Source organism: Pleurodeles waltl, chromosome 1_2 (assembly GCF_031143425.1).
Source record: "Pleurodeles waltl isolate 20211129_DDA chromosome 1_2, aPleWal1.hap1.20221129, whole genome shotgun sequence".
NCBI classification, from domain to species: Eukaryota; Metazoa; Chordata; class Amphibia; order Caudata; family Salamandridae; genus Pleurodeles; species Pleurodeles waltl.
Genome location: NC_090437.1, coordinates 278,532,970 through 278,605,058, shown reverse-complemented (window position 1 = coordinate 278,605,058; position 72,089 = coordinate 278,532,970).

Sequence of the window (72,089 nt, the reverse complement as noted above, 5' to 3'; positions counted from 1 at the left end):
TAACCTGTCCAGTTAGTCCTCCTTGTTCAGGTTATCTTCTTCTTAGCCACCTGACTTGGCCATCCTATCCCTCTGTGTCCTGGTCCTCATTATGCTCCTTGTCCTGGTTTTCCTTGTTCTGGTATGCAAAATCCAGATATTCCTGGGCCTTAGTGACTCGATCTTCCTTTTACCCTTGTTTGTGGTCACACATATCCTCCTTGACCTTGTTCTCTTAACTCTTGTCTTGCTGGCTCAGGTGTCTGGCCATCTCCTCTTGATTCCCCAGCTCATGTTCTCCTAGTCTTCCTCAGCATTAGTCTGACTTGCTTACCAATGCTCTTCCTATTCACAATCCCCACAGTCCTTGTTCTCTTTGTGTTTGCATGTCCAATAGGCTTGATCGTTTTGTTTCTGGTCCTCTTTTTTGGATTTTGTATGCCTTGGGTATGCTCCTCCTGGCTATTCTGGTCCTTCCATGCCCCATTCTCATAGCTCTTCCCCTTCCTTTCTGATCCTCTAGGCCCTCACCCTCTTGATCTGGTCCTTCTGACACATCTTGCCCCTCTTTTTTGACTCCTCATACACCTGTTCCTGGTTCTGCTGGTTCCCTTGGCCCAGCAGGCCTCTTGTGTCCTGGTCTTCTTAGGCCTTTCCCTATTAATCCTTGTCTTCCTGAATTGGATCATACTTGTCCTTCTGGCCATTCACTTTGCCCTTATGGTCCTTTTGATACTTCATCCGATAGTCTGGACTCTATTAGTCCTCGTTCTATTTGTTTGTGTCCTTCTGAACCTCATAATTTTTCCAGGTCCTCCTGGACACCCATAACCAGTGTCCTTAGTCTTTCTGGCTGTTCAGGTCCTCCTGATCTCCCTCACCTGGGTCCTGCTACTCCGAGGTCCTGGTCTGCCTGCTCTACGTGGTATTCTGGGTCCTGGTACTATGGTCATGGTCCCCCAGCACCCCAAGGCCAGTTTCTGGTCCACTTGGTGATGATTATTCTAATCCTTCTTTCTCAGGTTCTGCTGGCTCTGGTTCTTCTGATATCCTTGGTGCTGACACCTCCCTCCATCTTCCTTGCTTATTCTGATCCCTTCATCCTATTGGCCATAATCTTCATGCTCCTACTCGTCCTAGTCTTCCTGATCTGGTCCTCATCCTCCTGATCCTTGTCTTCCTGCTCTTTGTCCATCGTGCTTCTCCACAAATTGATCATGGTCCTCCTTCCTCTGGTCTGCCTTGACTTGGTCATCCTGTTCATCATCTTCCTTACTATCCTGTTCCTAGCCCTGTAGCCTGGACCTCCAGGCTTTGGTCATCATTGTCCTTATGTACCTTGTTCTGATCCTCCTTTTACTCCTCAACCTGGTCCTTGTGGTCTTAGTACTCAAGGTTCCTGATCTTTGTTGCCCTGATATCCCTGGCCCATCTAGTCCTTTATTCATGGATGCCATTTAAACTTCTGTTTTGGCTCTGATTGCCAGTGACCCTCATTTTAACTCCCTGCCACCCGAGGTCAACGTTTTGCTATTCTTGTTTTTCACAGTCTTAATCTTTCATGAGCTTCTGTGCTAATTGGCCCTGATCCTCTTGATACTCATCCCTGTAGTTTGGGTTCTTCTGGGCCTAGTTCATTTGGACCGGTCCACCAGCCATCAGAGTCTTGGTCTCATTGGTCCTGGTCATCCTGGTTCTTCTTGTCCTTTAGTGCTTGTTATCATAAACCTTGCCTTTTGGGCATCCTGGTTCTTATTGGTTTCCCCAGTCATTGTCCATCTGGATCTGTCCTTTCCGGTCCTCTTGGTCCTGGTCATCTTGCCCTCATTCTCCTCACCCATAACCTCCTACCCCTACCACAGGTTCTGGTCCAACTGGCCTCTCCAGTACTGTCCCTGTTAGTCTTTGTCCTCTTGGTTTTGGTTATCCAAGTCCAACTTGATCTGCTCCATGCCCTCTTAGACCCATTCATACTGCAGCCCTTTACCCTGGACCTGTACATCCAGGTTCTCCTTGTTTAGTTCCTCTTAAGAAAGGTAATTTTGGTCCTGGTCTTCCTGGTCACTACTCTCTAGTCTGCTTGGTCTCCCAGCTTCTGTCTGGCCTTCTAACATCTGATCCTCTTCACCCTGGTCATGCTACCTATACTGATTGCTTTGTCCTACTTGATAATCTGAGCCTCGGCTCCCTAGGTCCTGATCTTCATGGCAATCTTAGTCTTTTTTCTGGTCCTTCTGGTCATTATCCTTCTATTTCACCTAGTTCTCCTTGATCTTGTCTTGAAGCTGCCCTTGCAACTGATCCCCCTAGTCTTCCTAGTCCCTGTAATGCTTAACCTGGTTTTCAGTTCCTATTAGTCATTGCCCTCCAGGTCAAAATCTTCACAGTCCTCTTCAATCTGGTCTTGATCCTCCTGGCCCTAGTGCTACTGCTCAGTGCCCTTAAGGTTCTTCAATAACGTATCCTGGCCCACCACAGATTATGACAGTCTTTCCTAGTTCTGATATTCTGATGACATCCAGTTAATGCTTGCGTTACAACTTCCTGGCTTTGTACCTCCAGGTTTTGGCTGTGTGGTAGCCATACACATTTACCCCTGCCCCTAGCTCTTTGGAATCTGGTTCTTCTGTTTAACAGGCTACAGGCCCTAGAAAGCTTCATCCTCGCCACCCTGAATCTCAGCCATTGGTCCTCCTAGTCCTTTGTCCCTGCTTTTTTTAGTGCAATAGTTAGTCTTTTCCTAATATTTCTGCCCCCCCCCCAGCCCATGCAGTCCTGGTCTTCATTCTAGTACTCCTTTTGTCCTCATGTATCAGGTTTTCTGGTGTTGGTCCCATTGACATTGTTTTCCATAGACCTCCCAGTACTCTGGTCTCCTGCCTCTTCCTAGTCCCATTAGTCCCCATGTGCTCCCGGTTTGTCTGTTCTACCTTGTTCTTGCCCATCTTACTGCGCTCCCCTCTATTATGACTCACCTACCAATGGTCCTCCTGGGTCTGGTTTACCTCATCCCTGTGGCACAGGGCCACCTAGTACCAATGTTGTGGGTCGCACTGGTTCATGTAGTCCATGTCACTGTGGTATAGGATTCCCCAGATTGTGACCCTCATGGACTTTCTGACCTTGATCCCCTTGGTCCTGGAATTCCTGGTCCTTTATATCCCTCCTGACAATTCTGATCTAGTGTCTCTTTGCCCTGCTAACCCTTGTCCATTGCTGTTGTTGTTTCCCCAGTCTTGCTCCATATGTGTCTGCCTTTGGGTCCTCCTTGATCTAATCTCTGCGGTCTGGGTCCTCCTGTCTCTGATCATTCTTTATATTGGTCCTCTTTGGTCTGTCTTTCTGGGTCTGCTACTCTTGTCTCTTGTCGTCCTCGTCCCTCTCATCTTGGTTGGTGTACTTAGGCCCTCCTCGCTTTCCACATTATTAGGGTCCGAGACCTTCTGTTGCTTTGACCCCTGTTCGTTTTGTTTCTTCAGTCCCTTGTTCACTGAGTCCAGATCCCATGTTTTACATCTTCCTTGCCCTCCTAATCTTTTTCATCCTGGTCCTGCTACACCTTGTCCTGTTTTCTTTGTGTTGTTTATCCTTGCCTATATGTTCCTGGTCCCCTTTAGCATTGGTAAATCTGGTCTTCTTGGATTAGGTTTCCCTGGGCAAGTTTATTCTTGACCTGGCTCTCGTGGCTCTGGTCATCCTAGCCCTCCTAGTGTTGCACCTCCTGGCCCTTATTCTCTTACTGATCAGAATCCCTTCTTCCCCCGCCCCCCCACAATCATTTTACCAGTAGATACAAGACCTTGCCCACTTAAAACACTGCTTAGCAAGTTAAATATCAAAAGTATCATTCCCAATATACATTGAGAGGGTGCCTAAAATTTCAGTGCAGCTGAAGGGGCCACTCATGACAAGGGACCAATAAGCATGTATGCTTGTAACTCACTTTACTGGGTGAATAGTAGGAAAATGTGTTATGAAGCAGGCAGTTGAATGAACCCAGCCTATGTATGACCCTGATGCATTACTTACCTGCCTTCTTCTTTCACTTCCCATTCCACAGAAGGCATGCTACTGTGTCTCACTCAATTTACCTCCTGCAAGTGTTCCAAAGCACTGTGCCCCCAAGTACCATTTGCCTACTGGATGTGATCCTCCTTTTCTGGGCCAGATAACACCTGCAATTCTGCATTCTCTTTGCCACTGTTGTCCACTGCTGCTGGGTTGCCCGGTCTAAAATACTACCTATTCACAAGCCTCCTCAGTAAGAAGCCAAAAGGTAGCAAAAGGCCTTCCATAAGAGGCCCCAAAAGACCCCAGCCCCCAACAATCTCAAACAGAAGGATCATGGACATTGAAAAGATAGCAATGTATTCTCACTTATGAAAAAACACTTATCTGACATGCTTGAACACCATACTTGTATTCTTTTTAGACAACCAAATACTCCCAGACTGCAGCATATAATATCTGTGTGCCCTATCCCGAACAGAAGCTTGATTTCTACATTCCTAATTAAATTTTGTAATAACTTCAATATCTTTATTCAAAATTGATTTTATTGTTGTTGCATCAGTGAACAGCTTAATTACATTTAGTCACTTACCTTTTTATACACACTATTGTACATTAGTACATTCATTTACTGTCAAATTGTTAACAAATGCTGCATCGTTATTACACAATGGTCACCACCCTTCCATTGCCTGAAGTACCTTGTTACTTCATGACTTGTTAAATAAACATCCAGGGCCATATTGACTTATGTATAACTGTGAAACCCCCACTCAAGTTTATACTGTGTGGTCTATGAATTGGATGCTGTATCCAGTGGGGAGGAGGAAATCAAGAAAGTGTGAGAACCTACTTTCTGTAATGCAAAGCACATCTAGATTTTGGAGTATGATGATGTCAGTGATGTTGGGGATGTGACTTATTGCCTAGCATGCTTTGATAAGCATAAGTTGAAGATGGTGTAATTTGCGTAATTTATGCACTCTAGGGAGTGGTGTGTGGTTGAGGTTATTGTTCTTGAGTGTATGGGTCTTGGTGTGGGAATAGGGACAGTAATATATTTGAGAGACAGATGATAGTGTTGGTTTATGTTACCAGTAAGTTTTCTGGCTCTCGATCATTGTCTAGGCAGCCTTTAGCTTGGAACACCCTGGGGGAGGGTCACCCCAGTCACAAGGTTTTTGGAAAGCTGTGAAAGGTGAGAAATGGTAGTAATGTGGCTTCCTGTATGGATGAATGCTGGGAAATGCAGTGAAGTCATGTCCTGTTGAGATGGATACTTGGAAGTAATGTCTGCTCGCCTGGATTCTAGCAGGAAACCATTTCTGTCACTTAAGTTCCTGCATAGACGGATGCTGGGACAATGTGGTGATGTCACATTCTCTCTAGGTGAATGTTGATATGAATGCTGGAAAAGGAAGTCTGCTTGCCCTGCTTTCTATGACTCAATGCATCTCAGAATATAGACTGCAAAGGCCTTAGGAGACTGCTCTAGATCCACCACCATAAGAGGGTACTAGTTCTACCACCTGAACAGGTGCACCTAGCTCACTCACTTGTGCTACTACTGGGCCATGATCTCAATGTACCCGAGTGCAGAGGGGCCCATAATAGCAATGAACAGCAGCCTTGTGAAGAGCTCTGTTAGACTATGACCATGGAGTCCCCACCCCCTTTAAGATTTAAGCCCATATTTATGGTTGGTTTGTCCTGCGTTAGCATAATTTTTTAGACGCTAAAACGACGCAAACTTAAGTCCATATTTATAGTTTGACGCTAGACCCGTATAACATCATAATATAGGAGTTAGCATCATGTTATGAATGCAGCAAACTACCTTGCCCTAATTAGATGCAAGATAGGCGTTCTCATCCACAATATGACACTAACCCCCTACCGCCATATTTATACTCCGGCTCAGGAATGACGCTCACTGAATAGGCAGACCCAAATAATGGCGCTAAGCCTGCTTAGCACCATTATTTTTTGCCTGGTTCTGATCAGACATTAGGGAACTTGTGGACCCATTTCCATGGCCAAACACAATGGAATGGGCCCACAGATGCCCACTCCAAACCCCAGGAACACCCCTACCCACACCAGAAGGACACCACAGGATGGGGGACCCGGTCCTTTGGTAAGTATGGCGAAGTATGGATATATATATTTTTTTAATGTTTCATTGGGGGCCCCTACATGCGGCCCCCTGCCTGACACTGGGTCTTATGGCCTTGCCCGGGGGACACTGGTCCCCTATGCTGGACATTGGGGTGGTGGGCATGACTTCGGACTTTACTAGGACAGGAGTCATTTTTGGGTGCTAGTGCATCAGAAAATGACGCTAGGCTGATTAGTGGCATATTTATTGCCGCTATCCAGCCTAGCGTAATTTCTGGCCCACTAGCGCCTTCTACCGTCCTGCCATCCCCCCTCCCGGTTAGTGTCTGTTCATTACATACTAGCCTATCCTTAGAGCCTGCATGCGCTATTCATAACTATGGGGCACGGCTGCCACTAAGGAATGGTGCTAGCCGGCGCTAAGGATTTTGATGCAAAACTGCGTTCGCGCAGTTGTGTCAAAAACCATAAATATGCCCCTTAATTTTAGAGTATAGTGCAAAATATGTACCGTGAGATACTGACTGCTAGTCACATATCTTCCCCCAGTTGTCATTTTAGGTGCTGTGTCACATCAAAATCTTCACACAACACATTTTCATCAAATTATTATGACAAATCTCTCCTTCTTTCCCTTGATTAAAAGCCAGATGTTGTAACCAGGTTTGGCCTGAAATTGAAGCAACATCTTGTTCTTTCGCTAACACCCTCACTTTTATTACCACACACTTGAACTAAACTGTCCACTCTGCAGGTGCTGATTCCCGCCCCAACCGGACAAAAGGAAACATCATCACCTCATATTCAGAACAAACATCACCAAACATCAAAGAGGAAGAAGCAGAGAAAGTGAAATATCTTTAAAAAGGGATTTGATGAAACCTCACACCGTGGGTGACGTTCATGAATCTTCCCTCTGCAGTATGGGAAACACAAGCATCGTCTAACTCTGGAGCTGATATATTCTAATCCCTCACCTACCTGGCAAAATAACCTTTTCAATGTAATCAAAGACTGTGGGTCTAACCCAGATAGGTATTTATGAGTATGTGAAGGAGTACCCTGTATTACTACTTTACAAACTCCTAAATGCCTTAGTAAATTGCCCTTATAGTTTAGAATAAAGATGATTTTGAAAAAAATAATTCATATGTGCCATAACAGTGATCAATATGAATAAAAGGCACCAAAATTGCACCAGTAATTTAGGTTTAGCATAAAGATTGTGGGCTCAGTTCACAAAAACATTTATGAATATGCAAATTAGTACAACAGGAGTGCCACATGATGTATTCGTGAATGCCTTTATACATTGGAGCCTATTTGTTGGAGCTCAAATACTTTAATGACTGCATTTAGAAGCAGGGTGCCATTGAAATCGCGTTTGTCTCATTGATTAGTCCAATAAATAACTATTTTAAATAGTGGTACACAGGGTGTACGATGGTGTCACGTATCCGACATGATCCGTCTTCATTACCCTACAAAGTTCTCATCTATTGTTCATTACTGCTCTTGATGCACTTAAAGGTTTTGAATAAACTAAACAGTCAATCACTTCAATCACTTCTGTTTCTGGGTAGTATGATTTTTATTGTTTCATTTAAGTGACAAAAGCAGGGATAAATCAGACATTTCGTAAATTAGCGTTGTAATTATTTTATTATTGCTACACTGATGCTAGTGAAATTGTATTTCATTTAGACATGAACATAAATTGCTATACAGTAAAACGAAGTAATTATTATCTTTGCAGGGGAAGTTAATTTTATTGTAACTGTCATTCTATCTATCATAATAACACAGAAAACACTGAGCTATGCACTAGAACGACTGTCGAAAAATGTAATAATTAATAAACAACTGTGAACAATTGGTACAGTTTACTTTATCTGTTAATGCTGTTGCACAGTTGTGTCAAACTAATAAATGTTGGATACTTCCACTTCTTTAGATCCTATCTATGATTTTTCCAACAATAGGGTTAGGCTACTCAGTTCTGGGAGATGTCTAAGTCATCTGTTGCAGAGAATTCTAAATGATGAAAGAAACACATTAATAATCATATAACGGCGACATCTTGTCACATATTTTCCACTCAGTTATACATGTAGTTGTATTTGTGTTTTTGCTCAAAGCATGGTTTAAAATTCTTTGGCTTTTTGTTGTTAAAGGGGGTCTCTCAGTGTAATCCATTGTTTATGGGTTCCTGGGTTTTTCAGAAACAGGCAGCTTGCAAAGTGATGGCGAGGGAGTGGTCATTGGCTCCAACTTACCTTCCTGCCTATATGAGTGTGGTCCTAAAGCACAGCACAACCGGCTTCTATTTCCATCACTCTTTAGGTTGTCTGGGTATGTGTGAATAGACCTTCACAAGAGGAAGGAATATATGACTTAATAATATGAACAGTGTTTGGTAAGGTAGTAAGGCAAACAGAATTTCAAAACCTGGGTTTACCATCAAATTTAAACAGTGTCACAAAGACTATCAATCATCTGCATCACCCTCAGGATGTGTTTTTTTCTACAGTGGAATTCTGTTAGGAGGCGGGAGATAACCCATGTACGAGTTGTCAACGTAATCACAGATTTTCTTACAGTGGTGTTCCATAAACTTGGCCTCATCCTAAGATACTTCATCTAACATTTGACAATATGACTGATCACTGGCACTTGTAGTTGTTAGTTAGCCCTATGAAGAACCCTTGTAGGGGTGGCCTCTAAGTATTTCTGTAAGCCAAAGGTTTTGGTTTGTGTTTTTCATGTCTTATGGTTTTGTGCGTCCATTTGTGCTCCAGTGCCTCTCTATTCCAGTTGCCTTTCCATGCCATTACTGGTCAGTATGAATGCCTCTCTACCCCACAGCAACCTCTTCATATCTTCTCCATGTTGGCTACATTTGAATCTAGTAAAATACTAGTTTAGCTCCGTCCCACTATAGCCTGAACCCTATCTCCATATATCCCTGTCATTGTAATCCCAGTCCTGGTGAGGTCTCCCAGACCCACATTTAGGCGTGCCTTTTTGCAAGTATCATGGCTCTCTTTCCATGTAGGTGTTACCCTATCCCTTAGACACTATGGTGCAGATTTACAAGAAACTGGTGCATCAGCACTTATGTGCCAGTTTTTTTGCCTCGCCCCTGCCCCACCTAACGACACCATGGGTGCACCTTATTTACAATACAGTGCACCATGGCAGTTGTTAGGACAATAGCGCCAACATTTTTGACGCTATTGTGGTGCTAGTGCAGTAAAGTGCAGGGAGGCCCATTGAGATCATTTTAACACCTTTTCTTAGCAGGGGTTAAAAATGACAGAAACAATGGCACAATAAAATCTTGTAGATTTCACTGCACCATTGTTCGGGCCTCCCTGCGCCAGAATGCCCTGTTTGCATACATTATGCCTGGCGCAGGCATAATGTGGCGCAAGGGGGGGCAAAGTGGCACCATGCATGCATTGTGCCACTTTGTATATTTGGTGTGGCAAACATGCCTTCCTAACACCACATTAGCTTGAAAAAATGACGTTAATGTGGTGCAAGGAGGCGCTAGTGGCTGGTATATATGCCCCTACATTTGTTATTCACTATCCAGTATGTCAGCTCCCTGAACAATTGCTCTCTTTCCGTAGAGCTGCTCATGTGGGCCTTTTTCCTATGTTGTTCTTTTCATCTACTAAGTTACTATGTGCATCACCCTTTCAACAATCATTAAAAAATGATAGGGGATTGAGTCAGCCATGGACCCCATTCAGGTTAGTAGGGTGCACAGCTACTTATCTTGTTACGAAATATTGACTCAATATCGGTAGAATGTCTTTACCACTAAATGGTTGTTTTGTGATGGTGTCTTATTGTGTGTAACTATTTTCCATCCTGGAAGGTCCCTTTACTCAGAGCATTCATCTTCCCGTGCCAGTGCAATTTCTGTCCATGAGTGAATGATTTTTGTTCTATCTGGCATCTCTTCGATTATCAGATGATACAGCCTCCTATCCCAGATGATACGGTCTCCTATCACGATGTCCACCTATGTCCTCTTCCAGCTTACACTACTTTTATGCCACAGTGTCAGTACTGCTTTTTCAGTTGTTGATATTTCTGCTGTTCCCATGTACTTGTTTGCTTGTATTGTAGTACTTTCTAGTCTAGGTTTGTTTTCCTTCTTAACACTTTTGGCCACACTGCTAGAGTCTGTGTTTCTTGTCAATGTTGTATCTTTTAGCTCTAATGTGAGTGTTCTTCTTTCAATTCACCAAAATGCCAGGGGTAGGGTAAGTAACATCACGCCCCACTTAAACACACGAATGCTTACACACGTACATACGCTTGCTCTCCCATACACACACACACTGACCTCACAAGAACCCGCACAACATACATTTAAAGGAATTTTTACATACTTCAGCTGCCAGGGAGGCTCATATTTTAGATAATGGTAATCCATTGTTTATTTCAATAGTAGTAGATAATAAAATATTAGAAATAGTAAATATTATTTACTATTAGTGTGAGAATAAATTGAGAGAATCGGAGGAAAGTGCAGCCCTAACCAACATCCATAAGGAGGAGCGGTACTCTTGTGATCCTAGCACTAATGTTGACACCTCTGAGGGCAGGGGTCGCAAAGGTAGGGCCAGGGATCACAGCTGCGACCCCGGGCTACCCCTAAACGCGGTCCATGCTTTTTTCTTGAGAGAATATGCTCAATCATTTGATATGTGTATTTAGGAGCATATTTAAGTGCAGCTGCTGGTGAAGATATCATTATATGTGTTAGAGGGCTAGGTTAGCAGCGCATTCAGCTTTCAGTGTAGGTATAGTAACTAAATGAATGACACATCTTCTGGGGTCAAAGATCCCTCACTTCCACTGGTGAAGTCACTCTGACTACCCCAGACCTGTCATCCCAACGCACAGCATCATCTGTTTGCCCTTTTCTTATTTATTAGGTTGGTTGTTTTTTTATGTTAAGTTGCTTTTTGTGTTAAGGGGCCTTCATAAGAAGTAAGTACATATAACTTATTGTTAGTGGTATTGGATAAGGTAGTCGGTAAAACAGAATTTCAGGACTTCTGCTGCACAGACTGTTGATCTAAGGGATTTGGTGAAATCATTTAATATCACTCTTCCTTTTTACATTCTATTCCTGCTTGCCTGAATGTCTGGGGAGTTGTGGTGGGTGGGTTTTTATGGGAGATATGAATGCCTGGAAAGGTACAAGGAAGGAGAGGGCAGCGATGGTTTCTGGAGTATTTTATATTACGATGTGAGGTGGGATGGGGAAGGAAGAGAGGCAGACTGGAGGCATGATGTAAAAGTGAGAAAAGGGAAAAAAACGTGGGTTCCAATGGGAGCACTAGAAGTGGTGGTTTCGAGAATGAATTGTAGAGAGATTGTAGGCGCGTCAATGGTTTTCAGGAAGACGGGTGTAAGAAGATATAGATGGTTTTAGGTGGATCTAGAAAGAGGGATTTAATAAGAGATGAGAGAGAGGGTGAAAGAGAAAACTGATGAAGGAAAGAGATAGTAAAACAAGTGTGCAAAATAGTACTTCTTCACCAGGGAAATATGCAAGGGTCATGGTCCAAGTGTCCACATGACACCATGGTGACATGCTATATGCATTTGATATTCATTGCTTGGGGCTCTTATTGCTCAGGTGCACATGCAATTTGGGTGGCAGCTGGGGTTTGTTCGACCTGGCATCCTTAGGGTGGTTCTGCCCAAACATTGTGCCTTCAATCCTCCGGTTTTACTGACTTTGTTTTTACTGGCTTTAGGACTCCGCACTAAGGGGTATATTTATATTTGTTTTGCACCAAATTTGCATCATTTCGTTTTACACAAATTTGGTGCAAAACTAACTCCATATTTATACTTTGGTGCTAGACCCGTCTAGCGCCAAAGTTCTGGAGTTAAAGTCATTTTGTGGTCGTGGAAACCTACCTTGCGCCAATGAGATGCAAGGTAGGCATTCCCGTGCAACAAATGACTCTATGGTCTTAGCGCCATATTTATCCCCGTGCTAAAATCACGCATGGGGGAGGAGGGGTCAAATAATGGAGAAAAGCTTGCTTTGCACTGTTATTTAACGTCTGGGTCAGGGTAGGCGTTAGGGGACCTGTGGGCCTATTTCCATGGTGGAAGACCATGGAATCAGCCCACAGGTGCCCTCCCCTGACCCCAGGGACACCCCCACCCACACCAGAAGGACAGCGGAGGATTTGGACGCCATCCCAGGTAAGTATAGGTAAGTACAGGTAAGGTTTTTCTTTTTTTTAAGTGCCATTGGCACTGGGTGCAATGACCATGCCCAGGGGACCCTGGTCCCCTGTGCTGGCCACTGGGGTGGTGGGCATGACTCTTGTCTTTTCTAAGAAAAGAGTCGTGTGGTGTGGATGGTTTTGCGTCAGAAAATGACACTAGGCTGGTTAGAGTCATTTGTGTTACTCTAACCTGCGTATTGTAATTTTTGGGTGCAAAACCCCCTTCTCCCATACCGCCACCCCCCAGCTAACATCACTTTTTTTTATGCTAGCCTACACTTTGTGCTGGCTTGCACCATTCCATAAATATGGTGACCGGCGGGCGCTCAACAAAGGTGCAAGCTGGTGCAAAACCTTTTGATGCAAAACTGCGTTACTGCAGTTTTGCACCATAAAGTATAAATATGCCCCCCAAGTGTGTGTGCTCTCTCCTTAAAACATCGCAGAATTGGCTTTCACCCATTTGGCACATTTAATTTACTTATAGGTACCTAGTAAAGTGGTACTACATGTACCCATGGCCAGTAAATTAAATCCAAGTAGTGGGCCTGCAGCACTCATTTTCCCAACCACTTAAGTAACCCTGTAAAACATATGTCCAGCCTGGCAATGCAGCCTTTATGTAGATTTTTAAACTGCCATTTCAACCTGCCAAAATAAACCTTTTGCCAGACCTAAACATTCCTTTTTTATGGCTATGTTAACCCTGGGCAGGCCCTAAACAGCCCATAGAGCAGGGTGCAGTGTATTTAAAAATAGGACATGTAGGTTTAAGTTTTACATGTCCCAGCAGTGAAAAACTCCTAAATTCGTTTTTCACTACTGTAAGGCCTACCTCTCCAATCAGATAACATTGGGTTAACTTACTACCTTTAAAAGGTGATAACTTTTAAATGGGAGCAGGTGGACAGGTTGAGTTTGGTATCTTTGGAATTGTGATCAAGAGCACTCTTAAATGGAAAAGTCAGATTTTTAGACATGATTCTGAAAATGCCACTTTTATAAAGTTTGCATTGCCTTGTCCCAACCATTTGTGTGCCTGCTCTCTGATCCTAGGTCACATGACTATGTGTAGCTGGTAGTTGGTCTTTTTGTATTACTCCCAGACAGTGAAGCAAAGGGAAGATAGTTGCTGGCAGGATAGGCCTCTCTGAGGTAAGGAGCAGAAGGAACTGTCAACTATCACACTTGCACATCACAAAGGTTCTGCCTGAGCACTCTCACAATGGGTTTGTCACTAGTCTTCTGTGACCCCAGATAAGCTGGGACCAGGACAGGGAGAAAGGGGTGCCTGGCATCTCAAAGTGGCAGCAGATATAAATATTTGACACTTACACTCTGCTGGACTGCTGCACTGAGGGACTGCTGCCCTGCAGTGCTGCCTTGCTGCCCTCCTGCCAGGGGATGACAATGCAGTACTCCACATCGCAAAACAGGTAGCTTCTTCAGAACCAGCAAGTGCTCAATGCACTCTCTATACAGGACTTCATATTGCAAGCCTCCTCATCTATGGCCTCCCCAGTGATGATGCATGACTATTCATTGCAGCCTTGCACCCCTCTGAACCAGCGCTGTGCAACACATCTCCAATCAGGACCTCGTACTGCTTCAGCTGCATGACACATACTCAATGCGGACTCCGCAACTCTTCACAACCATGCTTCAGGATACTTTTGTTGCATGTGCCTAACTGGGTGCCTATAGCATGCCCACGTTACATCATGGTTGGCCTTAACTTGTGACTTTGTCTCAGTCTAGGTATGACCAGACATCTACAGTGGGCGTTTTGTGCCTGTTGGTGCTATTTTCACTTGAATCTTCAGATTTGCATTTTTCTGGTTCTACTGATTGGATTTTTGTCATTTTGGTCCTAATTTATTTACTAAACTTTACTCTAATGTCCTAAATTGGTGTGGGATTTTTCTTGTATTATGTTGTCACTTTATTACTGTTTGAAATGCTGAAGAAATACTTTGCATGTTGCTCTAAGTTAAGCATGACTGCTCTGTGCCAGGCTACCAGGGGGCTGAGCCTAGCCCAAGGTTTACTTGTGCCTCAGCTTAACGAGGATTGTGGTTCCTGCTTGAGTAAGGTTTCACTCAGTGACCTGATTTCAATCAGTAACCTGATTTCTTACAGTGGTGATATGAGGTGAGAATTGTGTTTATGCAGTGCCATACAGTGATTCTCTGTTACACTGAACATTTAAGATAAATAATCTAAGACCAAATAGATTTTTACATTTCTCTGTGATTGCCCTTTTTTTGATTTTTTCCAAATTCTCTCTCATTTTACTTAACTGTTGTGCCTAAGCCAACACCTGCAAGGATGGAGTTTGAGCTTGCCAACATGGAGGCCTTCACAATGGCCCAGCTCAAGGAGTTCCGCAAGGAGTTGGGACCTCCAGTGAAGAGCAACACAGGGAAATTAGAGCTCCAAAAGGTGCTGAGAGCCTGGGGTGAAAGTCCACAAGTCACTGGTTACACCAACAAATGGAGTTGATGAAATAGAAATGCAAGCAGAGGACCTGGAGACCAGTCCTAGGATGCAGCAGTCAGCTTGTCACCTGAGTTGGAGCTTCCTGCCAGAGCAAAGAGCAGTGTATCTTCATAAGGGCTGTTCAGAGAAGAGCTAGCAGACATAAAAGGTGAAGAGGAGTTTAGGATGCAAATGGCCCAGTTAAGGATGGAAGAAATAAAACTGGTCATAGAGGAAAGGCAGACTGAGCCAGCTGTGAAGAATCAAAGCTGGTCACAGAGGAGAGAAAAATGTTATTGGTTCATGAACTGAATCTAAAGAAGCTGGGCATCAATGCCAAGTAGGCAGAGTCTGGCAATGTTGGTGGCAGCGTGCCTACAGTGCCCTATGAAGACAAGAGGGCTACATTCCTAAAGATCTGGTGCCTGACTTTGTTGTGAGGAAGACTTTCTGAAATGGTTTGAAGCTTAGGAGTTAGCTTTGCAGATGCATAGGATCCCTGGGGAGGACTGGAGGCTAGCCTCTTGAAGCATATCCCAAGTGAGGAAAGGGATACCCTACTGGTCATAAAGAAGGGGGACAGGGTGATGTACCACCCTATGAAGGAAACCCTTGTCAGGAAATGTGTCCACACCCCTGAATAGAAGAGGCAAAGGTTTATGGTCTGCCTGAATCTGCCCCATCAGTCCTGGGTAGATTGTGTAAATTCCTTTTGCAAGGCACTGGGTGGTTGTGTGAAAGAAAGTGATGTGAAGGATTATCAGGAGCTGTATAACTTGATTGCAAGAGAGTATATGTTATATGTATATGTATACGCTAACTCAACACTAGGGTCAAAAAAGAAGGTATCTTGAGAGATAACCACAAGGGGCAGCAGGGTCCCCAGCAGAAGAAGGGGACCAACATAAAAACAAGGAGTTCTCTAAAAGTCCCCATAATAGTTCACAGGTCAGGACTCCCAATCCCCACCTGAATATAAGAAAATTGGTTCCCTGATAACAGGTCCCCAGGGAAGGTTCTCCCTAAGTGCTTTCAGTGCCAACAGGTTGGGCATTTCAAAGGGGATGCCAAATGTGCCAAGTGGACACAGCTTCCCACTGGTGAGCAGACACTGGGGCTGGTGAATGTAGCACAAGGGACGTGGATTGCTCCAGATAGTGTGGCAAGTAGTTCAGAGGTTACCCTAATGTCCCTGGGTGATGGGGAGATAGTGCTATGGGCTCACATGCCTAGTAATACTAAGACATATAGACAGTGGGACATCATCAATGGGAAGAGGGTGAAGGCTCAGAGAGACACTCTAGCTAGCATGACAACTGTCAGATGTCATCAGATAATCTCACAGCAGGTACTCCCTAATCCACTTTACCAGGTTATTAGAGCTGACAAGCACGAGAATCACTATCTAGTGGCTCTGGTTTTCTTTGAGTTAGAGGTGGTCACAGAATCCCTAAGGGTAGCTATGAGTCCATCCACACCTGTAGATTGTCTGCTTGGCAATGACCCAGAGCAAACCATTTAGAAAAAGGTGGAGGTCAGGTCCCACCTGGAGATGTAAGGGTTGCCTGAGTAGGTGTGCCTGACCACATGGTCCATGGATTCTTGAGACGGTAGTCAAGAGTTTCTTGAGCCTGGAAGAATGGCCCAGGTCCCTGCCAAAAAGAGGAGTGGCAAAGAGCACGGGAAATCCACTTCTGAAACTCCCATGGTCTGGGAGGAGGCTGAGACTAAGAGCAAGGCCCCAGAACTTACAGGAGAGGACATTGCCACCCTGGGGAACCTAGCTGAACTGACCAACTAGCCAAAGGAAAGGGCTCCCAACAGGAAAGAGTTCTGCAAGGCGCAGGTGAAGTGCCCTACTCCGGAGGGCATCGAGTGGAAGGCCAAAGCCCAGGCAACTGATGACACTTCTGGTGATCACCTAATTTATTGGGAGACTAGTCTCCTGCGTAGCGAGGTGAAGGTACCTGAGCCTGGGGGGAAGCCATATGTTTGTGGTCTCCCAGTGCTAGAGGGCCTTCCTATTGGAGCTGGCGCATGATGTTCCCCTGGCAAGTCATCTAGGGCAGGACAAGATTTTTTAAAGGCTTGTCACCCACTTTTATTGGCTCCTGATTAAGATGGCCTCAGATGCATTCTGCAGGTCCTGCCCCAGATGCCAGGCCAGTGGCAAGTCAGGAGGTAAATGCAAGCATCCCTTGTAGCCATTTCCTGTTGTTGCCACTCCCTTAAAAAACAGTGGGCATTGACTTTCTTGGGCCTCAGGACCCCAAGACATCCCTGGGCAACAGGTTCATGCTGCCCTAGATGCCAGGCCAGTGGTAACTCAGGAGGTAAACACAAGCTCCCCTTGCAGCCATTTCCTGTTGTTGCCACTCCCTTCTAAAAGAGTGGGCATTGACTTTGTTGGGCCTCAGGACTCCAAGACATTCCTGGGCAACAGGTTCACGCTGGTCTTAGTGTATCATGCCACCAAGTAACCAGAGGTTATCCCTTTGAGGACAGAGACTGCACCCACAGTGGCCTGGGCCCTGATGGGGATATGTATTCGATTGGGATGCTCGAAGGGGGTGATTTCACACTGGGGTACCAGTTTCATGTCAGAGTACCTGAAATGCATGTGGAAGGATTGTGGGGTAACTTATACGTTTTCCACCCCCTGCAATCCCCAAACTTACAGGCTGTTGAGAAGTTCAATAAGACCCTGAAAGGCATGATCATGGGCCTATTGAAGCCCTTGAATTGGAAATGGGATGTCCTCTTGCCATGTCTGTTGTTTGAGTTCAGGGAGGTACCACGGAAGTGGGTTGATTTCAGCCCCTGTTTGTATGGCTCCCTGTATGAGGGCCTCTCAGTTTAATAAATAATGGCTGGGTACCAGCTCCCAGGTAAGCCCCCAGGATGTGATCAGCTACATGTTTGCACTCTGTACCCAGATGAAACACTTCTAGAAAAAGGCCTAGGAAAATCTAGAAGCAAGCAAGACGGTCATGAAATGGTGGTATGACCAGAAGGGCACTCTGGTCAAGTTTCAGCCTGGCCAGAAAGTGTGAGAGATGGAGCCTGTGAAGCCCTGGGACCTACAAGACCACCACTGGTCTGGTCCCTACGAGATTAGAGGACATAAGAGTGAGGTTACCTATCTGATGGACCTCAGGACCCCCAGGAATGCTTTAACGGTTTTGAATGTCAATTGCCTCAAGCCTCACTTTGAAAGGACTGTGAAAACTATGGTCCTGGTCATGGATGATGGAGTGGAGGAGGAGAGTGAACTTTTGCCCGACCTCCATTCTTCCAAGGAGCAGTATGGGTCAGTGGAGGGTGCCTGCCTCTCCCCTACACTGACTACAGAGCAACAAAGGGAATGCCGCCAATCGTTGGGGCAGATTGCCTCTCTTTTCTCACTTACTCTGGGGCTCACTACATGGTGTATTAGTGAAATTGATACTGGGAACAGTATGTCTGTGAGGATTCAAGTCTATAGGCAATCTGATAAGGTAGGAGCTATCCTAAAGGAGGAAGTCTTCAAAATGCTGGAGCTGGGGGTCATTGAGACTTCAAACATTCCTTGATTCAGCACAGTGGTACTGGTCCTCAAGGCAGCCCCTCCAGGGAGCACCCTGAGGTTAGGTTCTGCATAGATTTCCAGGGGTTCATTGCAGTCATCAGTACGGATGCACACTTCATCTCCCTAGCTGATGAGCTCATAGATTGTTTGGGACCTGCTAAGTTCCTCAGCACTTTTGACTTAATGTTTGGGTACTGGCAGATTGCCTTAACCAAGGGGACCAAAGATAGGTCTGCGTCCTAGACCTCGAAAAGCCACTTCCATTTCCAGGTGAAGCTCTTCGGGTTGAGGAATGCCCTTGCCACCTTCCACAGGATGGTCAACTAGGTCCTGGCTGTGTTGGAGAACTTCAGCGCCACCTACCGAGATGACATTTCAGTCTTCAGTTCTAGCTGCGAGGACCACCTATGTCACCTAAGGGAAGTGCTTCAGGCTCTGCATAGAGCAGGCATGACTATCAAGGTCAGTAAGTGCCAGATAGCTCAGGGTTCACTGGTCTACTTGAGACACCAAGTGGGAGGAGGCAGGGTGCAGCCCCTCCAGACCAAAATTCAAACCATTTCGGCTTGGGAACACCCTGACACACAGATAGTACAGGAGATCTGAAAAGGGGTATTGGACCATTGTTGTCCCTGTGACAGAACTGACCTCCAAGAAACATCCCACACAGGTGACCTGGACGGAGGCATTCCAGAAAGCTTTTGACTCCCTAAAGAAGGCCATGTTCACAGCACCTGTGCTCAAGGCCCCTGCCTTCTCTAGTGAACTCTTCACACAGACAGATTCTTCAGATCATGGCAAAGGGGCCTTGCAACATTCTGTACACAAAACAGTCATTAACAAACATTCAGCAAGCAACTTTGTAAAATATTTCTACAAATACAAGCCTGTAGTTTATCAGCACTGATATCCAGTACATGTACAGATATGCAGTATAAGAGCAAAACAAATACCATAACAAAAGCAGAACGGCAAACTACAAACAGATGAGCATATCAGTTTGATGACTCTCTTTCAGGTTCCTCAACCAAATCTCTATTGTCTAGCAAGGCCATCACTAACCAGGCAAGGCTTACATTCCCTCGCATCCAAATTTTACCGTTTATAAAACTAAAGGCATTGATTCTTCTGATCTCCTAGGTAGGTAAGTGTATAGTCTGCAAACATATATATAACATGAGATGTGACTCCCAGATGTTTTCCCCAGTCCTTTAGGTTAGCTCAGAGTCTGCACCTGAGTGGCACCAATGCCAATGTAAACTATATGGGCAGATGAGTGAAACCCTGCTGTATACCTCTCTCAAACATCTGCCACTCAAACATCATTTGTCCTGTTACTGCTTGTCCTGTTGATGCAGAGAAAATCATTGTGACCCATCTCCTGGATTTTAGATCAAAGCCCTTATATCCTACAACCACCCTCACATACTTTCACCCTAGGATGGGAAACAGCATTTCAGTGTCCAAAACTTGCTAAGGTGTAGTTGTTTTCAGCTGATAATAAGTTGTGTAATACATGTGTCAGGCTTTGCAAAGTGTTTGTTACACTTCTTTGTGGACTAAATCTGCTACGCATTCACGACACCAGAGAATCTACTAGATAGCATATTGCTAAGGAGTTTTACATCTGCATTAGTCATAGACTGTACCCACCCTGTCTGCCAAGTCTCTATCAACGTTTGGGATCTGTGTGCTTGAAACATCTCATGTACTGGGTGACAATCATCCCTGAGCATGCCACAAGCAAATGTTTGGTCAGTGGCTCTGTGTACATATAATACAGTTTTATGGTGAAGGCATTAATGATGGATGCCTTTTCCATTTTTATGTTTGATTGTCACCACTAACTCCTCTCTGGTAAAGGTGTCTAGAATTTCTGTCTGCTCATCAGTGACCCTCGGCATAGCAGTCTCTCCTAGTAGGTGAACAATTTGAGCTCTATGTGCATGTCCTTGTTGCTTGTAAACAACTGTACAACATACAACATTTATGTCTGCCAGTGTAATAACATATTTGCTGCTCCCTTCTCTAAGCTGTGTTTTTTGAGCCACTGATCTTTCTTTTTTCAATAATCTGGCCAGTTGCCCTGTCTTGTTGGCTTCTCTATAGTACATGTTCCTAAATGTAGTCATTCTGAGTCTGTCCAGTACCAACCAGCTATCAAAGGTCTGCTTACTTGCCTCCACTACTGGTGTCAGTTTTCTAAGGTTCCACATCACCTCTAAGTGAATGAGTATTTATTTTATTAGTTAATTTAAATCATAAAACATTCCTTCCACATAGAATTACGCAAATAATTATTAATACAATAAAACATTAATAGTGCATAAAACAAGACCTAATTAGTGCGTTGGGCAGGTTAACCCCACTTAGCTCCTACTATGAGCATAGAACTTAGTTCAACAAAACATACCTACATGGAAGAACAGCCCTACCTCTTCCCACCATGTTTTGTCACAGTAGGTGTTCCCCATGTTTTGTAATAAAATGATTCAACACCCCTGGCATGGTTCCCGTCCACTAGTTTTTGGCGGGATGATTAGGGAGATAAACATTTCCAGAAATTGGACGAGCCTAATATTCAGTATGGTGTTGCTAGGGTTAAGTGCCTCAATTAGAGCTTGTCTACATGATCTAACTGCTAATTTATTAAGGGCCAGATGTAGCAACCGTTTGCGAGTCGCAAATGGGTCGCAGCGCTATTTGCGACCTCACAAAATGCGGAATGGGATGTACAAATCCCATTTCGGAGTACCAAATAGCGATGCAACCCATTACCGACTCGCAAAATTTGTGACCTGATTTTGCGACTCACAAATAGGAAGTCAAAAATTGCGAGTCGCAAACCATATGCAAAAGCCAGTCGCAAATTACGACTAGTCGCAAAAAGCCCGTTTTGCACACCCAGTTTACCACTGATTCAGAGCAGGTGGTAACGAGAACCAAAGTATAAAAGGAGACCCAAAAGGCATCTTGGTTACTCAAAATGGCTGCACTACACATGATTGCATGGAGTAGGAGAGTCCAGGCTGCTAAGCAGGGGAGGAGGAGGCAGAGACAGGAGAGGATATACCAAACCAGGCAGACACTATTTCAACAAACTGAGGATGAGATTTATGATAAATACAGACTGAGCAGCGCTGTTATCTTAGAGATAATTGAACTGCTGAAACCTCAGCTAGAACGCCAGGCAATGCGCTGCAGCGCCATCCCCACACATGTGCAAGTGCTCTGCTCACTGCACCTCTTGGCCTCGGGTAGCTATCAGGGGGTGAATGCAGTGGCAGGTGGGGTATCCCAAAGTGCCCTCTCAAGATTCTTCAGACGTTTCCTAGATGCCATACTCGCTCACATGTCCAGATATATATATACCTTCCCAGAAATGAGGCAAAAATAAACAGCACCATGTTGGACTTCTATAGAATTGCCAACTTCCCCCATGTAATAGGGTGTGTGGACGGGACACATATACCAATTTGCCTACCAGCAAATCTGGACTATGTGTTCCGCAATAGGAAATGTACCCACTCACTAAACATCCAGGTGGTATGTGACGCCCATAATGTCATTACTGACATTGTGGCTAAATATCCAGGGAGTACACATGATGCATACATATTCAGGCACAGTGGGATACACCAACGCCTAGAACGTGGGGAGTTTGGAGAAGGATATTTATTAGGTACACTCTGGAGCCTTACATACATGTTACTGCATAACCCTGTGATGCCCTGCTAAATTTGCCTCTTTTGTCAAACAGGTGACAGTGCATATGCCCTGAGACCATGGATACTCACCCCATACCTAACACCTGGCGATCAGAATGAGAGGCGATACAACATTGCACATCGGCAGACCCAGCTGTCATAGAGAGGACGTTCGGCTTGTTGAAGTCACGATTCCGATGCCTGCACAAAAGTGGAGGTGCACTTTAGTATTCCCCAGAAACAGCATGCAAGATAGTTGCCACCTGTGCCATCCTACACAACATTGCCACCAGATGTGGGCTATATCTCACCCCTGACGACACAGATTCGGAGGACGAGGAGCAAGAGCTACCACACCGACTGCCTAGGGATAGAAGCATCGCAATGGAGGGCAGGCAGAGACGGAACCACATAGCAACTCACTACTTTGGCAGGTACTTAGCAACCGTGACAACACTCACTAATGTAAGACACACCTTGCCCAGTTGTGTAGTTCAACAAATTAACCCTTTTAGTGCAGGACCATAATGTGGAAACAATGGTCAACTATATTACAGGATGCAAAACAATAGTGTAGTCTGGCACATTACGTACATGTGCCTCTGTAAAACCACATATTAGTAGCTCACAGCCTCCTACGACTGCGGCCACCATGGCTCACTCCAGGTTGGTCCCCTGAACCCTGCCGTGCACTGCTACTCCGCAACACACGTGCATCAGTGGCAGACACACTAATCACACTGGAGACCTCCTCACTGTCCTGCGGGGTATCCCCAATGCCCCTTGCTGCCTGTCTGGTTTCCAGCAGGTCCACCACATGGCTGATGCAGCCAAGTCTTCGAGCCACATCTCCTGCAAAATGCCCTAGTTCCACTTGCAGGCTGACAGTGTGCCTTGACAGGCAAGTTGTATTGGTAGCCAGGCGCCCTATAGACACACCTAGCCTGTCTAAACGGGCAGTAGTGTTGCTCTCCCTGCGCCATGCTTGTGTACCTGTCAGCCACCAGTTCCTAGACCAAGTTGTCTATGGAGGTAGTCAGGTTACCCAAGTGAGTGTTAATGGTAGTGACCTGGTTGTCAACATTTGCCAGCCCATGCGTGATAGTGTTCTGCAGTATTGAGAGGTTACGGTTCATTAACCGCATTTGTCTATTTTGCAGGCGCTGACTTTGCAATAAGGATGCCTCAAGTCCCAACAAATCCTCATTGGCAACATCCTCCCTACGCACAGACTGCATTGTGTGTCGTCGTCTGCGCACCACGCCAGATGATCCCCGTGGTTGGCTCTCCCTAGGCATTGGCCCCGGTGTCCCAATGGCTGCCTCCATACCCAGAGCAGGATTGTCCATGTTCTCCTGTGCCGATTGGATGGGTGGTGTTGTCCTGCACTCCCCTGTGGTGTCTGTGGCAGCCTCCTCCTGTGCGTCAGTGCCATGATCCTCTCCCTGCACAGTTGCGCTGATGGGGGGCCTTGTGGGAGACCTGTGGGACATAGGGGATACACTGTCAGTATCGCACATATGTTTGATGCCTCAGAATAAACATTCCCCTATATTTGGACTACTGTACTACATTGCCCATAATGCACTGTTCTATAGGTTGCAAAACTGTGAATGGAGCTAATCTGGAGGTGCCTGCTGGTGTGTACTGTGATTGTGCATGGTGCATAGGCTGGTGTAAATACATTAATTTTGGTACTTACTTTTTGATGTTCCTGGCGCAGAACTGTCTAGGTCTCCAATGCCCAGTACAGCCTCCGGCTCCAGAGTTGTCTCCACCATGATTTTGATGGCTGTAGGGGGTGGTATAGTTGATGGCCCTTCTCCAGTGCCATGCATCTCCCTCATGCGCTCCGCCATCCTCTCCTGGTCCTGGAGCGAAGGTCATACCACCGTTTGCGGACCTCATCCAGGGTGCGGTGGCTGACACCGATGGCATTAATTTTGTTCAGGATGTCCTGCCAGATCTTCTTTTTGTGGCTGTCAGGGACACTCATTGCTGCGTTGCCAAATAATTCCTCATGGTGCAGGCAGCACTCCTCGGTAAGCACCTCCAACTCCCTCTCAGAAAAATTAAGTTTGCGTTTTCTGCCTCCACTGGGTGTCTCCTTCTCCTGTGAAGCCACTGTTGCTGCAGCCCCTCTTACCTGGGTGTGGCTCTGCAGTTTGGGCTGGGTGGGCTCCTCCCTCCTCCCTGTTCTATGGGGTTACTTCCTGATTCTGATGTCATCACTCAGAACCAGGAAAATTGCTACACCGGACCACACCCTTCGTGCAATTTGTGACCTCGCAAACTGCGAGGTCGCAAATAGCGACCTCGTAAAAAGTGAGGTCGCAAATTGCGGTGTGACTCCGCAGCGAATCGCTATTTGGAATAGCAAATTTTCCTGGCATATCGTTGTGCGAGTCGGAAATAGCGATTTGCTTGGAGTCGCTATTTCCGACTCGCAATTTTTGCATTCCTACATCTGGCCCATAGTTCTTTATTCAGTAATTGTCTTCTTTCTGTGGCCTTTCTATGGCGGCATTCCTGGCTGTCTATTTGCGATACCTTCTTCCATTCTTGGCATATCGCCCAGCCTTAGTTTTAAAACACATTGTTTAATTTTTAGTGAGTGAGGGGCAGCCAATAATGGTGATTCTTTAAATACTTTATATGAGTTAAGAACCAACCAGCCATGAGACCTTTTAGCCAATTCTTCCCTGTCTTCTAGCCAGTTGTGTAATTTACTAGTTTTGTTCACTACTTTATTAAAAGCTGGGCTAGGGAGCTACTGATCCCATACATCAACTAGATTCTGATGTGTTAGGCTTTTTTCCAGATAGTTTTTATAATTACTATTGCCTCTTTCCATGTTAATTTCCTGCCACACTAGGTTAGCCAACGTACCCCTTGGGGCATGGCATGATTTAAAGCAACATTTGATATATGCTGCTGTTCGAGCCGGTGACTGCTTGACAAGCATAAATTCCAGTCTGACCTGTGCTCGGGAAGCATATCCCGGTAGCCGGAAGACACCCTTATATACCTTTACCAGAAGTTTATCCAAGAGAGCTTCCTCCATCCCCCTCATTAATTCAGTCCAGAGTTGGAAGTAATTTTGCTCTCATTATGGCAGTCAGTGGATTCAAAAGTGGTATTTGCAAGCGTGAATTAGTGCTTGTGCCTTGCTTTTTATCTCTTCTTAGTGTGTAAAGCCTCTTTCTTGCTTTATAAGCAACATCTCTATGTGAAGCATAGTTCCATATCTTCTTGACATGCTCTCTCCCCTTAACACCACTTTAATGATTACCATTTGTTTGTTCTGGCCACAACCTATCCCCAGTTGTGGTCAAAGGATGGCTCGATTATGCCTCTTAATGCACCTAAAAAACACTAACCAAGTCAGGACTCCTCTTGCATAAGCCGAGTAGGTAACTGAATATACCTGAACTTTTTTCGACGTATCCCTATTTCCTCAGTGGATAAGTGTGTCTCTTGTAGAATATCAACTGGAATTGCAATGCTTGATCCTTAAGTTGGAACTTTCCTTGTGCCTCTTGGAATATTCATTGAGACCCCTGATATTCCAAGTTATAAGTCTGTTTGAGTCAGCCATTGCTTCCCTTCGTGCTGTTGTGTACACTAACAATTGTGACCCAGTTCCTATGAGATTTTAGTGACTGAGCCATTTGTAGAATTTGTCTATGTGCGTGCAACTTAACATGGTCATGTTATGCCTAGCCTGAGCAAATATTCCATATTTTTGTGTTTCCTGCAGAGAAACTCCCATTCCCCTCCTTCAAGTAGATACCAGAACTAGAAATATACACCTTTAAACTGCATTACCATGGGTTCCTGCGAAGACAACTCTCTTGAAGTCCATCTATTATTAAGTTCACTTAAAAGAGTAATTCTATCTTCAGGAGGGCCACAAACAACTCAACGTTTAAGTACTACGAGCCACACTCAGGTACTAAGAATCAATATTAATACTTAATAAATGTTGTGGCTAAACAGTTTTTACTTGGCATTTCCAATTGATGACCCATTTCTCCCACTGTTACAGCGGGAGGACAATCTAGAACATGAAGCCATTTATTCAAACATTTCTGTGAGATCACATCCACATGAATAACATGGTGCTAGTTACAGCTCACATATAATTCCCCATCTCAATGTGCTATAGAATGAACAATTTACAAAGGCAGGGGAGGAGGGGAGAGAAGGGAAAAAAATTTAATGAGATAACGTGATACAACATACATAACAATAATGAATAAGCATACAATGATTATTCAGCATTTACTGTACTAGATGTAATACCCACCTCCTTACATTCCCCAGTCCTTTCTGGAACCAGACAATCTACTTTATAAATGTGGTTGAATCTGACTTCCTTCGAGGTGCCGCAAGCAAACAGGGAGATCACCTTGCACCTTATTGCAGCCATATCATAGGATTCTCTAAAGGTTTTAATATTATGTTGGTTCACTAATCCCCTCCAGGGCACGCATAGAGATGGGCTCCCTCTAATCACCTGATCACTTGTACTATGAGCTGCTATGAGTCACGTTAAACATGTCTTAATATGGCACATCTTTCAGTATACATCATCTCATTGCACAGGCATAAGAGTGAAACACAAAAAAATAAGCTGGCCTTTTTTGATAGCACTGTAACTCATAATACAGCACCTGAGTGCCACACTACACATATCTTAGGAAATCTCCCTAGCACACTGATTTGAGAATACCAGTGCAGTGTAAATTGAGTGTAGATCACAAACTTACAAAATATTATTGAGAAACATGGAAAGAGTTTATTATCTAACTTTTTCTTTTGTGTACCATTTTTACATCCTTGTGTTTTGCCTACTTCAGACTGAGAGAAGACAAAATTAAAGGAATGCCAAGAATTCAGCACTCTTAGGCCCATATTTATACTTTTTGACACAAATCAGCGCTAGTGCAGTTTTGAGTCAAAAAGCTTACCACCGGCTAACGCTATTTCAATGCTCCAGCCGGGCACCTTATTTATGGAGTGACTTTAGCCGGCGCTGCGTCTTGGTTAGCGTCAAAATAAATGACGGTAACCCGGCAGTGGAGGCAAAGGGAAGACTGTGGGTTGTGTGCCAAAGAATGGTGAAAGTTTGCTCCCAAGACTGAATTGTTCTCTGCTGTACCATAAACATTCTCTGGTATATCCTTATCTCTCCCTCACTCCTCCATGTTATGTCCCTGCCTTGGTGAGAAAGAGCGAGAGAAACAAAAAACATGTGGCATGAGCTGTGCGCGGAAAAATACCTGATAGTGTGTGAAGTTAAGCTAAGCACAAAATGGAGTCAGTGGTCAAGATGGAGCTGGTGGTTAAATACCAATAGCATTACACCTTGGAAAAGCCCCAATTCTCCATGCCAGAGGGGGAGAACACAACATTTTGATGGTCTAGACGTATAGCTATGGACTGTATATAAAAAATGCAAATGTCTTCTCTTACCAAAAACAAAAATAAATGAAGGGGATTTCCTTGTGATAACTGAAGTGTATTATTTTGATAGTTTAATTATTTGAAAACAATTTAATACAATTGATTGAAGAGTTTTGGAAATGGTCCTTTTTCAGGTTTATCTCCAAAAACCTTTTGCCTCTGACCTACTGCTTTTGACTGTCCATCATTTTCTTTCTATTGGCTTTAGGACTCTGGGCCCTTTACTACTGTTAACCAGTGCTAAGGTGCAAGTGCACCCTGACTAAATTGTATTGGTGATTGGATTATCAATGGCTGTCATATTTGATTTACTGATGAGTCCCTAGTATAATGCCACAGGTGGACCCAGGGCCTGTAAATCAAATGCTACTAGTGGGCCTGCAGTACTGATTGTGCCACCTGCATGAGTTGCCCTACAAACACGTCTCAGGACTGTCACTGCAGTGTCTGAGTGTGCCATTTTAAATCGCGATTTCAACCTGACAAGTCCACCCACTTGCCAGGCCCAAACCTTCCCTTTTAGTACATGTAAGTCACTACTAAAGTAGTCCCAAAGACAGCCCAATGACCAGGGTACAGTGTATTTAGGTAGGGCATGTACTGATGTGCTTCCCATTTCCTAATAGTCAAATTCTGCTAAACTGAGGTGTTCCCTGCATATCCTGATGGCCCATCACCAGGCTGATGGGTCTTTCTGAGCCAGAGTGGTGGGAGGAGCTGTCATTTGCACCTGAATAGGGCTGTGTCTGTCCTCACACAAAACAGTCTCCATCCCACTGGAGTCTGTCTGGGGCCAGGGAAGGGGAAGGCAGGGTCTTGTGAACTACAAAGACTTCTCTTTGAAGTTTGCCTACTTCGAAAACAGAAATGGATATAAGTTCTGGACCCCTGACACCCCGGTTAGAATCCCTATGGACTGAGGACATTCTATCAGTAAGAAGAGATAGATGCTGTAGGATGGACTGCCACTCTGCCTGTTGCTTTTTTGTGCTTGCCTGCTGCATCTGTCCTGGGAATCAAAGGACTGGACTGGACTTGGCTTTCTACAACCTGCTTCCAAAGGCTCTCCAAGGGCTTGGACTGAGTTTTCCTCCTTTTAAGAAGTCTCCAGGACATCAAAGACTTCACCTGCCAGTGCCTGGGCTCTCTTGCCCAGTGGTGTCAAATCTGGATTTCGGCCCTTGGGAGTGAATTCTGGTCTACCCAGGAAGAAATTAGTGCACGGACTTCCAGAGCGACTTCGGAACTGGCGCAGCGCACTGACCCCACACCGCTGCATTCACAGAAGCTCTGGTCCCTGCTGAGTGGTACAGCTGCGACCTACAATGCAGGCCCGATGCCAACGCAGTGCCTCCAAAGTCCTGACACAGTGTGAGCACAGAGTGCCATCTGACCTACATCCGTGACACCTGACTCCACTGCAGCACCTGTAGCTCCGTGGTGTGATCGGTCCACCTCAAAGACATCACCTCTTGCCTTGACCTGCTGGATTCATCTACCCTGCCTTGTTGTAAGGAACCACCTCCTCACCATCAAACACCTACTGCAATTATAAGGAACTGATGCCTCTGTGATTCCTCAATGTTTTCCAAGGTACTGCAACCGGGGTCTACACGACTCCGTAGAGGGCCACACTCCCTCGCGGGTGGCACAGGACCATTGGAAGTTAATCCATTAAGCCGTTTTGGTAGCCCCAGTTGGAGCTATTCTGTTTTTAAGTGTTTATTACATTTAATCTTTGAAAATGTGTATCTTTACTTGTGTATGTTGGGTTTTGTAGTTTTGGTCTTGTTTTACTCATAAATATTGGCTATTTTTCTAAACTAGTGTGTAGCATTTCTGTAGTGTTTTCACTGTGTTACTGTGTGTGTGCGTACAAATACTTTACATATTGCTTCGGAGACAAGCCTAATGGCTTGAGCCAAGCTACCAAGGGGATGAGCAGGGTTTATCTTAGCTGTGAGACTACCTTACCTAGACAAGATTGAGGGTCCCTACTTAGACAGGGTGCAAACCACTGCCAACTAGTGGTGAGAAGGGGTTATCATAGCTGTGAGACTCCCTTACCCTGACTAGAGTGATGGTCCCTAGTTGTAGAGGGTGCAAACCACTGCCAACTAGAGACCCCATTTCTAACAATGAGTGAAAGCATTCCAAATCTATCACATCTTTAAACTGAATCACAGAGACCTGTAAAGCCCACTTTCTTGCAGTCAGTATAGACCCAAATTTCATATTCATTCTTTAAAGAATATTCCATTAAGTTTACTTTTATAAACAACAGTGTGCCAGGATGCTATTTATTATCCCCTAAATCTTCACTCCACAAATGGAGCTGAACCCTCAAGGCCACTAAAGAGTGTCAGTGGGTTTGACAGGGCATAGTCACCTCCCTCCAGCACCTGTGTGTTTCTTTTCTTCCCTGTGGCAGTCAAATATAACCCCACCCTCTCTGGAAGCATAGCTAGATGGTGTCAAGGAAAAAAGCTACTAAATACCCAACATTTGTATTTTCTAGTGTGGAAGCTCAAGCATCAAAATAACTATTGGTTTTACAAAGTCCCTGTATCAGACCTCCCTTCATCACACCATATCCACCATGTTCCCTTCAGATCATGTGATTCTTTGAGTTGACTGATGTAATGTCTGGTGTCTTTGTACCCTTGTGACTTTTGGTGTGTTGTCACTCCGTGAGAGTGATTCCAATTCTTTGTGTGGCCTTGGCCTACTTCTGCTTGCCTATGGAATCATCTTTTGCTCCATCTCCAGTACATTCTGCACACTGTCCAGATTGTGAAATAACTGGAGATTGTTTGCGTGTATGACCTTTAATTTTGTCTACTACATTTGAATGTTTTTGTATAATGAGAGCTCACAGTTTTGTTTTGCTCCATCAAATGATTTTTTGGCCCATATTTATACTTTTTGACGCAAAACTGCGCTAACGCAGTTTTGCGTCAAAAAAATTTGCGCCGGCTAACGCCATTCTGAAGCGCCATGCGGGCGCCATATTTATTGAATGACGTTAGCCGGCGTTAGCCGCCGGCGCCGTCTGGTGTGCGTTAAAAAAAACGACATACACCAGGCAGCGCCGGCGTAGGGGGAAAATGGTGTATGGGCGTCCAAAAATGGTGCAAGTCAGGCTGAGGCAAAAAAATCGCCTCAACCCGATTTGCACCATTTTTTTTTCACTCCCAACCCCCATTGAAATGACTCCTGTCTTAGCAAAGACAGGAGTCATGCCCCCTTGCCCAATGGCCATGCCCAGGGGACTTCTGTCCCCTGGGCATGGTCATTGGGCATAGTGGCATGTAGGGGGGCACAAATCAGGCCCCCCTATGCCACAATTTTTTTTTTAAAAAAATACTTACCTGAACTTACCTTAATGTCCCTGGGGTGGGTCCCTCCATCCTTGGGTGTCCTCCTGGGGTGGGCAAGGGTGGCAGGGGGTGTCCCTGGGGGCAGGGGAGGGCACCTCTGGGCTCATCCTGAGCCCACAGGTCCCTTAACGCCTGCCCTGACCCAGGCGTTAAAATCCGGCGCTAATGCAGGTTTTTTAGACCCGCCCACTCCCGGGCGTCATTTTTGCCCAGGAGTATAAATACGACGCATATGCATCGGAGTCATTTTTTAAGACGGGAACGCCTACCTTGCATATCATTAACGCAAGGAAGGTGTTCACGCAAAAAAATGACGCTAACTCCATGAACTTTGGCGCTAGACGCGTCTAACGCCAAAGTATAAATATGGAGTTAGTTTTGCGTCGAATTTGCGTCGAAAAAAACGACGCAAATTCGGCGCAAACGGAGTATAAATATGCCCCTATGTGTTTTGCACTTTTTGATATATTCTAGGAAAAGCATAATGCTGCACTTTTGTGTCTAGGGGTCCTCGTACACTGGTATACTGCAAACTAGCCTTTGTGTCTCTATACTTGATCAACTTTACTATGACAGCCTAAGGTGAGCTCCCAGTAGAGAAGGCAGTACCTCTGGCCTGTTCCATTGTGAGAAAGGCAAATAGTGTCCTGAATTTCAAGATGTACTGGATTTTACACTTTTGTGGGAATCACATTGTGAGCAGATTCTGTATTATGATGTATGAGTGACCTCCACATCATCTGCATCCTTCTTCTTTGGACAATAGGGATGTCAGCAGCAGCGGCCACCGCATAACTCAAGGGCAGGGGCAGGAGGGATGGAGAAAAGGTGAAAATAAAAAAATAAAAATAAAATGCACTTACCTTGATGCCTCTGTCCCTGTCGCCTCACTTGTCACTCCTCTTGTGGTGTCCCAGCATTCACTGTTGGGACACCAGCACAGGCTCCCCATGCAATCTTGGTGCTGCTTTCATGCTAAACTTAGCATGAAAGCAGCACCAGGACTGGTTTGAGTGGCTCGGACTGCCGCTCAGACACAACCCTTGGGTCTGTGCAGTTTCTCCAGCCCGGCTGTGAAACAAAGCTTGGCTGGAGAAACCTAAGTGTGCATATGTGTTTGGCTGGCCTGAGATGGCCAGCCAAAAACACAGGTGCACTTAGTGCACTCTCTCCTCCTCCCTCCTCCCACCTCCCCTGGCCCAGCACCGCCCCTCCCTGCTGGCTGAGCCAGCAGCAGAAAAATAAAACTAATATCAATTTATTTTTCTGCTGCCGGCTCAGCCAGGGGGGGCGACGCTCCTTCGCCATAGTAAAGCAGTCGATCCTAGTTGTCAGTCACCAGAGTGCACTCTTCAAGACTGCTTAAATTAAATAAATGAAAAGCATTCACTGCTCTCCAAGTGCTGGTCTCACTTTTTCACCAGTTAGTGAGGTTTTGAAAGAGCAGGGCGATCCAAGGACCAACACACTCACATTAATGGTGGGACCACCACACTCCCAGCGGTCCGACTGTGTAATTACAACTCAGACGGATGGACCTGCCTAAAACCCGCCATCCCCTCCTGGATCATAGATCTCAATGGGGTGACGGTGGTCGGACTTGTCCAGCTATGGCGGCGCTGAACTCAGTGCTGCCTGGCTGATTACAACACCACTTTCCGCCAGCCTTTTCATGGTCGGGTCCCCGCCATATAGGCTGGCGGAAAGCCAGTGCTGGGGGCCCCAGGGTGGCCCCTGCACTACCGATGTTCATGACATGGGCAGTGCAGGGCCCCCCCTTCCCAGCACACCGTCTGCTTTGAAGACAGTGCACATTTGGAGGGTGCTGGAGTGCTAGGATATTGACCTCAACTCCCTTAAAGGAGCTGAGGCCAATATCCTAGCACTGTTCCCGCCAATCAGCCTGGTTGCAGCGCATATTGCAATGTTCCTGCTGGCCATCCCAGCGGGATCATTGCAATACAAAAGGAGGTGACACCACCCCCTTTGCGGTGGTGTCCTCCCTGCGGCTTTGGCAGTCCCATGGTGGGACCGCCAAAGTTGTAATCAGGTCACATGTGCTGAAATGTTTTGACAGATCGGCTGACTGGGCTTAGATTTACATGTTGACTGCCTCTTGCCCGTAACTAGTACCACTGTCATCGAGGTTGCAAGGAGGAAGTGGTTAGGTTTAACTTTTTAATTAATGAAAATCTCTACCCACTCACTTCCCCAGTAAACACAACTTCCCAAAAAAGTACATTACTGTAATATTTTTAAAAAGAATTTGAAGTACATTTCCCAATAATGTAAATAATGAAATAAACATAAGAAAACAATATAAGAAAAATTGTAGTATAACAGATAGCAATTTACCATTAGGGACGTAAGAGAACGTGCTGTGCCCAAAGAAGTTCAGATGAAGATGACAAGCTGGAAGACAGAGTAATGTATGACCTGGGAGACTGGGCAGCAATGCTGCAGGAGTAAACAGATCCTACGCCGCTGCAAACTTGCAAACGACATAATCAAGAGTGAATACATCTAAACCAGGGCTACTGATTAAAATGTAGGGAAACAATTATGAGGTTTAAATGGAAATAATGAGATATTTGAACAATAAAGGATACACACACTGCGTAACTATGCATTTGAGCGACTGCATTAGAAAAATTGAGGAAAAAACCTGCAACATTAAACAGTAGATCTCTGAGTGTTGACTAATTACCTGTTCCTATGATACTCAGGGAAAATATGTGGAGGCGATTCTATCGTATGCCGAACGTGCGAATTAGATTATGGGACTCATGGGCCTTCCAAGTGTTCGCAATAAATTGACCTTAGTGGTATACCTTGCAAAACGCTGGTGCACTCAAGAGTTCTTAAGGGGTTTGCAATTGCTCAGTCCACCGTTTTCATGTTTAGTGAACAGTTCCAACACCGTAAGGCCTAGAACTTCCCTTTTCACTCTTCACATTTACACTCAACATTTCTCTGAAGCAGCTGCAAAGACATTGGAGAACAGAGCAAATAAACGCAAATAAGCACATTGATTTCTCTTAAGTGTATTGACCCTGCATATTTTCAACCTAGGCATTCAGGGTCTCTTTAGGAGTTCCCCTGTTATTTCTCACCTGTCCCTCACCCCCCAGATTCCCCTAAAATTACTATTACCAGTATTCCTGGTATTTCTGTAGACAGGATAAATCCAAAGATTACACGTTTGGATGAATAACATGGGGGAATCGGTGGCAATACTCGATTAGCAAATTATTTTAACCGATATTTAACATAGAAATTATGGATGCTTTAAGCAACTGAAATCTATTTGAGAAGCACCATAACTTTTAATCACCACTGGGCTGTTAACTCCTATTGCTTGCCCCATATGGATTACAGATTGCCCTTGTAATGCGGCCCCAAGAAAGGAAAATATATTGTGTGATGTTTTTTAAAGCTAGACTTCTGGCGTCATGTCTAAATACGAAAGTGACAGGTGAATTTACAATTTATCCTAATTTCAAAATACACACCTTTTGTAAATTGAATGATGCACAAGATCACATCTCAAAAAGGTTTTCAACAACAACATCGCTGAACAAATGGCAACCCAAAAAGTGCTAGCATAATTTAGCTAATTCGGCTTTCCTCTCCATTTCAAGCTTGGTTTGTGTTGTCAGTGATTTTATTTGAATGCCAATTGCCATTAAGTAGTTTAATTAGTGCGAACAAACAAATAACATTTTATCACCTTTTTGACAGTGAACAGCAGCTGTCAGAAAAGCTATTAGCCCTGCATGCTCTCAGGAGAAAACAAGCTAGAAAATTGAAGCACATAACATTTCCTTTCTTTCAAGATCAAGGTGACATATTCCTCTGCATGCAATATTGTCTTGTGTCGGGTTCCACTCTCCATATTGCCAGGTAATCACTGGAGAAAATGAAAGCGCAGGTCAACTTCTATAAAAATCGGTCTCAGTCTAAATTTAAACTGATATGCTACTTGTGAAGATTATCAGACTTCAACAGTCCAACTAATAGAGGCTACAATACCTGCTCATAGGAAATTAAAAGGTAGCAGCCTGGCTACTGAAGACAGATACGACTGAAGATTATTTATTTAGAATTCCATGGAAAACTGCTGTTAAGCAATAATAAGTTAATAGTGAATCTAGACTAATTCTTTCAAAAGCTTGGGTGTCTTAGTTTAGCTTGATAAAGGTATCTAATATTTTATTTTATAGACCATGATTTATATATTTACGACTCACAGCAGGTTGCCAGATTGCATGGTTTTATAGATAGATTAATAAACCCCTCAAAATAGGTGACATTCACAACCAATAGACCAGGTTACACAAAGTACAGGGCCCTTCAAAATTATACGGTAAGCAGAAAGATTCTGGACCTGACTTCTTTTCTCCGGCGATGCTGTCTATTCAAACAGCAAAAAACTCCATGGAGAGATGCTAAATTAACACGTGAAGCAGACCCCGAAATACAATCCGCCTGGTAATTTCCCACTCCTAGGTGAAACCTCAGGCTTTCACTCAGAATACCCACTGGCTATATACTCCGGAGTTAATGGGACTGATATGATATGGATTCCTTAGCCTGACTCCATTTTAAATACACTTACTCTTAGCTTGACTGAGTTACTTTCCACTGTCGGCCTCAACCAACCTGTCTGCACATATCATGACACACAGGCACGCTCAGTTTGCATAAAACCTTTTCACTTGATTATCGGCAGAACAGTAGTCACGAGTCTGGCCACAATGTCCTGAATAACTACTTCTCAGAGTCCACTGGTACACACACCAAGATGGAGAGATGAAGGGGCATATTTATACTCCGTTTGCGCCGAATGTGCGTCAAAAATTTTGACGCACTTTCAGCGCAAACGTTGCCCCATATTTAAACCCTGATGCCCGATCCGGCGCACCAGGAAAATGGCGCTATGTGCGCCAGTTTTTGGAAGCGGCACCCCGCCCTGCGTTAATGACATGCAGGGGAGGCGTTCCCGTCCAAAAACAGACGCACATAGCGGTGCGTGGTATTTATGCTTCAGGGCACAAATCACTCCTGCGCGGCAGGCGGCGCAAAAAAATGTCGCAAAGCACGAATATCGTGAAATTTTAACGCCTGGGTCAGGGCAGGCGTTAAAATGGGGCAAACACACCTGTACTTAATCAGAACACACAGAACAAACAACAGAGCAGCAGAGCAGCAGAGCAGCAGAGCAGCAACAGGGAGAGATGGAGGTGATTTTTCTTCAACGTGCACGTAGACGCAGAGCCCTGCAGCAACAACAGCAGCCACAACAACAACAGCAGGGACCCCAAAGACAGCGCAGAAGGCAGGAGAGGATATTCCGCCCAAGAACAACCCTGCATGGCCTCAGGGAACGAGACATCATACAGAGGTACCGGTTGAACTGGCAGGCCATTCAGCAGCTGCTGACAAATATTGAACAGCAATTGGCCCCCACTTTAGTGACTCCACGCACTATCCCAACCGAAACAAAGCTGCTTGCCGTACTTCACATGCTGGCAAGTGGCTCCTTTCAGACAACTGGTGCCCTGGTTGGTGGAATCTCACAACCATCTTTCTCCGCATTCCTGCCTAAAGTACTGGATGCCATCATTGGACTGACACCCCGCCACATCTGCTTCCCTAACACAGTGCAGAAGCAGCAGGAAACTAAACAGGGGTTCTACGCCATCAGTGGCTTTCCGCACGTCCTTGGTGCAATCAACTGCACACATGTACGCCTTGTGCCACCTGCTGCGAGTGAACACCTCTACCGCAACAGGAAGCACACACATTCCATCAACGTGCAGGCCATAGTCGATCACCAAGGACTGATCAGCAACATTGTGGCTAAATATCCTGGGAGTGTACATGACGCATTCATCTTCCGTCACTGCACCATCAACCAACACTTCCAGGATGGACGGTATGGCAATGGACTACTTGTTGGTAAGGACAAAAATCTACTTATATACTCACTGCACAGAAACCCTCTAGGATAAACAACCCATACACCACAATAGCAACACCTAGACAGGAACACACTGAGGTACTCACATCACTAGCCATGTTTCACAAGTCACCATTGAACCTCTCACACCTTGGAATTTACTCCACAGCTTAGTGTGAAGACATTCATGACTGTGGTTGCCTAAATGTCACCTTGCAAATTGGAAGTCTCACAATAACCTGCACACTAATACAATGCATAACTTTTAAGGGATGGGATGGCCTGGGTATGTTCAATTGAACGTTTCTAATACCCTTTCATGTTTCAACTCTGCATGGAACTATCATCACACCCCCAGTGAGGACACACGGACACCTGTGTCACAAGTCACAATGCAAGGGAGGGCACACTGTACTTGAGAAACCGATACATCCTGCTGACAAACAGTTAGCCAACAAACACTTACTCAGCCAAGGAAAAAAAACAATGCCAAAGTTTCCACCAACAACCATAGGTTGTCACATTAGTACACAAAATAGTCACAGACAACACAACACAACTACTGCCATCAAAGATACGTACAACAGTGCCTCCTACATCTAATTGATACCATTCTGTGTTTCTCTTTCAGCTGATCAGGGGTATGGCATCCAGCCTTGGCTAATGACACCATATGGGAACCCAAATACTGCTGCTGAGCGGGCATACAATGACGCCCACAAGAGGACACGCAGCATTGTGGAGCGGACCTTTGGGATCCTAAAGTCAAGGTTCCGCTGCCTTGACATCACTGGCGGAAGCCTACTATACTCCCCAGAGATGGTCTGCAAGATCATATGCACTTGTGCCATATTACACAATATTTGTGTAAAAAGGAACATTCCCCTCCTTGAACCGGACCCAGACATGCCTGAGGATGATGATGAGGAGGATGCTGGCCTGCAACAGGAGGGGGAACAACCTAACACCGCAGCAGGAGTGCGTAGGCGCCAACAGCTTGTGAACAATTTTTTTACTTAAGTTATTATAATCACTTGTATTCCACATTTGTAAATAAACACAGATAACAAACACCACATCATGCTTTGGCCTATTCATTTCTGACCACCTTTAGTTTGAAATAGCTGAAGATGAATGTCGTCTCATTGATCAAGAATGCCATTAAAATTCATCACACCAAAAATAAACATCACAACTGTATGCACAGAGGGTAGGATGTGACATGTTACATTACCATACACAGAGCCCAACAAGAGTACAAATGTGACAATTACACATGCCGGATCCAAACAACTGAAACAGTCTCTCATCCAGCCCAAAATTGGAGATCATTTGAAAGTCACATCACACGTGTTCAGAGACAGGGTGGGACCATCCATGTGTACGTGAACATGTCATCAATGGCTTCTCTCAAGTGTATGATGTGAGCAATACACAATTGCAACAACATCAGCTGCCACTAACTCAGGAGGAGACCTTGAAGTTACAGTGACAACATACACACAGACAGGTCATAGTGGATCCACATTCCCACACACATGTACACATATGTCATACAACCAACCTAATATTTGAAAGTAGACCATCACAGTTGTGTCCCAGTTTGAACCTAGCAGGAAGATTGTAACATGACACTAAACCAGTTTATGCAGAAAGGGACACAGACAACCAAAAAAATCTTCGCATTATCACATCGTGAACGCTGAGAGTCTTGCAAACTTAGTCATATGAAAATGGTATGCAACTTAGCTCCAAATCATCATTACTGCAAACGTCAAATGGGCTAATGAGATGAATGAATGGTCAACAGTCATTCATACCATATGGCCTTACATTAGCACGCTGCTGCAGGTTTGCCATGATATAATAAAAATACTCCATGGATACAGTAGCTATTCTGGATGGTCAAATCCTAGGGTGCTGGGGGCCTAAGTCCACCTCTTCCGCCCCCAAAACATACAAGAATCATGTACTTGTGAACTAAACACATGCATAAGGCACATGTGTGGCCTCCATGTCACAAGTCCTACACAAATATGAAACACAAAATCATAATGGGACATGGTCAGCCCCATAAAAACTGAAAGTGACTCTCCCACTCCCTGTTAGGACTACAGATAAAAGCATCCCCATCATAAAGGTGGGCACATTTTGGAGACGGAATACATAATGGTATCCCAGGCATCATTTCAAAATAGCCATCAGCAATTACACCAAATATGTTGTCAAATATGGTCAATACATTAGTTAAAGTATCCCAAACATTACAGTGTGAAGGCCGTCTATACATAAAAGTACGGACATGTGTCATATACAAACACAAATGTGTCTCACATCGCACCATTTGACCATGACAAATCACCTTTCCAAAGCTAAACACATGAAGACATTAGGATAAATGTGCTCCATATTCTACGCATACAGCATGGCCGTCATAATTTGTTCACGTACATGAGTGCACACAATGCAGAGTCAGATACAAATGTATCCAAAAGTGTCTTGATATTTCGCCTTCAAAATATAATTAACATCCACAATATTTTTGACTCTGCATCATGTGCACTACTGTACGTGTAAAAAAAACGACGCCCATGATGTATGCGTGGTAAAATTGACGCTACATGGACAATATGTTGGTCATTTCATGTACATTATTAATTATTAATATTCATATCAAATTTTTTCACTCCGCATCATGTGCACCACTGTACGTGTAAAAAAAACGACACCCATGATGTATGCGTGGTAAAATTGACGCTACATGGACAATATGTTGGTCATTTCATGTACATTATTAATTATTAATATTCATATCATATTTTTTCACTCCGCATCATGTGCACCACTGTACGTGTAAAAAAAACGACGCCCATGATGTATGCGTGGTAAAATTGACGCTACATGGACAATATGTTGGTCATTTCATGTACATTATTAATTATTAATATTCATATCATATTTTTTCACTCCGCATCATGTGCACCACTGTACGTGTAAAAAAAACGACGCCCATGACGTATGCGTGGTAAAATTTACGCTACATGGACAATATGTTGGTCATTTCATGTACATTATTAATTATTAATATTCATATCATATTTTTTCACTCCGCATCATGTGCACTGTAATGCGTCAAAAAAAATTGACGCACAACTGTGTATGCGTGAAAATATGACGCATAACGGGAAAATAAAAACGGCGGCCATTTTATGCAGGAAGTGATGTAATAGGATATCCTGTTTACAAAATCTGTACTGGGAGTTAACTTTCACTTTCACTTTGCAGTCTCAGATTTATCTAGACTGTGTGGTTGTGTGAAAGTTGTTGTCCTGTGTTTTACTGCTTTTGTGTCCTGTGTGCCTTGTATTTTGTCTTAGTGTCAATCTATTATTGTTGTATAACATTGTCTGAGTCTGTTTAGTGTTATTTTGTCTATACCTGTGATAGTTTGTATTGTCTGTGGGAGTCTGTTGTGGGTAGCATAGTTTGGGGGGTTAGTTGGGCTATTTTTCTCCTTCTTCTTTTTCTTTCACACCTCTACCTTTCCCCATTTCCCCCTTTTTATTTCATATTTTTTTGGTACATTCTTAGTCCTCTCAATATGTCAGGTAGGCCTCGCCTGTCCAGGATGGGGGAAGACGAATTGGGGGGGTTCATATGGCTCGTAAGCCATTTCCTCCCACTAATGCTGGAAGCTGGGGGCCGTGTGATACAGGGGTATCACACGGAGGCGAGGAAAATCCGGTGGGAGAAGGTGCGCCATCACCTGGTCCGGGTCTATGGGAGTCTCAGGAATGTACACCAACTCAAGCACCGCTGGGCAGAGCTGATCACCAGGGAACAGGACCTGCTGGACCACCTGGGACTCCGGATTGGTGGCCATGTTGGTGAGTAAAAAACAATTAAATGGGAATGACAGAAATCGGTGTGTGAACATGTGATGATTGTTAGCCAATCTGCAAAATAAGTAGCTGAGTGTGTGTAATGCCAGGGAAACCTAGGCCCATGGTTATACACATTAATCCCCATTTTTGCAACACATGTACACGCAATGACAGCTTTATAAATTCAACATCTATTAGTATTATGGTAAGTCGCCCCCTCTCTGCGTCACAAAATGTTTCAAATGCTGCGCTACAAAGGTATACATATGTGTCCTAATGTGTATTTGTTGCAGAATGTGTATGAAGACCTATGCTACCAGTCCGATGGCTCATTTTTGCAACACATACCAGATGCCTGTAGCTGCATGTAATGTAGTGTTGCATTTGTGTCAGAAAAGCAACACGTGAACGCCTCTATTTGTACTCCACTGGTCATAATGGCCAGTGAGTACGTCATGTAGAAACAACATACCTACATATGCAGACGCCATAGCTAGACAGAAAATTGGAAACACATGATGATGCTATACATGTGTGTTGCCGTCACGTCACATGAAGTTAGTCATGTTGTTCACACATATGTCACATGTGTGTCTGGTTGCTGTCTGTTGACCCTGTCCAAATAGCCTGTTTAATTGTGAGTGGTCATGCAGTCCTCATGGAACCAGTTTTGGAATGTCTCTCGGGGATGCACATGCTGAGATGTATGGATAACATTATTGTTGGGGCATACTAATGGAGGATTAACTTGGACGACACATGACTGTCCTGACCACTGCATGAGTGTAGTAGGGTGTGACACTGGAGCAGGAGACTCATCCAATGATAATGTTGAATACAAAGGGATCCATGCAGGATGAGCATGTGTGAAAGTCTATCAATCAATCAATCAATGACACTTATAGAGCGTGCTACATACCCGTAGGGTCTCAAGGCGCTGGGGGGGGGGGGGCCGCTACTGCTCGAATAGCCAGGTCTTCAGCTTCTTCCTGAAGGAGAGGTGGTCTTGGGTCAGGCGCAGGTCGGTCGGGAGGGAGTTCCAGTTCTTGGCGGCCAGGTAGGAGAAGGACCTTCCTCCTGTAGTCGCTCTTCGGATGCGGGGGACGGCGGCGAGGGCGTGGTTGGCTGATCGGAGGTGGCGCGTGGGAGCGTAGAAGTTGACTCGGCTGTTGAGGTAGCTCGGGCCTTGGTCGTGTAGGGCTTTGTGTGCGTGGGTGAGGAGGCGGAAGGTGATTCTCTTGTTGACGGGGAGCCAGTGCAGGTCTCTCAGATGTCCGGAGATGTGGCTGGATCGTGGGATGTCGAGGATGAGTCTGGCTGAGGCGTTCTGGATCCGCTGGAGTCTCTTCTGGAGCTTGGCGGTGGTACCGGCGTAGAGGGCGTTACCGTAGTCCAGTCGGCTGGTGACGAGGGCCTGGGTGACGGTCCTCCTGGTCTCGGTGGGGATCCACCAGAAGATCTTCCGAAGTGTGCGTAGGATGTTGAAGCACGCCGAGGAAACGTTGTTGACCTGCCTGGTCATGGAGAGGGAGGAGTCCAGGATGAAGCCCAGGTTGCGTGCATGGTCTGTCGGTTTGGGTGCGGTGCCCAGGGCGGGAGGCCACCAGGAGTCGTCCCAGGCGGAGGGTGAAGAGCCCAGGATGAGAACCTCCGTCTTGTCCGAGTTCAGTTTCAGGCGGCTGGTCGTCATCCACTCGGCTACCTCTTTCATCCCTTCGTGCAGGTTGGCTCTGGCGGCGGCGGGGTCGTTGGTCAGGGAGAGGATCAGCTGGGTGTCGTCGGCGTAGGAGATTATGCTGAGGTTGTGTTTGCGTACGATGGCCGCGAGGGGGCTCATGTAGACGTTGAAGAGGGTGGGGCTCAGAGATGATCCTTGTGGGACGCCGCAGATGACTTCGGAGGCCTCTGACTTGTACGGTGGTAGGCGGACTCTCTGTGTTCTTCCGTCGAGGAAGGAGATGATCCATTCCAGCGCCTTGTCCTTGATTCCGATGTTGCTGAGGCGCCGTACTAGGGTGCGGTGGCAGACCGTGTCGAATGCCGCGGAGAGGTCTAGGAGGATGAGGGCCGCTGTTTCTCCATTGTCCATCAGGGCTCGGATGTCATCGGTGGCGGCGATGAGGGCGGTCTCGGTGCTGTGGTTGGCTCGGAAGCCGGACTGTGAGGGGTCGAGGGATCCGTTCGTCTCGAGGAAGGCGGCCATCTGCTTGTTGACGGTCTTCTCGATGACTTTGGCTGGAAACGGGAGAAGCGAGATGGGGCGGTGATTCTTGAGGTCGGTGGGGTCCGCTGTTGGTTTCTTGAGTAGAGCGCTGAGTTCGGCGTGTTTCCAGCTCTCGGGGAAGATGGTGGTGTCGAAGGATGTGTTGATGATGTCTCGCAGGTGGGGTGCGATGACAGCGTCGGCCTTGTTGAAGACGTGGTGAGGGCAGGGGTCGGTCGGTGATCCGGAGTGGATGGAGTTCATCGTGCGGATGGTGTCTTCGGTGCTGATCGGGGTCCAGGCGTGGAGGGTGGTGGTGGGGGGTGGTTGTTCGGTCATGGTGTGCGTTGGTTGGTTGTTGAAGCTGTTGTGTATGTCCGCGATCTTGTTGTGGAAGTATGAAGCGAGGGAGTTGCAGAGGTCTTGTGATGGGGTGATTTCGTTGTTTCCTGCGCTGGGGTTGGAGAGCTCATTCACGATGTTGAAGAGTTCCTTGCTGTTGTGTGCGTTGTTGTCCAACCGGTCCTTGAATGCTGTTTTCTTGGCGGCGCGGATCAGCTGGTGGTGTTTCCGGGTGGCAAGTTTGTAGGAGGTCCTGTTGTCCGGTGTTGGTTCCCTTTTCCAGACTTTCTCGAGGGCTCGGAGGTTCTTCTTGGAGCACTTGAGTTCGTCGGTGAACCATGAGGCCTTCTTGCTGCCGGGTCTGCTAGGCGGGGTCCTCAGCGGGGCGAGCTCGTCCGCGCAGTTGCTGATCCACTTCGTGAGGTTGTCGGCGGCCTGGCTGGGGTTCGCTGAGCTGGCAGGAGGGTGCTGGCTCAGGGAGGTGGCGAGCTGGTCTGCTGTGATCTTGTTCCAGCTTCTGTGGGCGGCTTGTTGCTGGTGTTGGTGGGTCGTCGTTCTCTTGAAGGTGAAGTGGACGCAGCTGTGGTCCGTCCATTGAAGCTCTGTGGCGTGGCTGAAGAGGATGTCTGTGCTGGATGAGAAGACGGCGTCGAGTGTGTGTCCGGCGAGGTGGGTGGGGGTGGACACCAGTTGCTTGAGTCCCAGGTTGGCGAGGTTGTCGAGCAGGGTGCTGGTGTTGTGGTCGTTGTTGTTCTCCAGATGGTAGTTGAGGTCTCCCAGGAGGATGTAGTCAGCGGAGGGGAGGGCATGCGGGCTGACGAAGTCGGCGATGTCCTCGCTGAATTGCGTGCGTGGACCAGGGGGTCGGTAGATCAGGGTGCCTCTGAGGGTGGTGTTCGGGTTGGTGTGGATCTGGAAGTGCAGGTGTTCGGCGCTGGTCAGGGTGATGTCGGTGCTGGTCGTGATCCGGATGGTGTTTCTGTGGATGATGGCGATGCCTCCTCCCATCTGGTTGGCGTTTCGGTCCCTCCGGACGATCTTGTAGCCCTCTGGGATAGCGATGGCGATGTCGGGAGCTGAAGAGGCGTTCATCCAGGTCTCCGTGAGGAAGGCAACGTCCGGGGCGGTGGCGTCTAGGAGGTTCCAGAGTTCGATGGCGTGTCTGTGGACGGAGCGGGTGTTGAGCAGGATGCACTTGAGGTGGGTGCTGCTGGTGTTCGACTTGGCGGGTGCTGGTGTGCGTCTGGTCTGGGTGCGGGAGAACTTGCAGGCGTGGCAGCTGAAGGGTCCGTGGGTGCGTCGTGGTGTGGCTTGGTGGCAGTCTGGGAGTCGGCCGGTGTTGAGAGCGATGAGGGTGGCGGCGGAGTACGTCAGGCGGGTCGGTCTGGATCTTCTTTGGCCAGGGGTCCTGGCGCTGGACGCGATCCGGTCGCGGACGGGCGCAGACGGGCTTACCTTTGGCGCGCCTTCGGCGCACAATCGGCGCGCCCGCTGCGCGTGACCGCTGCGCGTTCGCACGGTCGCCATATAAGGCGAAGTGCGCGGGTGGGCGGGGCAGCTGGGAGGCGGGAGCGGGGAGGGAACAGAAAGGAAAAAGGGGCGTGGTCAGCGGTGGTGGCGGGAAGCGGGGAGCGGGGAGGGAGGTGGGCAGACAGGCAGGAGAACGCAAAGGGCTGAAACTGACTAGAAAAAATACAGGCACAAAAGTCAGACAAACGCTGGTAACACGGGAGGAAAATGAAGAAACTGATTAGAAAAAAATACAGGCACAAAAGTCAGGCAAAAGCTGCTAACACGGGAGGAAAATGCAGTTCAAACAAGCACAAATGCTAGACAAAACAAGCAAAACCGACGCCAGCGGCGTCAGCCGGCAGCGAGGCAGGCAGCGAGGCAGGGGCAAGGCGAGGGGGCACACACAGCAGCTGGTGGCCGTGCGGCGCGGGGGTGTCCCACAAGTGGGTCACACTCACCTGCGTTGCACGGTCGCCATATAAGGCCAAGTGCGCGGGTGGGCGGGGCAGCTGGGAGGCGGGAGCGGGGAGGGAACAGAAAGGAAAAAGGGGCGTGGTCAGCGGTGGTGGCGGGAAGCGGGGAGCGGGGAGGGAGGTGGGCAGACAGGCAGGAGAACGCAAAGGGCTGAAACTGACTAGAAAAAATACAGGCACAAAAGTCAGACAAACGCTGGTAACACGGGAGGAAAATGAAGAAACTGATTAGAAAAAAATACAGGCACAAAAGTCAGGCAAAAGCTGCTAACACGGGAGGAAAATGCAGTTCAAACAAGCACAAATGCTAGACAAAACAAGCAAAACCGACGCCAGCGGCGTCAGCCGGCAGCGAGGCAGGCAGCGAGGCAGGGGCAAGGCGAGGGGGCACACACAGCAGCTGGTGGCCGTGCGGCGCGGGGGTGTCCCACAAGTGGGTCACACTCACCTGCGTTGCACGGTCGCCATATAAGGCCAAGTGCGCGGGTGGGCGGGGCAGCTGGGAGGCGGGAGCGGGGAGGGAACAGAAAGGAAAAAGGGGCGTGGTCAGCGGTGGTGGCGGGAAGCGGGGAGCGGGGAGGGAGGTGGGCAGACAGGCAGGAGAACGCAAAGGGCTGAAACTGACTAGAAAAAATACAGGCACAAAAGTCAGACAAACGCTGGTAACACGGGAGGAAAATGAAGAAACTGATTAGAAAAAAATACAGGCACAAAAGTCAGGCAAAAGCTGCTAACACGGGAGGAAAATGCAGTTCAAACAAGCACAAATGCTAGACAAAACAAGCAAAACCGACGCCAGCGGCGTCAGCCGGCAGCGAGGCAGGCAGCGAGGCAGGGGCAAGGCGAGGGGGCACACACAGCAGCTGGTGGCCGTGCGGCGCGGGGGTGTCCCATGTCATACCATGTCATATTCACACAGTGTCATTGTAACAGAAATCATTTGTCCGTTCACACAGTCTGAGTATAATCTTTGTTTCATGCTTTACAGGTGGACCAGCCCCGTACACCGTGGGAGAGGTGGCCCATTTTGACGACCCCGATACCTACAGTGAGTGTCGCCTGAGTGCTATTTACATTGTTTGGTAATGACGCATGATGGATTACTGTGTGTTCAAGAGAATTCATGATTTGATGTGCTGGCCGTTCATTGGCTTTGTTCTTTTAGTGTGATATCAAATTTGAATAATGTTTCTGCAAAGCAATACGTAGTCATCTGTCAGATTGAGGGGCTGTAGCCCATTCAATTAGGGCGGCAATTGGGAATGGTATGACTCATTTGGAATACACTGGTCAATGCTAGACTTGGTCAGGGACTTGCCATGAAGTGAGTCTGCATATCAGACTGACAGTCTCCCAGATAGCTTAGGCACATGGCTTTGATGACAAGTGCTTCTTCCTAGTTGAGGATGGACTGTGTACACTGTAGGTTGGATCTTCCGTGGGCATGTACTTCCACAAGGTGAACTCGAAGTGTGTGTGACTTGAGTGCAATGCCCTAGGTGTTCAGTTGAATCATGTGAATGGGTGTACTACCTCCCCTGTGTGTGTTGTTAAACATGCCTCACTAATAGTATGTTATGTTGGGCTAAGTCATAACATTTTGACATGTGTGGACCTGGGATGTGACAAGGTTGGGCTGACTACAACGTGTTGCTAGCCCTTCATAGGTGTTGTGTGTGAAGGCACATAATTGTTGAACTTTCTGTACACTCCTGGGTGTGCATTGAACATGGGATTGTTGGTTGTTCTTCCCACACCACCCACAAAGACTGGGATGTTACTGTGAAACCGGGTACCTAGGACTGTAGCAACCAGTATGTTACACGTACTTAACACCTTTTGTGACTTGAGTTAGTACCTTGGGCCAGAGTGTGAAAAATGTCTACACGTTGCAAATGGCATAAATATATGTGTGGGATTTGCAAACGTCTGTTTCCTATTCCAAAATGTATTTGGTGGTCATGTACATATGACGAAAATGCTTTTCAAAATGGATAAAATAAAGGGTTTTACCAGACCTACTTGCAAATCACAGTGGTAGGCAATCCCATTTGCAACCAAGTACGTGGTTGCAAAGTGAGTAGCTGTTATCATCCACTTGAAGTGGATGGTAACCACCTTGCTGACTGGAAGGGGTCCTCATTGTAAAGCTTCACCTTTGTGAGTGGACTAAAATAATCCTGCGCAAAACAGCCAGTGGTCTAAGGGACCAATAATTACCGTGAAAATTTCCAAGTACAATTGTTGTGATTTAAAAATAATTGCAGCTCATTTTCCTTTCCGGTAAACGGCCTACACTTGGGGAAAAATAACTTGCTTAATTTAAAAACAGTCACGTCTATGGAGTTCTGCTGGTCCCAGCAGGCCTCCATCCCCGTGAGTGCCCATGTTGCTAAGGTGGGGCAACTTGGAACCCACATCATTGATGTTCATGAGGTGGGTTTTAGGGACCCCATAGCGACTCGCAGACGGTGTCAGAGACACCGTTCTGCTTTGCAAATTGCTAGTTGATTTTCCTAAATTCCTACATCTGACACCTAGTGTGGACATATGATTCTGGGCCAGGGGTTCAATCTTAGCACACAACTAATTAAAAATGCTATTGAGTGAGGAGTGTGAGTGTTATCACATAGAATGACATATGTACTGAAGTCAGTATGCGGAAGAGCTGGTGCCATAATGTCAAATGCCTTAGGTATGATTTGGATGAGTAGTTTAGGGTGATGTCATCCATCATGTAGAGACATGGATATGCTAGGTGTGATATGACCTTAGGTATGCATGATTCACATGTACTTCCTCTGAGCATTTCCGTGAACTATGTTGTAACAATTGCTGCATACAATATATTTATAGTAATGGACAAATGAGCCATTGTGGGATTCAACCCACTGTAAATTCAATGCTCAATATTTCCCTTTTCTCTTCACAGCTGCAAACCTGAGTGCCGCAGAGCCCAACCATTTTGAGCGCAGGGCAATGAGGTACAGGTACATCCTGCAGGTGCAGTGTGGGTATCGGAGGATGGCCCGCAGATACAATTCCGATCGGGCCTCCGGGGCGTGGTATGCCACACCACAGGCTCCACCAACGGTGCCACCTACAACCACCGCCACTACAACCACCAGGTCTGCCCAAGGGGACCCAGCGACGGACCAGGCATCTTCCTCAAGACCTGGACCCAGCCGTGTGTTGGGAGCAGGGCTGTCCCGTGGCCACTCCACTCCAGCAACAACCTCCACCTCCACCGGCACGCAGACCAGCAGTGACCCTCCGATTGACCCTGCAGCCTTCCAGGCATTGTCTAGAAAATTGGACAGGTTAATTCGCAAGGTGGACAACCTGACGGAGGACATGGCTGAGGTTAAGGAGAAGGTGTGCTCCATCCGGCGCACACTTCGGAGGGCAAATCTTTAGTCATTTTGCCCTCCTGAACTTTTACCCCTCCCCTCTCACCTCTTTCCTCTTTTCATACTGTTAGTTGGGTTTGGGGGGTTAGTTATAGGATAAGTATAGGTAATTAGCTTAGTTAGTGTTAGGTAAGAGGGTGGGGGGTCCTTATTCTTTCTATCTAATATTTTTGTGTGGGTGGGGGGCAATGTTGGGATTCCTGTTTAATAAAAAAAAAATATATATATATAAAAAGAAAAAAAAACAAAAAAATATATGTTTGTTTAGGATAGTATAGTATGTGTGTAGGTTAGTAAGTGTTGTCCTGCATGTGTCTTGTCTCTTAATGGTGGGTGGGGGGTTGATGTTTAGATCGTTTCGTTACATGTGTAGAGTAAGTTTAGCTTAGGTTAGTTAGGGACAGTTGTGGGTTAGTAGTAGTCAGGTTAGATTAGTGTAGGTTTACCTTTCCCTTAGTTGCCTCTTTTATTACTACTTTTAAATAAAATTTTGTTAACCCTTTACCTGATGCGTTAGGTGCTACCTTTTCATGGCCTTGACATCAGTGTAGCAGAAAGTTTAAGTATGACATTTGTGTTCCATGCTCGCTATCCCCAGGCTTATGAGGTTTAACATGCCAGCTACCCGTGTGCTAACTTGGTAAGTATCCACCATGTTGGAGAGCCACCATTGGTAGTGTGCATTGATCATCAAGGTTTGGCGTTGGTATGTATCCTACTTCACAAAGAGTGCTTCCAGACTTGTTATTGTAGGTAAATAGATAGGTCGGACAGCATTGTGAAGTTCAGGGAGAGCTTTATAGATGATGATTTGTTCACACTCTTGTCTTGTTGCTGTCATTGCTGACCTACATCATTTGTGTACTGATTCAGCATTAATTTCCTTCATGGAAGTATACGCCGTAAGGGGGATTGATGCTGTCTAATTTGTTTATCATTCCTTTCATTCTACAGCATAATTTCAAATTTTAGTATTGCATGGTGCCTACATTTCTCAACCACCATTAGTTGTGTAGAATAGCTATAGATGGTGCATCATTCTGTCCAACACAGCATGATTGTGTGTGCTTAGTCCCTTCATCAGTTATTTTCCTCAGTATAGTAAAGCTATGATGCAATCCTGGCCACTGCACAGATGTTTCAGTATACATGAAATCAGGACAGTAGTATAGAGAATCGACATGGTTGCCACACAGCCACTTTGGAGTTATCTACTGCACAGTTGAATTTTGAAATGACACAGAGACACAATAGGTGTGCAAGTGATATTTATTTATAGGTGGTGTTGTGCAAAATGTCCATTCACCATGTTTGCTGACTCCTTTCTGGTGCATTATTACATGGTGATCCTACAGAAGAGGTGTGGATGATGCTCATGACATGCTGGGGTGATGTCACAGACAGTGCAGAGGAACATGAAATGCCAAATGGTAGGAGAGAAACATTCACTGGCAAGGTGGACAAGTCATACAGTGGATTGCCGAACAGTCATTGAGGTTAGTTGTAGTGAGACTGGCATGTGTCAAAACGTAGGACCTTGGTCAGAGTAGGGCATGGTGCAGGGACTAGGGCTTCCGGGTACTCTTGCGTGTGAATGTTATCTGTTCCATGTCTTCTTCTTCTGATGTGTGTGTTGCCTGGTGTGTCCTTGTTGTTGTTGGTTGTGAAGGGGCAACACACACCTCAGTGTTAGAAGACATGGAGGCAGACATCCCGGGGGCTGATCCCTGTTGAGTAAGGAAGGGCAGTACTGCAGCAAGGAGGGCCTGCTGGTTTTTCAGAATGGCAGCCACATCCCGATGGTAGGCAGCCAGGTCGGCCCTGAGGGGTTCTATGTTGCATTCGTGCACACGTTGAGTGGCTTGCAGTTTGAGTTGTTGTGTCAACTGGATGACAGCTGTGCCAATTTCCTTCAGTGTTTTTGAAATGTCCTCCAAGAGCAAATTTCTGGCTTGCATTGCAGCTGCCTGATCAGCAGTTGACAACATGCACGAACGCACCCCCTCAAGGCTGGCTGCCATATTTTGCATCCCCACCCGCACCTCCTTGGCCAGCTCCCGCTGGACCCCAACAACAGTTCTTTCGAAGCTGGTGCCAGTGTCGTCAGAGTCCTCAGCTGTGTTGGAGCTGGCAGGTCTTACAATTAGGGTGGCGGGTGGTTCTACTGTGGTGGCTGCTTGTTCTGTGCTCCTCCTTGTGACTGAAGGTGGGGTTTGGAGGCTTTCAAGGACCATGTCAATGGTCTCTTGTGGGAGGTTGATGGTCTCGTCATCCATGTCATCAGGGAACTCATGGACAGGCAGATCAGCAGGAGATCCGTGTTCCTCTGCAATGAAACAGGGTACAATTAGTGTGTCTGTGTTGTGACAATTTTGCAGTAAGATACAAGCCTTTGTTTGCCTTAACATTGTACTCTGTGTTTGTCTAGGTATCTGCTGTCCGTCATAGGGCATTGTTGTAGGCCTATGGCCCACCTGTGTGTCACATGTTTGATATGGATCTTTCAGACATGTCTGCCAGGTCGCCTCTAGCTGTTGCTTTGTAATTATTTAGGAATAGGCGTTTTTTTCTCCTACTCCTCACTCGGTGTTTCACTATTGTTATGGAGGGACATTTTGTAGGGTGGGCTCTCATTATCCAACATGTGATTCTTGGCTTTCTAGGCAGCAGGATAGCTAATGGTGTGGGGGACTAAGTTTGACCCACTTGTAAATAACTCTGTCACCCAGATATTCAATTTAGCTAAGACTAACTAGCAGTGCCTCTGGTCTCCCACATCAAAGGAATGTTTACACATCCGAGCGCATGACATCTTTGGAACTTCTCAGGGAAGTGGTGGTCACTCAGGTCCTACACATTTCTATCTTTTCCGGTATGTTCCCATACACAAATGACAAAGACAGTATTAGTTTGATATGTAGTTTCATTGTACAACTGACTTGTAGGAATTTAGGTGTGAGCCCCAATTACACAAACAATACACACTGTTAGAATTGAAATAGTCTGCAGGAGAGTAATACATTAGTACACAGCTTTCATGGTGCCTAACAGTTTCTACTCTCCCTCTGCATGTTCTATGTATAGCACAGCATGTTAAGTTTGGAGGTTGCCTGTCAGAATCACAGGGAAGACATCATCCCTCATATCAGAGGAATGGGCTAGGATCTGGTTGTGCATCAGCAGCAAGGCAGGCAGCATCTAGTTATTATTTTCTGTTTGGAAACTCCCCCATGCGTGTCTTGGGACAAGGAAGTGAATGTAAAAGACATATGTCATGGTGATGACAAAGTTTCCCTACGCAGGAATGCCAAACCTTAACCCCTACCACATCTATCAGCAACGTACCAGACGGTATCCTTGACTGGGGCACAGAGTGAATATGTTCTGGCAAACTCCAGTGCAGAAGTAGGCAAAACAGTGTGATTTGACTAATTGACAACACCTTAGGACTGACTATTTGCTACATTAACTGATAGGAAGGGCAATGAGAATCATTTAGTGCATATTGCTCTGAGGCACTTAGATGTGAGCAAATGAGTATAAGTACAATCAGGGTAAGATGCACAAAGGCCTCCAGCCTGAGGCTAATGCGCAAAGTATACGTTTCACTTGCCACACTACACTTTGACTGACTGTGGGTGTTGTGACTGCCCTGGCAGCACACTTGCCTCTCAGGCCCTGCCCCATACACTTTTTATTCACATTGCATGATCTGTACATGTCACGTGGCATTACCTATGCATGTCAATGTTAGGATGTGGTATGGATGTAAACATTCTTGATGTTTTGAGATGATGTTGGGTGATGTGTATTGAATTGGATTGGCCTGTTTATCGTATGAATGTCCTATTTGTTTGTCTGACTTTGCAGGTGTGTTTCAGTGACCAGTTGCCTGTGTCCCCTCCTCAATGTTGTTGTCTGAGCAGTATGACATTAGTGATGTAGCCTTGTTAGCCAGGCACGTGAGGGACCCTGACGTATGCAGCATGTGTGTATCGTTAGTGCTGTGTGGCTCCTATTGCTGTTTACTTAGGCTTATGTATGTGTCAGTTATGAACATTCGGCATTTGAGTGTACTGGTACCTTTGTCTTATTTCTAGAAGTAATTGCAGATGTCATCCTCACCCCCTAATTTAGGTATGTATGTTCCAGGTTGGGGTTCCTGCCATTTGGTGCTATAGCTGCACAGAGATGAGAGGTGTTATTGTCAACTGTGGTGGCAGTTAAGTTGCAGTTGTTGTATTTGCTACAGCATCACAGGTAGGGACCTAGTTGATGGGGAATAGATTTTGCAATACAAGTGCCTGGATGTGGATTTGAGGTAGTGTCCTTCCCACCTGTCACTGCTTTCCCTTGGCTCTCTTGTTGTAATTACAGGATGTCCCCGTGGGACTGTTGTTGTTGCTGTATTTTGTCGTGCCCCAGCTTCGGTCAGTACTGGGCATGCCCCCCTGCCGTGCCCCTTTCCCCATGCCACTTCATATATGTGCTGACTTACTTGCATTGTGTAGTAGGTATCCCCCCCCTGCTTACAGTCCCCATTATTGTATTATGATTCCCCATGCGACTTACCCTGCATGTGCGTAGTGTCGTGGTAGTCTGCGCTGTCCAGTCCTTGAATCCCTGTGACGATCTCCTCCGGGATGACGGCTGCGACCATCTCCTCCATGTGGTCCAGGGCCTCCTGTTGTGCTGGACTCCCCCCTCCACTCTGCATTGCTGCCTTCCTGTTCCTGGCCATTTTCTCTTTGGTCCTACGTTTGCAGTCATGCCAGCATTTCTTACACTCGGTGACTGTCCGGCGTTCTTCAGCAACACTGTTAATCTTGTCCACAATTTGTTTCCAGATGGCCTCTCTCCTACTGAGTGGCAATTTAGAGGTGATGAAAAGTTGGTGCTGGTGTTCCGTCACCTCTTTCACCAGGATTTCCTGCTCCTCTGCACTGAAGCGACACTTTCTTTTTTTTTTTTTAAATGTCCTGGTTCCTGTATGCTTCCTCCTGGCTGGTTCCTGGTCTGCTCTCATCCTCCTGGGGTCTGTTGGGGCATCTAGGATCCATTTTGGGTCTCCTCTCCTGAAAGGGCAGTTTTCGCGCAAAAATGTGACGCAATAGCGTGAAAAAAAACGGCGTTTTCACGATTGCGCTGTCGTAAATCGACCCACAGTGATGTGCGTCGCATTTACGTTGGTTTCCTTTACGACAGACGGACGCAGTCTGCGTCACGAAATAATGACTCCCACCTGTTGGTTGCGCCGCCGTACGTCAAAGTATAAATTTGACGCCCGCATGGCGCATCCAAATGGCGTTAGACGGCGCAAATTGTTTTGACGCAAAATTGCGTTAGCGCAGTTTTGCGTCAAAAAGTATAAATATGGCCCGAAATGTGCACAGACGTGATTCATATTATGCACACTGGTTCCAGTTGGAATTTTCCAATTCATTTCTTTTTCCCCCACTCATAATCAGCTGGACTAATCAGTGGTCATTTTGTTATATAAACACGAAGGCCATCATTATGAATTTGGTGGATGGAAAACTCTGTCCGCCAACGTCCTGACAGAGTTGCCGGCACCTGTGTGGCGACCTCCCTCACGGAGTTATTATGGATTTCCTGCTAAGTCAGCAAGCGGAAACCTAAGTTTCCTCCTGCCGGCCTAGCGGGAAACAGGCTACAGCAGTGTCTCTGGCTCGTGATTGAGCTAGTGGCAATGCTGTCGCCTGCATGGTGCACCAGCATCCTAACAATATTTACTGTCTGCAAAACAGACAGTGAACATTGTGACTGTGCTGGGCAGGGGGGCCCTGCACAGGGGGCCCCTGCACTGCCCATGCCAAGTGCACCCTGCACCTGTTCTCTGCCAGCCTTTTCATGGCAGTGTTACCGCCATGAATTGACTGGTGGAGAACGAAATCGTAATCCCCAGTGCTGCCCTTGCAGATTAGGATCTCCGCCACAGCCAGACTGCTGAGATCCAAGATCCTGGTGGAGTTGGCGGTTCCCTGCCGGTCTGACTGCCAGGGTTATAATGTAGCAATCAGATTTATGCATTGGTGGTGGTCCAGTCCGCCACCACAAGTGTGTCGGTCTATAAACAGAGTTTTCAGTCCGCCAAACTCCTGACAGGGTGGCCACCGCCTACGCAGTGACCTCCCTGCCAGAGTTATTAAGTTTCTGCCCGCTGGCCTAGCGAGAAACAGGCTACAGCATTGTCTAATTGAGCAGTGGCAATGCTGTCGGCTGCAGGGTGCACTAGCAGACAAAGCAGACACTGAATATTGATTCCAAGTGCATGGGCAGTGCAGGGCAGGGCTCCTCCTGTGCTCCCCTGCACTTGTCCTCTTACACTTGTTCTCCGTCACGAGGTTAGGATCTCCTCCACCGCCAGACCACCGGGATCAAAGATCCTGGTGGAGTTTGCAGTCCGCTGTCCGTCCGACTGCCAGGGTTTTAATATGGCGGTTGGACCACTGCATTGGCAGCAGTCCAGACTTCCACAACGACTGTGGCGATCTATAGACTGCCACACTTGTTATGACCTCCCTCCCCAAGACTTGACCATTCGAGAAGAGAGACCTTTACTCGAAAAGTAGCCAGAAGAGGTCAGATTCCAGACTGGTGGTTTCTGCCTCTCTTGAACTGAGGTGGGATGCATGGAACTGAAGCCGGACAGAAGCTGAGTTCAGCTTTGCTTCACTACCAGAGCGCATGTTTTTATCAAGAGAACATCCACGTTTCCTCCTCTTCCTGCTCCAGCTGAGAGTCTGATAAACACAGAGATATGCTGTGTTCAAGTATGAGGGTGACAACCCAAATAGTTTGCCATTAGGCACTTTTAGTTTACTTTTTGCTCTCAGAGTAGAAAGTAAGAATAGGGTGTGGGATTTAGGAATCGTATTACTAAACATGGAAGAACTATTTATCATTTTACATTTCTAGTAACCACTATTACAGCAAAATGCTTTGTATGTCTTGCGGTCACAGTGCATGTACTAAGTAGCAGGTTATGACAATAAATGTATTTAACATACATTATGTCATTCTTAGTACAGATGGATGCTTGACTGTGACCTTCTAAGTTCAAAAGTTTGAGTTTTCAATTACCACTAAGCCCCCCCCGGAAACAAAGAACATCTAAATCCTTCCTTTCATGCGGGATCGTGTCTGAGGGGTTACTGACAGGCCAGGGGGAAATTTAACACACTTTGGGCCTCATTACGACTTGGTGGTCTTTTCGGAAGACTGCCACCGTGGCAGCTGCCAAAAGAGTGGCAAAAATCTAAGACCACTAGGACACTGGAGGGCGGGAAGGAGGCGGTTCCACAACCAGCACCGCAAGTCTGACAAAAATCCACCCACCAGATTACGAGCCAGAAATCAGCACAGCCGTTCGTCCAACTTCCATGGCGGAAAACTATTGGCGGTGTGAACCGCTGCGGTAAAAACCACATCAGGTAGAACATCACCACATTGGATAGTTTGAACACCCCACATCTGACACACATCCACACAGCCTACACACCTGCTCACTGCGCTATATAACACACCTCAACACAAATCACAATCCTTTACAAACAGAATGCCACTCACAGCCAGACGCCAGCAAAAAATTCCAACTAGCTAAACAAACAATAGGCACTTGTGCAGCATACACAACACACAAATAACAAAACCACCCAATACACAGCAACCATCACCCACTCACATCACAGCACCCACGCATCATCACAAACATTATTCATCCTTTGAATAACTTCCTCACCGTCTTTACCACCACTGCCATGTCCCCACAAAAACACCCATGTTTCACTGATAAGGAGTTGAGGGGCATGGTGGATGAAATCTTCAGGGTAGAGCCACAACTGTTTTGAGCACAGGTCCAACAACCATTCATTGCCAGAAAAATGGTGTTGTGGCAAAGGATAGTCGACAGGGTCAACTCAGTAGGCAGCTATCCATGCACCAGGGAGGACATCAGGAAGAGGTGGAATGATCTAAGGGGGAAGCTGTGTTCCATGGAATCCCAACACCAGATCACCGTGCACAAGACTGGTGGTGGGCCACCACCTCCTCCCCCACAGTTCACATCATGGGAGGAGAAGGTCTTGGACATACTGCATCCAGAGGGCTTGACTGGAATACCTGGGGGACTGGTGTCTGGTAAGTCCTTACAACAGTATGTTTTACCACTGTATTGTCTTGCATGCCTCCTCACCACCCAAATACTCCCTAATTAACTAAGTTATCCACAGCACTTCCCACCTATTCACCTAATTCCCCTCTCCTGCATGCCACCATTCCACACAGCCCAACTGCCCCACAGCCCTTAGCAATGGCACATTAACGACTGCCTAATCAAATCTCTACGACTCCCAGAATGCACCAACATTACTTTTTTAAAACCTTGCATGTGCGCAATACATCACATTCCATGCATGTTCAACAAACGTGCTAGCTACACCATATAGATTGACCTAGTGAGGACCAGTACATGCCAATGACAGAAATGCAATATCACACTCGCAATAGCATACAAAACCACATAAAGCTACAGCTGGGTGACCATTCCTCATGGGCACAGATCAAAGATCCCAAGCCAGAAATAGAGTGAATTAGTTTTGAAAATAAGATGGCTAAGTTGACGTACTTGCAAAACTTCTAGATATAGGACTTTAATCCTTGAATTCTCACATACTGTGTTCCAACAAGGACATAAATTGTGTATTGTGCAACTGTAATTTGTGAAATGTAGCAAGAACTCACAAATCACTAGGTAACAGAGGTGGGTGGTCATATCAGTTATCAGACAATAACAGAACTCTTCTGCTGTGCAATCTGTACCAAATCTGTATGACATCTCCCAACATGGAGTATGGCAATCAAGTCACAGAGTAGTATGTACGACAAAGGTAGGCTGTTCAGCATCTGTCAATGTCATTGCAGGGAATCATGTAAAGCACTGTCATGCAAGTCATTAAGAGGTAATCTAATCCACATGCCAAGCTGAAATCCCTGAAAAGTTAACTCAGTCATTGCTGATATGGAGAGGATTCCAAACACTGCCAGTCCCCCTCAGGATGAAGGCCCAGTGAGGACAACACGCCTGGATGTCTGGACAATGACCAACAACATGGCCCATCTGGGACACCTAGTCAGTCAACGACTCCCAGCCTCACCCTGACCAGATAAACAGCCTCTGCTCCTGGTGCAACCACATTACAAACAACCATTCACCCCCAAACCTGTGTCGCAAGGCCATTTCAATCAATTGTGTGCCCCACAGTACAGCAACCTGAGTTGAACCTTGAAACCCCTGACAATAAAGGCCCTGTTACCACTGGAAGTGGGCTCAGGCAGCTGGGGGTAGGGTGCATGGGAGGGATGCTGTGGGCCAAAGGGTGGGGCCTCAAACGGACTCCACTGACCCGGAAGCCATCTCCCGAGTCCTGGGAACATACCAAAGTTCCCAGGACAGGATGGCCAAATAATCACCATGTGGGGTGAGATCCAAAGGCTGCAGAGGGAATACCACCAGGAAGTCATGCAGCAGTGGCAGGCACATAATGCCACCATGGCTACCATTGCTGGGGTGCTAAGTGACATCAATACCACCCTCATTGGTTTCTCATCACACCATCAAGCCCCTTCCACTAGCAACCTAACATCTGTCCAATCTACATCTGCAGCAGCTAGTGGAATGGAGGCTCTGCCAAAGGAACCACAAGCCTCAGACACCCCTCCCTTTGTAGTTGAGGAACCCCTTGCAAAGGTAGACGTCCACCCAGACATCCAGTTGGAGCAGATACCAAGACCAAACCTACTGCCAGGAAGTGAGCCTTGCCTGAAATATCACTGTTGTGTGCCACTGAGACACCCTGTAGACTGTTCTGAAACATGACTCCATTTACCCATGGTACAAGGGCATTGGACCTGTGTAACCAACTGGTGTGGCTGCTACTCTGATGAATCCATCAACCATGACCTAACTCATTATCCCTTTTTCCATTTTATCATTTTCATTATGAACCTATTCATCATGATATGCACAATAAATCACAATTGAGCACAGCTACTCTATTAATACCTCAACAATTATCATGCCTGCCTACTGTGGTGAGGTCATGCCCCTTTGAACCAAACAGCCATTCTATTGGTCATCAGACAGAGCCTCCCATAGCATGAGACATAATACAACAGAGATGTCAGAGGACAGGTGTCAGTTAGGTTGCAATCACTGCCAGCACCATAGTATAGTCATTATTCTAATCTGCAAATAGAACATGACAGAGAGTACTATCAGGATGGAAGGCATGGTGGCACACAATGTACAAATAAAGGTAACAGACATCATACCCATGGTAACTCACCTACAAAGCAGGCTCACGCAGAATGGACCTATATATCACCAGGTACAGACTCTTCACATACACACAAGAAAGCTACTTGATCACATACCCTATGGTACACACATATGACAACACAAAGGACCCAGTATGTTAAACATACACAAACATAGGGCCTATACCTGGAGCAATATTCTTATTGAATTGTCACTTTACAGCCATCTGCACCTTGTACTGCAATGTCAGAATACAAACACATCTAGGCCTTATGGTCATCACAAGCTATTTCACCCGCTGTGTATCAAGAGTCTGTGATCCATTCTTCACACAAGTGCCACATACTTCAACTGACATGTAAAATGCCACTTCACACCCCCCAACCCCACTGGTAATAGGAAAGGACGGAGCTGTTACATTTGCACATGTATGAATGGAGCACAGTATACATCCCACTGTAACTATATCCAATTTACATGCTACCTGTCATTAACAATTCTCATGTCTGTCATCTACTAACATTAGCTCCTGACAATGAATACCTCAAGCCATAGGTTGCAGAGGCAAACAGGAAAATAAAATTTAAGTGAGTGGAAGGAAAAGAGGTCAGGGGAATCCAAGAAACATAGCTCAAAACTGGATTGTCTTTTCCAGAAGTGAATAATAGGATCAGATGTAACAATACATGTTAGAGCTGACCCTCTGTTACTGTATACCCTACAATCTATCAGTCAGCTTCCCCAACTCACATCTAGGTATTGGAGATCATTACACCACCACTGATTAATCTAGTTAGGAGGTTTTATGGCACACATCCACATCAAAATGTGCACATGCAACCCTTGTAAGGTCCACTTCACATACCTGCATGTCAGTGGAAGTGCACAATGATAAGCTCTGTTCTAGAGTCAGCTGCTCCTTCTTCCTCCGGCTCTTCACCATTTGCCATATCAGCATTACCAGCCACTGGTCCTGCTGCCTCTCCCTCATCTGCTATCAATGGTAGCAGATTGTGTAGCATGCACCAGGCAACGATTATTTGACAAACCTTGTGAGGCGAGTAGAGGAGGGCACCTCCAGATTGGTCCAGGCACCTGAATCTTGCCCTCAAGAGTCCAGATGTTTGCTGTATTGCATGCCTTGTCCTCCCATGGGCTTAATTGAAATGGATTTCCCCTTGCGTGGCTGGTGTCAACAGCCAAGGAAGGCTGGGATAGCCAGAGTCACCTGTAAACACAATGATAGAACAAAACATAAATACCTTCAGCAACCACCTATGATGTATTGACAGGTGACATAACACAGAAATGCACAATACAATGCATACTTACCAAGCAGCCAGGCCCTCTCTGTTTGTAGTTGTGCCATCAGATGTAGGACATTGCTGTTCCTCATTATGTAGGAATCATGCACTGACCCTGGTTATTTGGCTATGACTTGTGAGATGTACTAGTCTGCCAGACACACCACCTGTGCGTTGATTGAGTGGTATTTCTTTCTGTTTCTATACACCTGTTCATTGCCACTGGGTGGGACCAGGGCCACATGGGTGCCATCAATGGCTCCTACCACATGAGGAATGTGTCCCATCTCATAAAAGTCTGCCTTCACAAACGCCAAACTGCTCTTTCGGGGAAAGCTGTCCAGGTACTTCAATAATGTACACAGTACATCCTTCAACACCAGACTGAACATGGGCTGAGACATCCCTGATGTTAAGGTGACAGTATTCTGAAAGGACCCAGTGGCAAGGAAGTGTAGCACTGGCAAGACTTGAACTATGGAAGGTAATAGTTATGCAGTATGCACACATCACCAAAACGTTGTGTATTACCTGACAGCTAACATCTGTAGAGATGGCGTAGGACTGTTAACATTTATAATACAGAACACCGATATGGACCAAATTAACCCTCATTGCTGCAAATTGGCTTACATGTAAATTGGAATGTACATATGAAACATATGTCATTGTACATGTGTGGGTGACTTTGCTGTCATGGACTCATTACACATATGTTTTGGTATTTACATATACCTAACTATGGCCTATGTACCACGGAGTTGCTGTACATTGCTCTCAACATGTAGACAGCCTGGACACATTATTGTGTAAAGATTGTCACAATATGTTGCACAACCATGATGGCACAACATATGGTTACACTGAAAATAGAGGGAGTAAGTGACTGATGCAGATAATTTTGCACACCCCTCAATTACATGTGCCCAAAATGGCAGGCATCTGACCTACTGTAGTAGACAGTTGGAAGTGACCTACGTCCGCCGGTGGTATTCGTCTTGGCAGTAGGCAGTAGGCGGTAGGCGGTTGCAACCACTGTGCTACTTGTCATTGGTTAACATTGCTGCCTTTGGTGGACTGGGGTCAATAGGCATGACTGCTGGCAGTGACGGTCCTGTACGTGGCGGCTGTGACTGCCGTTTTCTGACGTTTTGCTCACTTGACTCTTGACACTGTAGCCTGCAAGACCTCATGACGTGAGCTGCTGTGTACTGCCTCTGGGAGCCATCATGCCACTTCCTGCAGGTGAGAGGGCCCCTGTCTTCACCCCGAAGAGCTCGATAAGCTAGTGGAGGAGGTCCTACCTCTTTATGGACAGCTATATGAGGCATGTTGTGAAGGTGTGTGAGCAGAGAGGATAGGTATTTCTGCTTACTTGCAGTGACAGATGTGTAGTGTCCACTCCTATTGGTAGGATGCACGTATACATGGCTTTCTCCTTTTGTCTGTGTCATCCATGCAGGTGAACGCCCATCAGAAGAAGAGGATCTGGCATGCCACCCCAAGCAAATGTGGACCTTCTGTCCACAGCCCGCAGAGCACCCATTGTCGCAAGCGATGGGAGGACCTGAGACTAGGGGCCCGGGAGAACGCAGAGGGCCAGCTGGGGCTGTCCTCCCAAAAAGGGAGGGGTGCCCATCGGACCCTGACCCCCCCCTAATGGCCTGCATTTGGGCAGTGGCCTACCCTGTGGTGGATGGGCATTTGAGGGCAGCACAGCAGCCACAAGGGGGTAAGTACTGACTGTATCCTTGTACTTGGCTCTGGTAGTATGGTATTTGCAGTCACACTGGAGCAGCTGTGACAATGTACGTAGATTAATGGGAATACGTAGTAGGCACATTGCCTGACTATTCGATGTAGGTCTGGCATTCATGCTTTGTTATGTATACATTTATCACCTGTATTTGCAACTGGGTGCCTGACATTTGTACAGGGACTATTTAACAATTGTCCTGGTACAGGTATTTACTCTATGTGAGTCAGGACTCTCAATCGCTGCACAGATATGGCCAGGAAACGTCAGTACATATGGGTCTATACATGTAACCCCATTGTCCCATTATCTTCATACTATGGGGTATGTGAAGGTAGTGAAGGAAGGCTATTCAACTTTTGGTGTCGGATTTTGTCTAATTGTCTAATTGTCCTTTTCATGCATATCCAGGGCAGTGACATATGGGAAAACTAGATAATGTGGACAGTTTGGACAGGAATCGTCAGTGAATGACTTCTAATTGCAAGATGTGATAGCTTAGCTGTACTACAATTTATAATAAAGGGGTTGTTGTGGGATATGTTGTCAGTGCAACAGCAGTCATGTAGCTCCATGTGTACATCATGTGCGCATATATCTTCAGTGGGATATGTGTGTTGTCTGATCTTAGTTACAGGTAATCACATGTCAGGAAAGGCGTTAGTGATGCTGCTTTACTCATGTAGTAATGGGGTGGAACTGTAACAGCATGTCAGGTTGTATGTTAGGTGTCCTATGAAGTATTTGCGGCTGGCTAATGTTTAGGTGTCCTTTCACTGGACTCAGTGATTGTCAGTGGATGTCTCATGTGTGCTATTTAGCCCACTGTAGCTGCACATGCATGTATGATGTGATGTAGTGTATCTGTGTTCAGTGTCTGCAGAGTTTCCTCTGAAATTTGGTACGTCGTCACATGGCTGTTCTCCAGACATGTATCATGCACATCAGATGTCACCTTTGTGGAACTGTTTTTCTGAAAGATTGTAGGATTATGGACAGTTCTTATCCAGATTAAGACAGCTTTTAAGCTTCTGCCAGGGCATAATGACCATGCTGACATGACTTTACAGGTGGTTTGTTGTAATGCTCCAGTCGTGCTACCTCATTTGGATTATGATGTGGGTGAAAGGAAAGACATGAAGGGGTGGATAGGAGTAACATGTTGGGACATTATGTCAGCTATGTGGGTTACTAGATGATACTGCAGAGCCAGGAGATGTATATTTACAGTTGTCCTTGTTCTAATGTGTGTATGTGAAGAATGTGATGACCCTCTCTCTCCCTCTCTATTTCTCCCTCCCTCTCTCTCTCTATTTTTGTGCATCAGGATTGACAGGTGATGGAGACGGGACACAGGTGAGTGAGGATGCTGCTGGCTACGGGACCTGGAGTGCTGAGACCACAGACAGTGAGGGACCCAGTGGCCCGGAGGGCAAGGGGAATGCCACAGGGGGGAAATTGGATCTTCTGGTTCATTAACCTCAGAATCCTCCTCCAGTGGACACTACCTGGCGGTGGCAGACCCTTCTATGACCACCCCAGCACCATCTTTGTCCGCCACCCCCTTACTATCAGCGCCCTCCCTGTAACTCCCCATCCAGTAGTCCGTGCCCGCTCACCCAGGAGGGTGGATGTCTCCTTCGCTGCAGGCACCTCTGCCCCTGCCCCAACCAGCCCTTTTGCCTCAATGAGGAGGCTTTTGACCTCCTGAGGTCAATCTCTGTGGGTCTGTCGAGCATTGTGAATTCTATCTGAGGACTGGCAACTCATGTCCATCAGAGTAACACATTCCTGGAGGGCATTCTCGGTGCACTGGCTGGCCTACAGAGATCCTTTCAAGCTCTGGCCTCCACACTGATAGCAACCAGTCACCCTTTGTCTTCCGTCCCCCTCCACCTTCCTCTTACCAATCCTAAGCCCCTCTTCCGCATCCCAGCCAAAGCACACAGACAGGCAAGCATGCATCCATCTCATCATCCAAGGGTACCGCTGGCTGACACAAGCACCACAAGACCCACCACCGGCATGCACACAGACAACACCCACGTAAAGACACACCAACACTCACTACCTGTACTGACTCCCCCACCACCCTCACCTTCACAGACACTACACCAGTCACACCTGCAGACACCACACCAACATTTACCAATAAACCCACAGCTACTATCCTATCCACAGACACCACAATAGCAGACCCGCAGATATCCACCCCAGTCACCATATCCGCAGATACCACAACCTCAGACATGCTTACATGCAGCACATCCATCATACCTGCAGTCATCACTCCAAAAGACAGTCACCGATCCACCACGGCATCTCACAGCACCTCCACCCCCCTCCTCCCAAAACACATAAATGCCCACATTCACCCACCCAACAGACACACATGCGACCAAGACATCCACTAAAACACCTCTTACAACCCTCTCCCTCCACTCTCAAACCCTTTTGCCATGACCATCCCCGTGTGTCTAAGACATTTTTCCTCTCAGAGTTGAATCTTTTCCCTACTCCTCTCCCATCCTGTGTGACTCCAAAAAGATCTGTGTCCCTCCCTTCCACCTCCAAGTCCTCTCCTGGTTCCCCATTCCCTGAGGTGCCTGCCTAACCCTTGATGCCCCTACCTCTGTAGGTTGTATAGCAGTCAGGAGTCATGTAGGGGCACTGGAATGTTAATATGTGTTAGCAGTTCTGTATTATTTCATATTTATATTTTGCCATACATCTGGGCCAAACAGTTTTCGGTCCCAAAGTCAGACTTTTGTCCTGCCTTTCTTTCATTATGCCTGTTTTAGTCTTAGCTGCTTTTGTTTATGTGTCCGTACGTATTGTGTATCTGGTGGTTCTGCTACCAGTTGTGTCTGGCCAGCATTTGTGGGTGTGTGCATTGCATTTATACTGCTGTGATGGCTGCGTATTGTGTGATGGTCATGTATGAGTTTGGGACATGGATTATTGTTGATATTGTGTGTAGTGATTGTGTTGACGTGTTATTTCGAGTGTTGTGTCCTCTTCTGTGGTTGCACTGTGTGTATGAGTGTGTCTGTTGATTGTTATGATGTGTGTTGGCGGGATATGACGTATGGCTTGTTGTATGGATGTGTGATTATGTGTGTTGGTTCTCTGGTGTTGTTGTTTTGCGGTGTATGTATGATTTTTCAAGGGGAGGTGTGTATTGTGGATGAATGACGGTGATTTTGTGGTGTTGGAGTTGTGGTGTTGTTGTGTCAATTGGTTGTGTAGTGTGTTGTAGTGTTAGACTGTGTCGGTGCTGTGTATCTGGATGATGGTGTGTGTTCTGAAAGTGTGTGTATTGGCCGTTGTGTGTGTACTATGTATGTGTGTGTGTACGTGGCTGTGTGTGGGTGTGCATGTCAGTGTGAGAGTACGTGTGTGTGTATCACACTCGCCACCCGCTCAGGATGTGTATGTTGTGTGTGCGTAGATACATTGGCATTGTGCAATGGTTATAGGTAAGTGTGCTTACTCACGGTTGCTGTCGCCATCATCGTCGCTGGTTCCGGAGTCTTTGGGCGAGCAGTAGCAGCGGGAAGATGTGTAGCTCAGGTTCCATGGCGGCTCAAGATGGGTACGTGTTCCTGAAGGTGAGTGTCTCCTTTTATGAAGTTGGTTTCTGCAAGGGTTTCCGTGGTAGTGCAACCAAGGCGGAAACCTTGGTGGTGTGCTGTCTCGTACTCTCTCCAGCAGGAACATCCTTTCCACCGGCCTGAAGGTGGCTGCTGTCATCTGTGGCGGTCTGACCAAATTGGCAGTGCCGGCGGTGAATTGGCTGTATTCTGTTGGGAAGACGCCACAGTCATAATTTGGAAGTCTTCTCCACCAGCCTGTTGGGGGTACGACCTCCATAACCAATAAGGCGGTCATGAGACTCCGAACTCGTAATGACCCCCTTTATGTACACATCTTATGGGGTTGCATTGAATCAGATTATCATTAAAGAAAACACACTTTTTAACTCGGATTGTTTTAAGGAGGGCAATATTTAACTACCAACCTTTACAAGTAAAGGATCCACAACTGATTTTATTTTGTTGTCATTACATACAGCTTCATACATACAGGAATCACATATTTTTCCTTCAGTATTTCAGTGATCATAATCATACTGTTGTAAGCTTAAAATGACCCCGGTCAAATCACAAACACCTGTCTTTATAGATGTCTATAAATAATGGTATCCGCATTAAATGGGAAAGCCCAGACCATAGCAAGTTTTTCAAGGGTCTAATCAGTACAAAGCAAGCAGAAGTTATGTGTTGTTTGGTTTTATGACACAATAGCAAAACCACAAATATTGTGAGACAGAAATACTGTGCCAAAAATATCGATCACAAAAATATTGTTTCCCTATGAATATAATGGGAAGTACAAAAATATCGAAAGTGTTTAAAACAAATATAAAAATATTGTTTTTAATATAAATGTAGTTAAAAAAGTAAACCTTAAATAATTTCACATCTAACATTAATATAATGTAAATGAAATATATTTAGGTAATATCTAAAAATATATAAATATATACCTATTTAAACAAACAGACACATATATATGTTTAAGTTAGTATTTATATACACATATATCATGTAACACTCTTACAACAAATATTAATTTTAATTTAGATACTAATTTTTTATTTTTTAAATTGATTAAAATAACATATAGTATATATGTACATAAACTTATAAAAATATAAAACAAATTACAAACTACAAATACATTTAAAATATTTTCAAGTTAACTATACATACAAAGTAAATAGATACGAATATATTTAACTAACAATATGTTGAAAACTACATACGTCTTTTACATATAAATATCATAAAATTAAATATACAAACATAATAGTGATATGTATTTAAACAATGTTAACACAATTATTAAATTATAGCAATATTAAAAATACTACTCCCACTCCAATCTATTCAACAGTAGAGAAATCATTGGACATCAGAAATATAAAATTTACTATTCCCACTCCGGTATATGCAACAATAGGGAAAGCGTTGTACTCAGTAGATGTAAAATGTACTATTGCCACTCCAGTCGTTGCAACAGTAGGGAAAACACTGGACTCATTAAGAGTAAAAGTTACTATTCTGATTTCAGTCTGTGCAACAGTAGGGAAAACATTGGAAACAGGAGTAGTACAATTTACTATTCGCACTTCAGTGTGTGCAACAGTAGGGAAAGTGTTGGACTCAGGCGAGGTTTACTTTACTTTTCCCACTCCAGTAACGGCAACAGTAGGAAACACAATGGATTGAAAAATGGAGCCCTTCTTTCTGGCCCTTTACCTGTCTTTCCGCTGACCTTTTCATGGCGGTGTCCCCACCATGAAAATGGCAGCGGAAAGGCAGACCATAATACACAGGGCAGTGCCAATGCAGAAACCGTCACCATGAACTGCCGCTGTCCATACCACTGCTACCGCAGTATCTCAAACGTCTGCGATTGTAATTGGGGGGTAGGACCGCCGAGGAGGCAGCAGTCGGACTGCCAAAGACAGTCCCCAAATCTCCTAATTTAATTTGTTTTAAAAAAAATAACACAACTATTAAAAAAAATTCAAAATTATTATCAATTAACACAAATATAATTAAAATTCCACACTATATTCCCACAAACATAACATCCAATAATTATAATGTAATCAAAATAAACAATATTCAACACAACTAACCTATGAAATAATTAAAAAAGGCATTCTTAAAAAATGTAAACCCTTTTTTAAATTTAAAATTACATAAACACTCTTCCCCATTACTGTACAAATTAAACAGCACACTCCTAAAATATAACTTAGCATAATTATCAATTAAAAAATAAATATTAAAAAACAATTATCAATGAATTATTAATTAACTTCCAACCTTATAACCCTAAACCAAAACACACACCTAACATTTAATCTAAAAAATATAATTACACAATTTACATACTTATTATCAATGAAATAATTATTGATAATTTAAATTATTTAGAGATTAATTATAATGAAATTACTTTCCACCCCGTACCCCTACAAAATCCAAAACCTGCACCTAAAACTTAACTGGAAAAATAAATTAATTAGAGAATTTACCTAATACATTTTCAGTTACATAATGGATAATAATTAAAAAATAACTATTAAGTAGTTATATTTAAACTGTGTCCCACCCTATACCCCTTCAAAAACCACAGCCTGCACCTGAAACTGAACTGAAAGAATAAATTAATTAGAAAATTTAGATAATTAATTATCATTTACATCATTGATAATTACAAATTAATTATTATTTAATTATAATTCAATTACTTCCCACCCTGTACCCCTACAAAATCAACAACTCAGACCTAAAGCTTAACTGAAAAATAAACTAATTGGAGAATCTACAAAATTACTTATCAAGTAAATAATTAATAATAATAAAAAAAAATTAATAATTAATTATAATTAAATTACTTCTCACCCTATACCTGTAGAAACCACACAACTCCCAACTAAAATAAACTGAAAAAATATATTAATTAAAGAATTTACATAATTAATTGTTAATTAAATAATTCATATTAATTAAAAAATAACTATTAATTATTTGTAATGAAATAACTTCCCACCTTCTAGGTCTAAAAAAAAACACAACCCGCTACAACACTAAAACTTTCAATAAAAAATTACATTAAATTAAAAAAAATATATATTTATACAAACATTTTCTAGCATATACAATTACAGTAGAACATCAACTGAAACACATAAAAATAATTAAAAAACAATATTATTGATAACAGTACATTTGCAAATATTATTAACAACATAGATATTTTAACCCCTTCCCCGCCAAGGACGTAGTGGTTATGTCTGGTGGTGCGGCACTGAGGTGCCACGGATGTAACCACTAAGCCCTGGTAAAGGCCCTCTGGGGAAGTGCTAACGCTCCCCGAGGGACTCCCCAGCCCTTCCCCCCAGGGCAGGGCTGGAAGAAGAATCGCTTCGCCTTCCACCCCGACCCCCCCCAGTGACATCCGATGACATCAGCATGCGGTCACGTTCTGACCTCATCAGAGGTCAGATCCCATCGCACTGGAAACATGCTTCCAGTGCGATGCGGAAGAGAAATACTCAGCATTTCTCATCCGCTCCGGAGGAGGGTGGCAGGCAGAGGCATGAAAGGGATATATATATTTTTTTATTTACTTGGGGGGCAAATTGTATTTAGCCCATTTCTGCCTCCCTTGGGGGCATATCGGCCTATTTTTATTAGGCCAATCTGCCCCCAAGGGGGGCAGAAACCACTAGACACCAGGGATTTTTTTATATACTTGCACATAAGGGGAGCGGCCCCTTGGGCAAGGGCCGCACCCCAGGGGGGCAAAATATTTTTAGGCTTTTTCAACCCCCCCGGGGGCAGATCAGCCTATTATAATTAGGCAAATCTGCCCCCGGGGGGAGCGAAACCCCTAGACACCAGGGATATATTTTTGCTTATGTTTACTTTTGGGTTTTATATATGGGGAGTGACCCCTTAGGCAAAGGTTGCTCCCCTGGGGGGCAAATTGTATTCAGGCCATTTCTGCCCCCCCCCCCCCCACCCGGGGAAAATTGGGCTTTTTTTGTAAGGCCAACCACTAGACACCATGGATTTTTTTTTTTTGCATCAATTTCCTGCAAGGGGAGTGACCCCTTAGGTAAGGGTCGCTCCCCGGGGGTGGGAGGGAGGATTTATTTTAGGCCATTTCTTCTCCCCTTGGGGGCAGATCAGCCTATTTCTATTTGGCCGATCTGCCATGGGGGGCAGAAACCACTTAGGCACCAGGGATTGGTGGGTGTGTATGTGTGTGTTTTATTTGGGGGGGCAGCCCCTTGGGCAAGGGTCGCTCCCCATGGGGGCACATTACTGTTGGCCATATCTGCCCCCCTCGGCCTATTTTTGGAAGGCCCATCTGCCCTCAAGGGGGGCAGAAAGCCCACCAGAGACCGGGGAAGATTTTTTTTCAAAATAGGAGGGTGGGTTCATGGCCGTACCCCCACCCCAAATAAATGGGGACAAAGTTTTTCTGCCCACCTGTGGCCAGATGGGGAATTTACCCCCAATCCACACCCCCGGGGGAGCCGAAAGTCCAGTAGATGCCCAGTTGGACAAAGACTGCAGGAATCCACCCTAGGAAGAGGCCAGTGGGTTCCTGCATGATGCAAAAGATGTCCCACGACGTGGAGATGGATGCAGACATGATTTCCTGTTGGAAGTTGCCAACAAGCCTTGGTTATGGCAAATGTGTGTTTTGCGCCAAAATAGCGCTGGCTGGACCCAGGACGGACTCTGTGGGAGGAGGAAGAGTGGGCTCTCAGCACTTAGGACAGCCCTCAGGATGCCAGACAGCACCCACACGAGTCCCAGGACATGGGGACAAAGGAGGTGCAAAACGGAGTTGGTGCAGCACAACAAAGGAAGGTCCCACGCCACCAGAGTACAACTCAGCGAGTTGAGCGTTGCAGGATGGAGTGCTGGGGACCTGGGCCAGGCTGTGCACAAAGGAATTTTGCAAATAATGCACAGAGGCCTCAGGAGGTGAAGAAGATGCAGTACACAGGGGTACCGTCGCTGTCAGAGAAGGCAAGGTCTTACCTCCTCCAAAGTGTGTCAGCAGGACCTCAAGACAGTCTATGTTGATGGAGTATCTGTGTCCTTAGGAGCGTGCTTGTCACTGTAAGGGGAGTCCAAGGGTACAGGTCGTCATCTTGGAAGGTGTCTGCTTGAGCAGGGGAGTGACTCCGTCGCCCCACAGGAGATTTCTTCGGTCCTTCTGGTGCAGGGTGAAGACAGGGAGTCCTAAGAGCATGCACACCATGGGAACTGTTGCAGTTGCTGGCTGGAACTGAAGTTGCAGAAGAAAAGTAGCCCTAGTGGATACTTTGTTGCTGTTATAGCGGTTCCTGGAGCAGGCTGCGGTTCATCCGAGGTCAGAGGATGAGTTAGTAGTTGCAGAGGATTCCTGCTGGAAATGTGCTAGTAGAATCTGAAGAGAACCCAGGAGAGACTCTAAATAGCCCTGAGAGGGGGACTGGCTACCTTATCAGGTAAGGACCTATCAGGAGGGGTCTCTGATGTCACCTGCTGGCACTGGACACTCAGAGCCCTCCAGAGTGACCCCACACCTTTCAAAGCAAGATGGCTGAAGTCTGGGATACACTGGAGGAGCTCTGGGCACCACCACTAAGGCGGTGGTGGTCACTCCCCTTTCCTTTGTCCAGTTTCATGCCAGAGCAGGGGACAAGGGGTCCCTGAACCAGTGTAGACTGGCTTATGCAAGGTAGACACCATCTGTGCCCTTCAAAGTATTTCCAGAGGCTGGCTGAGGCTACCCCTCGCCAGCCTGTAACATCTATTTTCAAAGGGAGAGGGTGTAACACCCTGCTCTCAGAGGAAATGCTTTGTTCTGCCTTCCTGGGCTGCCCAGACCCCAGGAGGGCAAAACCCTGTCTCGGAGGTGGCAGCAGCTGTAGCTGAACTGCAAGCCTCAGAGAGCTGGTTTGGGAGTGCTGGGGGTCCATAGTGGAGCCCCCAGGATGCATGGAAATGGCTCCCCAATATCAGATTTGGAATGGGGGGGACAATTTCATACTCTTAGACATGTTACATGGCCATATTCGTAGTTACCATTGTGAAGCTATATAAACGTATTGACCTATATGTAGTGCACATGTGTAATGGCGTCCCAACACTCACAAAGTCCTGGGAAATGGCCCTGAACTATGTGGGGGCACCTTTGCTAGTACAAGGGTGCCCTTACACTTAATAACTTTGCACCTAACCTTCAGCAAGTGAAGGTTAGATATATAGGTGACTTATAAGTTACTAAAGTGCAGTGAAAATGGCTGTGAAATAACGTGTGTGTTATTTCACGCAGG